Source organism: Lycium barbarum, chromosome 6 (genome assembly GCF_019175385.1).
Source record: "Lycium barbarum isolate Lr01 chromosome 6, ASM1917538v2, whole genome shotgun sequence".
In the NCBI taxonomy this organism is placed as follows: domain Eukaryota; kingdom Viridiplantae; phylum Streptophyta; class Magnoliopsida; order Solanales; family Solanaceae; genus Lycium; species Lycium barbarum.
Genome location: NC_083342.1, coordinates 104,601,423 through 104,672,888, shown reverse-complemented (window position 1 = coordinate 104,672,888; position 71,466 = coordinate 104,601,423). Strand labels below are relative to the sequence as shown.

Below are 71,466 nucleotides of genomic sequence, written 5' to 3'. Positions count from 1 at the left end.
AAATTACCCCTTTAGTTGGATTGATCTTGTGGATTTAGTCGATCGGCGGTGCAGTCGACGGCCACGGACTTTCCACTCCCAAGTTGTCCACTTGGGGGAACCTTGCGTCATAGGAAGCCAACTCTTAGTCATCCTAAGATAGAGCTAAACCAACACCTTTATTAGGAGCATACATTTCATGACCTAGGAGGCTTAATACCCTTGGTGTATTAAAGCCCATTAGATGACTTTACCCAAACGTCCAAGCGGGTTCACGACCCCGAGTGACACTAATCATACTTTATGTGCATGTTTGAAGGATAACTGTGCCTAAATATTGACTATTTGCTCTAATTAATTAAACTTTAGGAGGGAGGGAATGACTAACGTTTCTATGACAGGTATGGATTTGCATTGGAGTACAATGAATGACGAAGATCAATGACATCACAAAACGGAGCTGAAATTTAGACATAGGAAATTATATTTACTTTACTTAGATTAGGAAACACTTTATGTAGTATTCATTTGACATGTGATAAATATTACACTACTTTTGTACTTTATTTTGGGGAAATAGAATTTGTTTAATTAATCAAAGCAACGGGATGACGTATTATGGCACACTTAACCCTTCAAACAAACGATAGGCCTACCTCTGGCACAAAGAGGTCACATGCATATTAGGACGCGTTATTATTGTTTGATATAATCGTTTACATTTGTTTGACAATTTGTTTGACTTTATCTGACGAATTATTTGCTACATGACTTATTTGACTCTACGTGATCATGACTTTACCTACATATGTCAATGAGACTAACATCATTTACACTTTATGTTTCTTTTATTTTATTCCCAACAAAAGTTGATTCGTGTTGACACTTGAGCTGGCTGACCATCCTTACCTCACAAGGTCAAATACATCATCATTACCGCGACGTAGTTGGGCTATTCAAGAAAAAGAAATTATTATGTCTGATCCAGCCGCATCTATTTCAACTGGTTTGGAAAACATCGTGATCTCTAGTGATCCCCCCGAGACTTCCGAACACGGAACTACTATTCAACGTGATGAACATATCGCCCGCCTGACTCAAGAAATTGAGGATCTACGTGGAGAACTGAATCGGGTTAGGGACTTGACCAATTTATCCATCACACTCCAAAGTCCGCCTCCTGAACCTAGAAATACTGCACCAAACCCGCCTCGTTTCCTGTCACTCGAATATCCAGTCCCTGAGCATTTTCCTCCACAAAACAATGTACCTACCAACAACAACTTACCTCTGATCACCCCCGCAAATCCACCAAATCCATCATCCGCCTATACTCCCCCACAAAGTCAACCACCCACTTACACTAACTATACTCCTCCACAAAATCAACCACTCACTTACACTAACTATACTCCTCCACAAAATCAACCACCCACCTACACTACTTATGCTACTCCTAATCCACCACCCGTCAACCCACCAAGTCAATCGCTAGTTCACACTCCCTATGTTCCTTTGCCCACCAACACTAATCCACCACCTACAATTACTCCTCTAAACCCACCAAATCAACTACCTTCAAATATCACTTATAACACACCACCTCCAGTCCAAAACACTCCCACCGTCCAAACTTATCCAACCCAGCATCTACAAGGGGCACATTTTGTCACTCCAAATACACAGTATGTGCCTCCGGTATATGCAGCGGAAACACAAGCCTTTACCAACCCAGTAACGGTCAGGTTCCAACCCGAGGTAAATCAATACGAGGAAATGGAAAAGGATGCAAAAGCAGGGGCAGATAACATATTGCTAAAAGAGATCCACAGTCTCAAAGAAGCGATGAGAAACCTTCAAGTCGCCAGGGGAAGCAAAAGTATAGAATACAAAGATCTGTGTGTTCAGCCTGACGTTGATTTGCCCGTAGGCTACAAGCCGCCGAAATTTGATACATTCAATGGAACAGGCGACCCCCATACACACTTAAGGGCCTATTGCGACAAACTGGTTGGAGTAGGTAGAGACCAGAACATAAGGATGAAGCTCTTCATAAGAAGCTTGTCTGGTGAGGCTCTTACTTGGTATACACAACAGGACGTCCGTAAATGGCGTGGTTGGAGTGACATGGCGCAAGACTTTATGGACAGATTCAGTTTTAACACTGATATCACGCCAGATAGAGTCTACATGACTAAGTTAACCAAGAAATCAACTGAGACGTTCCGCGAGTATGCGTTACGCTGGAGGTCAGAAGCGGCCAGGTTCAACCTCCAATGAATGATAGAGAAATGACTGCTACCTTCATTGAATGCCAGGCTGGCGTATTTTATGAGAAAATGATAGGTATGATGGGACAGAAATTCACAGAAGTTGTCCGAATGGGAGAAGCCTTAGAAGAAGGAATCAAATCGGGGAAAATTCAGGATCTTATTGCTTTACAAGAAATAAACAAAGCTATTCAATCTGGTTCTATCGGCGGGGTTAAAAAGAAGAAAGAAGATGTCGCTGCAGTCATGAATATCCAAGGGCATGAGCTGAGCCAAGCCATTACATACTTTAACCACCCACAACAACCTTTCTACCCTTACCACTACCCTGAACCGTACCAAGCTCCACCATTTCCTTACCCTGTCTACAACGCCCAAGCAAATTACTACCAATCCCGAGCACCTCCATATCAAAACCCACGTCCACATCAATCCGTTCAAGCTCCAACTTACCAAAATCGACCACACACTACACCTAAAGCTCGTCCAAACCATGACATCAAAAATACCCGTAAGTACACTCAGATCGCTGAACCCTTGGCTCAGTTATTCGAAAGACTGAAAGCTGCAGGTCTGATATGACCGGTTGAAGGGAAAATTCCCGATCCTATTCCAAGATGGTTTGATGGTTCCAAGCGTTGTGCATACCATTCTGGAGTTGCTGGGCACGACACTGAGGATTGCTTTGGTCTTAAAAACAAAATCGAAGCCTTGATCAAGGAAGGAGCGATCCAGCTCGCTGAAGCTAAGCCCAATATGGTCCACAATCCTTTACCTACTCACGAAGAGGCCAAGATTTGAAAGAATCCAGTGTGTCAATTGGAAAAGGTGGGAAGGGGACATGTCATCAACTTTTGTCGCTCCCGTAGGAACAATCCAAAGACAAACACACATGAAGATTACTACTACAACTACTTACAATACCGAGACATCGACCATATGGGGTGCCGAACTATGAGAGACTCTGAAGAATTGGACTTGTACTCCGTCCCTGATTCGCCGCGAGTCTTGGTAGTGTGAACATGTAGTGAACTTGTTTTTTAAATTGAGGCTTGAATCGTACCCAAAACTTTTGTTTGTTTTGCTTCATCTTTTGTGAAGCTTAAATTGCAAAAACTATGAATGCATTTCTGATTTTCCTTAATCATCCATTATTGTTATTTTCTACTTTATTTATCAAAACTGCCAACTCTACGATTGTGACATAAAATGAACGATGAATAACATAGTCTCGAGAAAATAATAAAGAATTTAGAGGATAAAACAAGATTCCAGATGAAAGAGATCGAAATAGCCGATAGACAATGACACAAGCATCAAGGCTATCAGTCAAGAGAAAATCAAAAATCCTTAACAAAGTACGAACTACGTTCCGACCTGATTCCCGAGGTGGGATACGTAGGCAGCCCACATAGGGTTCGGTTGCATTATAACAGAAAATCAAAAAAAAAATCCTTATACAAGGAGAACTACACATGGCTGGATTCCCTCGGCGGGATTCGTAGAATATCAACATACAGGTCCGTCACACTTAGATAAAAATCCAACAAATCTTTTACCAGTTATTTAACAGAACTACGCTGACCTGATTCCTTTGGTGGGATACGTAGGCAATCCACATCGGGTTCGGTCCCTTTATTAGAAAATTCAAACCATTCTTGTATACCTTACGAACTACGTTCTGACCTGATTCCTTGGCGGATACGTAGGCAACCTATACGAGGTTCGGTCACACCATAACATAGGTTTAGTACACCCTGCTGAATCAAAACTGGGGCATATTTTGAAAGTTTAGGCTACCAGACAGGAAGTATTATAGACCAATTACTTTAGAAGTGTCACAATCTGAAGTTGGCAGAAATATTTTACAACTTACATACATATATTTACATATATATCTTTCCTTACATACATATTTTTCACAACTTATATACATATAGTACATTTCCTTATACATATACTTACATACCTACCTTTCAAATGAAATACTTTCTTGCAATTGTTTCACTACTGTTCACCTACCGAGGCTTGAACAGAGATCACAAGATCCAAACAAACAAGACGAATGGAGAGCCAACAACGTCAAGCTTCGAGTCAACACGAATCAACTTCCCCTCCCAAACTAAGAATTTTGTTTTGAGTGCAGGAACCTAAAATCGCGAGATCAACAATCAAGTCTATCAATCAGGGCCAAAAAACATCATTTGGCTCATTATGGCCTCGCTTCAAAAGCCATACGGCTTTACTTCCAACTTTATCTTTTAATTTATTTTATTTTTATCACAATAATTTTATGACTTTATATACCTGTTTTTGTAGGTTGACGAGATTGAAGGCGAATTAAATCAGGATTACGTGTCCTTAATTTGGCCTGTCACGATACCATCAATATCATTAGCCGAGCGAACTGACTCTTACTTTACTCTCCATTTTATTATTTATTTTAATACTTTAATGACTTTACTTTAAATTTTGTAGAAATCAATATCACACTCCGAGGATAACTATACACTTTAGGCTCGTCCGCCTTTAATAGGACATTTTAGGCTCGTCAGCCTTTAATAGGACACTTTAGGCTCGTCCGCCTGTAATAGGACATTTTAGGCTCGTCCGCCTTTAATAGGACACTTTAGGCTCGTCCGCCTTGAATAGGACATTTTAGGCTCGTCCGCCTTTAATAGGATATCATTTCTTTAAATGCCTCACACGGCATATGCATCATGTCCTCGAAAACAACCGGAGACATACATGGGTTTGTCCACCCTAAAATAGGATACATGGGTTTGTCCACCCTAAAATAGGATACATCGGGTTCGTCCACCCTAAAATAGAACATATTGGGACCTTCCACCCTGAAATAAGAATTCACATTTTTATCCTGAACTTTACAGGATTTACATCAAGTCTCTGAAAACAACCGGAGACATTATCCTGAACTTTACAGGGTTTGCATTAAATCTCTGAAAACAACCGGAGATATCATTTACATTTTATCCTGAACTTTATAGGATTGCATCAAGTTTCCGAAAACAACCGGAAACATTATCCTGAACTTTACAGGGTTTGCATTAAATCTCCGAAAACAACTGGAGATATCATTTACATTTTATCCTGAACTTTACAGGATTTCATCAAGTCTCCGAAGACAACCGGGGGCATCATTCGGCTATACAGCCTCACATGTATACACCGGACGGCTACACTACGACTTTACTCTCTACTTTATCATTTACCTTACCAACTTTAACAACTTTACCCTGAACTTTACAGGAATTATCATCGAGCCTCCGAAGACAACGGGAGATATCATCCACTTTACGACTTTACCCCGGACTGTACGGGAATCTTCATCAAATCTCCGAAGACAACTGGAGATGTCATATCATCAAGTCCCGGCAACAACCGGAGACATCATATGTTTGCACAGCCTCATCTGCATAAGCCAAACGGCTACACTTTTACTTTACTCTTTACTTTATCACTTTACTTCATTATCTGCTTTACCTACTTTAACGACTTTACCTTAAATTCCGCAGATATCATTTATCATCGAGTCCCGGAAGACAGCCGGAGGCCTCATTATCATTTAAAGTCTTCAAATACAACTGGAGATATTCAGCATAAACATCGCGCATTCATTCAAGTCCTGGAAGACAACCAGAGACAACATTTGGCCACACTGCTTCATTAAAAAGCCACACGACTTCATCCTCACTCTCACAATCATATTTAATATCATTTTACACTCTTTATAATTTTACACTTTCAACTTTATTACTAATTTTGACATGAATTTCAGTTTTGGCAGAAAGTACAACCTGCAGAGACGCAGTGCAACGTGGAACTTTATCTTACGCAGTGAACTGGGGTAAATACGCTGAAGAGGAATATCAAACTCATAAGCAAAGGTCACGGATCTACTCTCGAACTCAATTCCACCTACGTCCACAAACACGTGATACGTAGGTTAATTTCTCTTTCATATCCGCCGCTAAAACTCTACTCAATCAACTCTTGTCACAATCTCGTATCCTTTCTATATCCCAGTGTCTCCATAACTCAACACTTGGGAATTTTGGAGAATTTACATTGTGTCTAGTAGAGTCCTACTTATGGGTGTGTTGTGCACCATATTTATAATTAGGAGGCTATAAGCATATGTTCAATTCTTGAACGTTCTCGTCACCTGTCCACAACCCTTGCAAAGTGATAAATCCATAAATAACATTCGCTCAACAGGTTCAACCATAATTCCTCCTGCCTTCATAATATTTCCGACCAATTTTCCTAACCATATTTCCTTACAAATTCGTATTTGTTGGTCGGAACAAAATTGGCTACTACGTCAACTTCTTCGCCCGAAGACTCTTACATCATCTCCGGTCGAAGAGGGGCATCTGTTGACACCCAATTTTGTCCCTCCTTTATTTAATTTTATTCACTCGGGCGTCTAAATTAATTGACGAGCTAAATACTTTATTTTCACTACTATTATTTTCGCTACTTTTATTTTCAACATTACGAGCATTACTTTATCACAAATTTTAAATGTTCGTCATCGTTTCATTTCAGGATTTGTACTCGTTAAATTAATTTTACTTTATTAAATCTTTTATTTTCTACATACTAATTATTATTTGTCTCCACATAATATATATTGTACTAGTTGTTAGATTAGAAGCCCAACAATAATTTGAACAAAGAAAGAACAACCCATATTTTTCGGATCAATCTGAGCCCAACAATCAGCCCACTTTAAATCTAGCACTTAACAGATCAGCCCACATCTCTTACCCGGACCAGCCCATTCGTTTGAAACAAAAGGAAAACCTAAATGTTTTCCCTTCAACACAACTGAGCAGCCTCCCTCTCTCTATCGTTTTTTTCTATTTCTCCTTTCTCCCTCCTTCGTCTCTCTCCTACGTTCTCTGCCACCTCCACCTCTCCTTGTCCCCCCACGCCTGTCCCCCACGCCTGTCCCCGCTCCTCTCTCTCATACCCTCCTTCTCTCCTCTTCAACGATGTGGTCAACGTAAAGGGCAAAAAAAGAAATACTTCTGAAATTTCTGAAAAAGGAGATCAATTTTAAAGATTTGATTCGGGTTTTCAAACGGCTATTTCACAAAATCCCGCCCAATTTTGAGCCCAGCAAAATCCTAGATGTTGTGTTATAAATATCGTTCAAGTCATTTTAGAAAGGGGGAGCTTTTTTCAGCCACCTAAACACCTCCTAAACATTTACACTTTTCAGTCACTACATCTGAAAAAAAAAACAGCATTGCTAATAACAATCCTTACTCTAGCATTTTCATTCAATTCGTCCGAAAGTGAAATACAGAACTTTAGTTCCTTAAAGCCCTCAATACTTTCAATCAACTTTATTTGGCTCGAAGTTCGGATTTATTCATAACGAGAGAGTAGATTCGAAGCCTCGACACCCCGTTCACTGCACATAAAAAAGGTAAACCTTGATGCGTTTTCAATCTTTAACTGCTGCTTTAGTTACTTAATTATGTAATTTCCTTGTCGTCATGTTGTTTCGTTTGATGTTGGGATGTTGTTAGGATAGGATGTTAATCGCTAAAATGAATTTGAAAGATGTATACTGTATTTTGGATGTTTAGACTGAATTTCCAGGATTTAGAACCTATTTAAAACTGAATATACATAGGATATACCGCGGGTATCAAGGTAAGCAGAAGGTATACATTCGACATACACCCGATATACACACCATGATGCGTATATTCTAGGTATATTGTGTATATGGTTAAAACAGGTCGACATTTCCCCCTCTTTTATTCTATTTGCTCAAGTAATATAACTCGACACGAATGCAATCTGTTTGGAGTTAGATATGATGAAATGGTTATATGACATGTTTATGTTGTTTGCTAGTTAATTTGGTACTGCCCAGTCCTAGTTTTACAAAAATACATTATTTCAAATTATGAGGCTGTAACTCTCCCCTCTCACTCGATCAGTTAAAACCATATAGAAGAAGTAAAATATAGCAATGTTAAAATCTGCCCTGTCCCTTTCTTACCTTCCTCATCTGGTTATAAATATCTGATTTCTCTAGGATTAGTCGAGTCCAAATTTAGCTTGTAAAGATCATGTACGATTCAAATACATGTCTAAGCACCATTCATATGCCTGCAGTAATTGACTACGTTATTTAAGGTTTACGACAAGTTTGCTTGCATTGTATGCCTACTAGCATTATTTGTGTGTCAATTTCTTTTTTAGAATTTGAACCCTTCGTTGATCTTTGTTTCATCTCCAACAGTGCCAAACATATACATGTTATGTTCCATTAAAACAGTTTCTTGGTTTTTCTAAACTTACAAAAGATCTTGTGGCAAATGCTATATGCTATATGTGTCTTACCTAGAATGAAGTTAAAAATCCTTGTATGGTTTCAGTCTTTCTTTCTTTTACAGTAAGTTCTGCCAGTTAAAGAATGAGCAAGCCTGTTTCAGTTTTCCCTGAATCTGTAGTTATTAAATGTTGGTTTAGAAAATAAGATTTACAAATGATTTATGCTCAGTGTAACATCCTGTAAATTCCCTCCACAAATCTGCCAAACAAATGATAGTCCAAAGAGTCGCATATTGGTTTGTTGAGTTGGGTTCTATACTTGAATTTTGGAAACATTGTATGAAGTTTAACCTATCTGCTGAATGAAACCAGTTTAGGCCGATATAGCGAATGCATATAGGTCCTTGAAATGTTAAGTATTGAAAAGAATCTTATGTGTAATAACTTGATGTAGCATGTTAAGTCCAAAATGGGATCTCAGGAACTTCATGGTGTTTGCTTAAAGATAAGTGCTCTGTTTTCCTTCATGTTTGAGGATGTCTCCTCTTCTATTCTCTCTAATGCGATGTGTTGATTATATGCATGTTCCTTCTGGAAATAACATCTGAACCTTGCACGATTCCTCTGTTTCCAGCCCCTTTAACTGAGTGAATAACCCTGCTTCTGTCCAATAATTGTTCAGTTAGGTGTGGCTAAATAAAGGTACTCAATTTTGATACATATAGAATGTGATGTATAACTTTCTTCCTGTAAGCAAATTTAATACTCTAAATGGGCAAATGGCCGATTTCTTCCTCAGTTTCTCTGTTAATAGTGTGAAGTGTGTTTGACTTTATTCGTGTATTGTTGTATTGGAAACTGAATTTGCTCTACTCTTTTGGTTGCTTGAACACGATTTTAGGCCTGAACTCGTTTTCCTCTAACTGTTTTATTGGTATTGAGCTTTACTGCTCATTTTTATTTATTTCTATCTGTCACGCAGCCAGGCAGCGAGCTTTATTTTGGGCTGCCATTATTTACGTAACGTTTTCCTTGTTCTCTTCACATGCTTGCTTATTCAGTTGTCATGTTGTCTTAATGGTACAATTGCACCATGCCTAGACTACCACTCTATGTGTTCGTTTTGTTGACAGTATGTGAAGTACACCTAGTATACACAATATGTACTCAATCTACATGATCCACTGATCTGTTTGAATTTGCATTATACACGTTTGGTCTTATTTGTTAGTTATATACTAATTTTTTTTTTTCGTTTTATGCATGACTATCGCATACGAGTTCCTCGGACTCGTCTCCTTCCGCGCTTGACGTTGGGTTTTTAGCCCAACGTAACTCCTCCTGTGTCAGTCCAATCCGCAGCCAAACAAGAAAAACAAAATCTAGGTCAAAGCCCAATAGACAAGACAACCCACAGCAGCAATATAGAGGGAATTATTGGGCCTAAGCCCAATAAACGTGAACAGTTCAGCTAGGCCCTAATAAATAGGCCCAACCCATTTACTCTTTTACTCTCTTCCTTATTTTTATTGTTGTGTATTTTTTTATTTGCTTTGTATGACTAACATCTCATCTTATTTTATTAACTTAGATAAATTCTAGTATATTAAGGATTGTGGTTTAGTAATGGGTAGTTAATTCCACAAATTACATTCACTTCTATTTTCTAAACTATTTATAGTATCCATAGCATTTATTTGAGTAATTGATTTTCAAATAGTATGCCTACATATTTTTTGGGTTAAAGAAATCATTTTTCATTCTCACTATCTTATGAATTTCAAAACGTCATTAAGTAGGGATCCAATTATATTTTATAAACATTTTCAAGATTTACCCAACTATACATATTTTTAGCCAAAAATTGGTTAAATAAAGAGTGATAGAAATAGAAAGATAAGTCCAGGCCTTTCCATACCATCATATTCATAAAATATCATTTTTACTTAAAGAATCACATTCGTCGCATTATCTTTTAAAAGACTACTATTCATAGGCAAATCATCCTATTTTCTACAAATCTTATCTTGAATAATATTACTATATTTTTCATTTAAGGCCTTAGCCATATCTTCAAGTCTCATTTAACATTTAGAATCTTCTTTTACGCAAATTATTATGTTTTCTACAAGTATTATTTTAAACAACACTATTATGCTTTCGTTTAAAAACCTTAACAACATTTATAAGTCGTATTCAAAATAGCATTAGAAATACTCTTTTATACAAATTATTACTTTTCTACAAGTCCTATTTTAAATAGCATTCTTATATGTCTATCTATAACTTTAGTCATATTTACAAAGCTACGTTCTTTTCTATAATACTATATTTACACTAGCCTAACTAATCATAAATCCGATCGGTTAACCATTGTTAATGGGTCTTAAAGGGTGTCTAATACCTTCCCTTTAGACTAATTGAACCCTTACCTAGAATCTTAAGTTTCGCAGACTTTTAAAACAGAGTTAACTTTAAAATAACTTTAATCAATTTAGGTGTCCTAATTCACCATAAATAATTAGGTGGCGACTCCTTAAAATAAACAAAATAGGAATCACCAATATGTCGTACTTCTAATTTTGACTCCGGTTGAAATGGGGTGTGACAACAGCTAAATGAGATCTAAACATCAAATGACAGTATACATATATAACACCTCACTATAACAGCCATGAAATTTCCGGACAAACGCTACCATTATAGAGAGGTTTGAGTGTACTCAATCAATTAATGGTGAAGAAGCTAACCAAAAGTCAAAGCTAGAGGGTGGGTGGAGAGTAACAGGAGAAAATTTCTGATGGTTGCTTAAATATTAGTATTAAATTATAATATCATCTTCAATGACTTCATCAAATCCAACATAAATATACTGAAAAAGCATTTCTCGTGTTATCATAACCAATTAACCATGTGCACCTTTCTTTCACTTTGGTGATCCCAACTCTCAAGACTTTCTTCTCAAAGAGCTGAATTAGGTACTTGTGATTCACATTTTGTTGATATATCATGCTTCTTTTACCTCTTGGTTTTTAATTTTTTATCTCTTTCTCCATTTACCTAATGGAAACTACAATTCGATCCCAAATGTTCAATTCATGTTTTGCTTTAAAACATCAAACTTTTTAAGTTTAAAGAGCACTTTGTTGTTCAACTTTTTCCATGATTATATATGTTAGTAGATGTTCTCGTAAAGGTGAAGGTTGTCGTCCAAAATGGTAGGTAGAGGTGTGTGGAATTTTGGGCATGGTTATAATAGTTTTCAATGTTTTGGGTTGTGAAGAGTAGCAATTTTTAGTTTTTTACTTGTTAGTAGAGGCTAGGGTTGTTAAATGGACGAATCAAAATGGGTTAAGTTTATACTGCTCAAAATTTACTTAGGCTAAATAATGGATCAGAACTAATGCTACAAAATAAACTCATATTTAGTTAATCCGCTCAACCTACCCACACATTTTAGTAGGTTGGATGAATGATATTTTAGATGGCTAAATATGGGTAAAATATTACTAATAAAAATAGGTTTGTCATATACGGATGTATGTATTCTCCGTGTTTCCAACATCGAAGTATTCCACTTTTCAATATCACTGTTTCGTTTCTTCGTAGAGTTCTCAAACCAGCTGAGTTAGATGATTAGGAATCCTTCTATTTTTGGACAAACACGTGAGGGAGCTTTATTATTATTATTATTATTATTATTATTATTAAATTCTTTATTATTATTATTATTAGTATTATTATTTTATTATGAGAAAGTTTATTCACCTGTCTTTCGACTTTGCTTTTCTTTGATGGAAAAATAGGAAATAATCTCTATCATTCTTGTCAATTTTATTGTGAGAAAGTTATTCATTACCATTCCATCTCTTTGTGACCAATTGTTGTAAATCTGATTATGGATTTTTCCCCAACTTCTCTTTTTCTTATGTTTAATTTTTAATTGTAAATGGAAATATAGTTGTATCTTAAGTTGTTAGCCGGTCAGAATTGTAGGCTTTTTTTGCTGTGATATCTTTGATATTTTACCATTACAAGAAAATTGTTTTGCAGTAAAATTATTAAAATAACAACATACCCAGTGAAGTCTCATAATTGAGGTCTGGGTTGCAGTAAAATTATTGTGTACTTAAGTCACTGGAAAAATATTAGTATATATAACTTATTTATTATCTTCTTTGGGCAGCTTTTGGGAAGGACCGTATTGATGTTTGATTTTTTTTTTTGTTTTTGTTTTTTTTTTTTTTTTCTGTTTTTGTTTTTACAGCAGATAGCGTTGGCCTTTGTTACTAAAGTGAAACAAGATTTCGGCTTTAGGAAATAAATTAAAAAATAATATTTTTTTAAAAAAATATTTTGTTTAATTTTTCATAGATTGGGTTATATATCAACTTAACTTTTCAATGAGCTAGATAAAAATAAGATGAGTTAACAAATGAACAAGGTATAACGCGTCCTAACTGTCAGACGAGTCAGGTGATTCACGATTTTATGTACTAAATTAACTTTGTCACGACAATATAGGACCTGTACACGGTATAAGGTGGGATATCCTTGTATTAACTTTGAGATTAATTTTGTACCATGTTTGGTGGAAGGTATAATTTTATCCTGCGATAAATTTATATCTTCCACCAAACAAAATATAAACTGAAGCTCATACTTAAAGATGGGATATCCTACCTAATCCCATTAACCTTAAAGATTATTTTATACTATCTTTTAGATGGGATAAATTTTTTTCAAGATTATAATCCTAAAATTATAATATCGGGTTAATTCTGTCCGCTCACCAAACGACCCTAAGGGTTAGGAGCTAGTGTTCCAAATAAAACTCATCGTTATTTTATTGAAAATTGGATAGAACTTGCCCTTCTTTATTCCTTTTTTTTTTTTTTTTAATCTTGCTTATAATTTGTATCTTAGTTTGTTTTTTCTCTTCGGCTAATTACTCCCTCAGTTTCAATATATTTGTTTGTTTTTGACTTGACACATAGTCTAAGACAATAGAAAAAACTTTTAAATTTTATGATTGTTAACTAAAAATATGTAAAATGTATCAAATGCCCTTAAAGTTTTTGGTCTTAAATATGTCATGTGGAAAGTTAAAATTAAAAAATTTACCAAAATATGAATTAGACAAATAACTAAAAGGAAAATAAAACAAATAAATTCTTAACGAAGGGAGTACCTTTTATTTAATACTTACTCCCTTCGTTCACTTTTACTTGTCACGTTTTGACTTTTCACACTGTTTAAGAAATAATAATTAAGATAGGTATTTTATCACAATATCCCTATTAAATGGTGTATAATTGTATTGAAGTTGGGAAAATGATTGAAATGAATAATAAATGCTAAGCGTAAAACAATTTTTTTTTTATCTTATCTTCATATGTGAAAATTGACAAGTAAAAATAAAAATTTATAAAGAAAATAGTGAATAAATAAAAATGAACGGAGGGAGTATAAGATATTACAGTCCATCTACCTTTTTGAAATTCGGTACCACTGAAATTCGGCACCACCTGCAGTAGAAACCAATTATAGCCCATAAATGCAGCTGGTCCAAATTCCTGTCCTTTTTGTATTTTATTTATACTTTAAGTAGCTTTTTGTTCAAGTAAGAGTTGTTCCCTGATTTTATAATAAATGTTGTTTTTATTTATTTTATTTTATTTTAAAATAAGCAGTGTTGCACGTAATCAAGAGAGCATTGATTTTGTTCTTCCAATTTTAGCCTTGTTTAAATACGAGAGTTTTACAAAATCAAGAAACTACTAAAAAGTTACTATATTTTTTTCAAGGCATTTATTTTATGAGTGGGTACTAACTAAAAACACTACGAAAAGGAGGGAGTCCTTGCTTGAGTTTTTTTTTTTTTTTGCTTCATAATTTGAAATTTCGTTAATTTGAGGATTCCTCTGTTCTTTTTTTTTTTTTTTTCAAGCATGAAAAATTAATATCTTCCTTGATCTTGGTTGATGTTGAGACACAGTAGCATCAATTATTTTTAGCATTAATCATGGTAAGTCAACGTCTCATCAAAAATACAGAAAGAGAGGTTTCTTTTTGTTTGAAAATATCAGTACAACAACAACAATAAACCAGACACTCCTACCAAGGTAGGCCAGCTGTTATGTTTGAAAATATCAAGTCTTGCATAAAAATCTTGCTACATGAGCTATCCAATAATTCATTTCAATTTCCATTCTTCACGTTTCCCTCCTCCCTATCAATAATATGTACTTGGGTTTGAACTAACTCTCTTTTTGTTCACTCTGATTAAAGAAGCAGCTAGCATAGCAAGACAGAAAACATGGAAGAACAACTATTAAGTACTAAAGGAAACAAATTCCCTGTTGGCACCTCAGCAACTGTTTTTCTAAGCACTTTTGTTGTTACATGTGGTTCCTTGTCTTATGGATTTGCTGTAAGTGTTGTAAAAATTCTTTATACTGTCAGCAAAAGCGGAGCTAGCATTTTAGTTTATGGGTTCTGAATCACAATTCTTTTTGTTTACTAAGTTTGGATAAATTATTTCCACATATTAAATGAATTTTTTCAATACAAATAATTGTAACCGCAATGGTGGCTCTGCCTCTGCTGTGTGCTTGCAGTTAACGATAATATAAGAATAACAGTGCCAATGTACAGTAATATAGAATTGGAGCATTAATGATTTGCTCCTCTTCATGTTATTTGTTTCTATCTCTGTCTATGATTATATGGTTTCAAACTTAGATGAGTAAATCTTTATGATTAAATAATAGTAGTATCACAACAAGGAGAATTGATAACTACTTAAAAGAAGAGAGACATTAAGTGATGATGATCTAATATTTAATTCAGGCTTTTGATGAGTTTATCTTAAATGTGATGATTGCATTATAGGTTGGCTACTCTTCTCCTGCCCAGTCAGGTATCATGGCTGACCTTGGATTGTCCATTGCAGATGTAAGTGTACACTTTTATAAACTTTATTTCCCTTCGGGAAATAGCCTCTTGCAAAAATGCGGGGTAAGCAGTGGCGGAGCCACAGTCCGGCAAGGGTGTTCAACCGAACACCCTTCACTGAAAAATTATACTGTTTAGACATGTCAATTATTACGTATTACAGACATATATTACATATTGAACACCCTTAATAAAGGGCAGCTCGGTGCACTAAGCTCCCGCTATGCGCGGGGTCCAGGAAAGGGCCGGACCACAAGGTTCTATTGTACGCAGCCTTATATATAGTCTTAATATATAGATTATATGAATTCGAACACCCTTGACAAAATTCCTAGCTCCGCCATTGAGGGTAAAGCTGCGTACAATAGATCCTTGTGGTCCGGCCTATCTCTAGACCCCACGCATAGCGGGAGCTTAGTGCAGCTAGCTACCCTTTTTTTTTCCCTGCTATATAATTGGAATGTTTAGAGCGCCGCAATAGGAAACTATTAACCTTACAAACTAATAACCTCACTGGAGTTCAAAAACGATAGACTTAGTTAGAGTTTTGGGGTTGATCTCTGATATGTAACTCATCCTTTTGTGCTAATTTTGTTCTTGTTTTGCAGTATTCAACATTTGGAGCTATTCTGACACTTGGTGGAACTGTAGGTGCCTTGGCGAGTGGCACTATTGCAGATATGTTTGGGCGGAGAGTAGTACGTTTCTCCGTCAATGCTCGCTTCATTAATTTTTGAAAATTATATCAACTAAAGAACTTCCTGTCTAATTTTTTATTTAATATAGGCAATGTGGTTCCTGGATCTATGTTCCATCCTGGGATGGCTATCTATAATCTTTGCAACGGTATGTAACTCAATGGTCATTCTGGACCTTTTCTATTGAATGTTAATGATTGTTCTTGCTCTTAAACATCTTAATAGTATCTTTTACAATGATAAGCAATGTCATCTCAAAATACATTTAAAATGATTGTTGTCTAGCAAAACTTGATATAGGAAGCCAGAGGTTAATTTAAACTTCAGTAGATAGAATGTTTTTTATTCTCTTTCAACATTCTCAATTTTGCAGTGCTGCTCTTCCTGTAACAAGATATTAATTACTAAGTAGAAACTTCTTTTCTATAAAACATTTAATAGGAGGGAAATTGATCATTGAAGTTGAAAGAGAATTTTAAATCAAATTGGGGAGAACTCTTTCAACTAACATGCCATCTTAGTTAAGTGTCCGGAGAAGGGAGTTGAGTCTGTTTTTTGAGTTCAACTCACTGATGCGTTTTTTGTTACAAGAGTGTTTGGTGGCTTGATATCGGAAGATTTCTAATGGGAATCGGAGCTGGAGCTCTCTTTTATGTGGTAAATAGCAAAATTACAAAGCATTTTTCAGTTTTCTTCCTATGTAAATCATATTAACAGCAGGGTTTCATTACGATGCAGGCTCCTATATACATTGCAGAAATATCGCCAAAAAGTATTCGAGGTGGATGCACAGCTGCATTTGCGGTAAATGAGAAACCATTGTTTTCTGTGATTAAAAGTGTTCAGATCTTGCATATTTGAAACTGCTGTGTTTTTGCAGTTCATGGTATATTTTGGCTTTTCAGTGATGTTTCTAATTGGGAATATCCTCACTTGGCGCACCTTGGCTATAGTAGGTAGAGTGCAACCTATACAATATTTACTTCTTTATACACAGCCAGTCACAGAGACGGAAGGAGCTGTGGGAGAGAAGACTATATAATGTGGTAGGTTAAAAGAACTGATTTACCGCCTTTGTTTCAGGAATTATCCCCTCTTTGGTGCAGTTTCTAGGCCTATTCTTCATACCAGAGTCCCCAAGATGGCTGGTGAGTGGAGTATAAACTTCTAACAATTACATGTAGTGGATTTTTCCGTCCAAAGAGGAAAAGAAGCAGCTTTAGACATAAAATAAGCAAAAAATTGCCAGACTGACTATAAATCTGCTACCTAGTACTTGGAAAATTAGTGTCCCTCATTGCTATATTCTCAAATTTTACATTGCTCTGTTCTCAAATTAGTGTCCCTCATTGCCATACTCTCAAATTTTACAAAAATAGTTGATGTGACAAAAGCCCTTTAGAAAGCACTAGTATAATGTAGAAATAATGCACCATCTTAGTAAGAGACACAGTTGGGGATACTTTAAATACGAAAGGAGTCATATTTCTTTGATTAACAAACTAATGCTTGTTGGCTTGGGGCTTTAGTTATGTTGTTTACTTTCTTGTTTATGGTCTGTTGTTGAGTTTTATACGTTTTCCATCTTCCCCTTTTTTCGGAACAAGGTTTTTTTTTTTTTTTTTTTTTTTTTTTGTACTAATGTTACTGGCATATTTGGATTGCTTATTTACTTGTTGAATTGTTTGCAGGCCAAAATTGGTCGTGACAAACAAGTAGAAGCATCTCTACAATATCTGAGAGGAAGAAATGTTGACATTTCTTTAGAAACAGCTGAAATTAAGGTTACTTGCTTCTAAATGTGTTACTACTAGCTTAATGTGTACTATAAGCTTATTCTCTCCATCTTCTATCCGTTATATTCTGAAATTGAAATGAACCCTCTTCGCAGGACAATGTGGAGTCACTTCAGCAGCTCTCAGGATCAAGATATCTGGATATGTTCAACCGTAGATATGCTCATTCACTCATTGTAAGCCTTGTTAGATTCGGAGTATATAAATATATAAGTGCCTAGATACACATCTCTCTTATAAGTACAAATGTTTTCCATTTTCATCAGTTATAGAGCTTCATGTTTTCCATTTTCATCAGTTATTGAGCTTCCTCTTGCTTTGTTAACTTTACTAGGTAGGATTTGGAGTAATGATTCTGGTGCAGTCTGGAGGAACTGATGCAATTTCATCTTTCGCTAGTTCCATTTTCGAAAAAGCTGGTTAGCACCGCATAGACTGTTTGTAAAATGAATTATACTTCAATAGCATTTGACAGAAATAAAGAGATTATCGCTTTTGTAAAGGTTGCTCGGCCAGTTTTGCAACTACAACAATGGGATTAATCCAGGTTTTGACTCCTGAATTAACAATGTTCTGTAGAAATATTTTTCCTAAAAAAGTATCTCAAACTATCATCTGTTTGTTCCTTCTCTTTCAGCTTCCTTTTGCTGCTATGGGCATATTCTTACTGGATGCTACTGGAAGACGGCCAGTTCTGATGGTTAGAAACTAGCATCTCTACTGATGTGTTTTATTTAGTGATCAACAGTAGAACCTTGAATAAAAAACGAAATGGTTTCAGGTCGCTTCTGCTGGGACTTGCTTCGGAAACTTTCTTGTAGGTGTAGGCTTTCTGTGTAAGGTAATCAACACGCTGTCCCCTCCAGCCCTTTATAAAGTGACTAAAGTTTCACTTGCTAGACTTATCACTTTCAACATTATTCAAATCAGGAGTATGATCAAATGAGTCAGTTTGCTGCCACATTGGTGGAAACCGGCATACTGGTTTGCCTTCACCCTCCTTTCCATAATAACTGAATCAATTTTTCAACATTTACTTATTCCTTCATCCCTTTAATTTGCTGAACAACTTCATTGTCTTGTATTTCTTACCACCATGTTGACTATAGAAATGATTCGGGTATTTCCAATACATACGTTAACAGGTATTCAGTGTATTTTACTCAATGGGTGTGGGTGGTGCAGCTATAACGATTGTTTCAGAGGTCAGCTATTAGCCCTCTTTCTCCATATAAACACTGCACAACTCAAACCTTTTCGAGTACTATAGTTACTAACTGGTTATTACCATAATCAGATATTTCCTATGAACATTAAAGGATCAGCTGGAAGTCTTGCAATTGTATGCAACTGGTTTACTTCTTGGATTGTCACCTATGCTTTTAACTTCTTGTTTGAATGGAGCCCTTCAGGTATGCATCATCATTCATCTCTAGAATTGCGAACCGTTGTGTTTGTTTGTTGTTCAAATTCTGAAAGTTCTGCATTTTACCAGGTGTGTTCTTCATGTTCACATGTTTTTCCGGGTTGATGATCCCATTTGTTGCAAAGATAGTGCCAGAGACAAAAGGTCGGACACTTGAGGAAATTCAGGCATCCATGACACTGCTAAACTGATGTTGATTATCTTGTCAAGAAGAAAAAAAAAAAAGAGAGAGAATTAATTCATGCACATTGTATTTATTGTAGAGTTCATTGCTTAAACGTCACTACACTATTGAAAAATAAGTGAACAAAATTACTTTTCTCTCATTTGTATATAAAAAAAAAATCACTAATCTTTTACTCCTTATTTTAATCAAAAGTCACTTTTCTTTCTTTTGTGTTAAAAAGTCACTTATCATTAGTTATTTTACTAGAAGGTTATTGAAGCCGGAAAATGATAGGAGTATATATGATCACTTTTTAATGACATGACACTTTATTTTAAAACCAAAAATTTAAGGAAAAACACTAGTCTCAACATTTCTTAACTGATGTTAATTTTCTTTTGAAGGAGAAAAAAGGATTGAATTTATGATTTGTGATTCTTTAAAGAATCTAACTCCAAACAAGCTTTTACTCATTGAATTGTCTTTTTCCAAATATAAGTGATCAGCGTAGCAAGCAGCCACGAAACAGCTGATAATTCTTTCCTATTGAATTTCAAGCGTTAAAATAGGAGATCACTTTACAGCCATAATTTGTTTATCCCCCTCTTCAACAAATCTTGATTAATTATCCCGTGTAATTTGAATTTTGTCCATAATGCGTTACTTAGCCAACTGGGATAGTTGAGTACATTAATCATTTACAGGTCAACATTTTACTTTTAGCAACACTTCCAAATTATTTGATCAGCTTGGGATATATGACCAAGTGAAAAAACTAACACACAAATGGGTCATTGACTCGCCCATATATTAACTTGTCCATCTTGATCTGCTAATTCAACTCATTTAAAAGTTGAATTGATATGTAGTTCAAATTAACTATTGAGAAATTTTATCAAAATATTTATAAAATGTTATTTTTGTTTGGTATGTTATGTATAGTCATAATAAAGTAAATTTATTAGAAGAGTACCTAAACAAATTATAAAAAAACAAACATAGAAACTGAAACTTAACAAAAATTTAACACGTTGAGTTATGATATGTTTCTTATCCCGTTTCAACCTATTTTATTTCAGTCAAAATAACTTTTGAACGGATCATTTAACTCATGTCATTTTGACACGTCCAAATTCAGCTTAACCCGCCCATTTGATATCCTAATGACTTGTCTATTTCTTGACTCAATCCATTTTAACCCGCCTAAATTCAACCCAACCCACTCATTTAACACCTATGTTTTATCAATTGTCCTTTATCTTAGATGTTGCATGCCGCAACCTAGGTTCGTGTACTTTTTAATTAACTATTCAATAAATGTATATTTTGTCCCAATTTATATGAGGATTGACCTATTTGGTGAGTCAAATAACTCTTTATTTAACTAGATTTTCTCTAACTATTTTCATATATTGTTAATTTTAATTGTGCAGACTTATAAAACTTTTTATATAGTTTTCAAATATGTAAATTTTATTGTAAAATACTCGAAAACCCTATGTTTGAAATTGTAGTAAAAAAAGAATTGTTTTGACTCCCCAAATAGGTCAACCGTCATATAAATTGAGACGGAAGGAGTAACCTATAGTACTAGTGATTAAACTGGAATAATTCCTGTTAAGAAATCTAGTGAAGTCTCTTTCAACGAATTAGGACTGCAGTTTTCGCGATGACAGTATTATAAATTACTGGAGAAAAAGAAGAAGCTATTCATAAAATATGACAGCAAGAGGAAAAATCAATATTGAAAAGTTTTTTTTTTTTTGCTTAAAGCATAAAGACGTTTCTCGTCCCCATTCCTTACCTAACAAAATACTATATATTGACCAACAATATAAGCTGCCAAACTATGCATGTTACGTCTAAGGTATCAATCACTAAAAAGGGGCAAATAGACAAGAGGTGAGTCTCCACTCTCCAGCCACAACATATACCAACTTTTCTCGAGTGAAAATGAAATCCCAACTAAAATCTAGACCTTTTCGTGTTGGTTGTCCCCAAGTATTCATTTAGTTTTGCAAATTAAAGATTAATTGTGTCCTTTTATTTTCAAGGGTAAGGTTAATCAGTATTTTGAGATAACTCTTTTATGAAATAAAATACAAAATAACTGGGAGAATTTATTCGTTTCAACTTCTACTTAAAAGTTAAAATATTATTTCTGGTACTGCTCAAAATTATTTATGTCTTCCTTAACAAAACTATTCTTTAAAATAAGTGTTTCTTTTTTTCGAAAAATAAACACTTTGGCATTTCGAAAGCTTGGCTTATCTTGTTATATAAGACAAAAAAGACAGTGATGTCAATGCAAGAAGTCTTGTTTACCCAACATTAGACTCCGTACTGATATATTACGTAATCTTGCAAAATAAACATTAGTAGATTATCATCTAGTAAGACAAACGTGTAGCACATCACTAATACCAAAAGAATATGTATGCCAATGGCCGGCCTCAGGCATCAAGTATTCTTTAATTTTCTAGTGCTTCTGTCTGCAAATGCTCTGCTCCACTTGACACTTGATTAAAACTGCTTTTTGTTGCTGAATTGGCAAGATCTTAAAACCTTCAGCCAGGTTTGCTCTAGCTACTTCCTATTTTTTCTTTATGTAAACATGAATGATTTTGGTGTTGTTTTGTCATTCAGGGTGTGTTTGGTACGAAGGAAAATATTTTCCACGGAAAATGTTTTATTATACAAAAAAAGTGACAATTCAAACATCTTATATGGCTAGTTTAAAACCACAAGATTTAAAGCACATTTTAGTACATTATACACATATTTAATTTAGGATCACAAGATTCAAAAGACTCCTTTGATTCCTTGAACTTTGTGTCCGGTATATTGTAAAAATAATACTAGTACACGGGTTTGAGCCGTGGAAGCAGCCACTAATACTTGCATCTGGGTAGGCTGTCTACATCACACCCTTAGGTGCGGCCCTTCCCTGAATCCTACTAATGCGAGATACTTTGTGCACTGAACTGCCCTCAGTACACATCTCTTTTTAAACAAAGTAAAGAGCCTCCTAGCAAACACTGAACCGAATGTAAGTGTACCATCCTGACTAAGTATTATCCTAACTAGTTGGTATTATATATGTTGATATTTTGCTTCCATGTTATCCTGAATTTTGGCGAAGTTTTCCTGGATTATAAGAGATTGTAGGTCTTTTGACACAATTTTCTTCTAGGTAATTTATTAAGCAGATGATCTTTCAATAAAAAATATGAATTGTGTTCCCTTCATGCTATAATATGAGGGGTTTTATGCAGAAAGACATAATATGAATGCTACCTGACCTTAGTTGTGGGGACTTACCTGAAAGGCGCTGTATGACGACGGGCTCTCACGCTAAATGTGCTACTTAGCCATGAGATTTCATGTGTGGATGGATGGTCCAAAATTCTGTGCTGTATAGAGCTCTATAAGTAGATGTCTCACTTAAGCGTTTAATGTCCTGACCATCAGGCCGCCCTCAGGATACATTTTATAGCTCTTTCGTGAAGTATTCAACACGATCCCACTCTTTTAAACTTCTAGTTTCATGCTTAACAGTCTCTTCCTTTTTCTTTTCCAGGTAGCAACACAATATGACTGACAACATGGGAGAAGGTTTATTAAATGGGAGTAGTCTCAGAAAAGCAAGTTGGAAATCCCATGTTACTGCAAATGTTGTTTTGAGCTCCTCAGTTGCTGCCTGTGGTTACTTTGCCTATGGATTTGCTGTAAGTATTACTTGTAAAGGTACGAGGAATATGCGGGGTTTTGAGGTTTGTTAATTCATATTATGGGGAATATGAAGGCACGCAATTTTTCAACTTTGGATAGGACTGAATTAAGCATCCATGTTGTCCTGCATATTTTTAGAAACATATATCTGGTTGTCTTCCTACTGTGTACTAGCTCAAGTGGAGTGAGAAATGCATAAGATTTGGTTCCTCGTTAGGCCTAGAGTCTTCAGGACATTTTTCTTAGTACCACATATCTATGCGTAGAAATCGGTTTCCGCTTGAATGTATTTAAATTTAATGGTAGGACATATGCAAATATTCGTAAGCACTGTATAACATATTTCTCAAATGACCAAACTTAAGATTTCACTGTGGTGTAATCTCTAATGAGCTGAGTAAACTATGCTAAAGGGCTGCCACTGATTGCTTGCCGGCTGTGTGTCCTTTGCAGGGTGGATATCCATCTCCTGCTCAATCAGGGATCATGGATGACCTGGGACTCTCTATAGCAGAAGTAAGTATTTTACAACCTTTTCTCCTGTTTACAAAGGCGGCAGAACAGCTGTCTCACAAAAACCTGATCAGCCTTGTTTTACCCCGTTCTAAGATCTTGAAAAATTTAGATCCAGTAATTATTCAACTGTAGAACAGGCAAACGCTGAAGTACTAGAAGACCTGAATCTATAATTAGTAACCTAGTCCAGGAGTCTTAAAAATATTTGCAGGCTCCGGAAAAATCTCACAGCCTTACATGTAATTTGACCAAATTGAATCTATCAGGATTTTAAGAGGTTCACATTCCTCTTTTTATTTTTGGTGAATTAAAAAGGTCCGTATTCTAATTGCTGGATATGTAGACAAGTGGTGGTGATGCATGCTTTGCTGTTTACTTACATAACATTTGTCATGTCCGCAAAATATACTGGGAATGCATCAATATTCATGCATAAATTGAGTTGTTCTCTTGTAAAGCAATCATGGAAATTGTTTGTCGAAAGCTTCCATTATTCTAAATGAAGAGGTTAAGATATGATTTTTGTTCACAAACGAACCAATTAGGTTCTTAATAAGCTTCCTATTTGAAATGGGGAAATAGTGAATGCAAGGGCAAGAACAAAAGTCCCTTGGAGGAAAATTACATGTCCATGAGAGTGATGCCGTGTTAGATTCTACTGTTAGATAAATATTAACATGATATCTCTCCGTTACTCAGGTTGCTTTACGTAGGTGTTCATTTTTATTTATGTGCATGAACCTTTTATAAGTAAACTCATGATTTTGAAAAATTTAATCAAGAGGTCCATTTAGCTACTAGTCTTTGTCAAAATATGTTCTCTTCCACCACGAATGCACTTGGAAATTCAATGTCTGTAATATAAGTCAAATGAAATGCATTTTCCATCTGGATAAACTTTTTCCTCCTAAATAAGGTCGAATAAATTGAATAAACAAAATAATTAACTTCTTCTTCTCATAATGTAATTAATCTTTTTTTCACTTTTGTGTAGTACTCAGTTTTTGCTTCAATCATAACATTTGGAGGAATGATTGGGGCTCTGATAAGTGGAAAGGTGGCTGATTTTTTCGGCAGGAGAGCTGTATATCTCTTTTCCTTTACCAAGTTTATTGAACTTTCACTTAAATTATTCAACCTGAATCAACTTTTTGAGTTTCTAATTGGTTTATAATTACTACAGACAATGTGGCTTTTGGATTTATTTATTATCTTGGGCTGGTGTTCAATAATCTTTGGCAAGGTACAGAAGAATATCTTTTACTTAAAACGCACAGGGAAATAACTTTTCTCCTATCCCTCTCTCTCTCTCTCTCTCTCTCTCTCTCTCTCTCGCTTCCATTCAGGCCATGTAACGTGTGTTAAGTAAATAGCTGCAGAGCATATTGATTATCCGATTAACTCAGTCAAGTTGCAGCAGAACTATTGGGAAAATATAATCAATGGCTGTAACATGTGTTAAGCCTATAGCATGTCATTTATCTGATTAGATCGTCTTGTTGCAATAGAAGCCATTGGGAAAATATTAAAGACACTAGGAACTCATTCCGCTTATTCATGATACTGATTAAAGTGCTGACGGATTCAGAATTAGAGACAGTGCTGCCTCTTAATGTCACGATCCGACTAGGGGCCGCGACGAGCACCTGGTGCTAGCCCACCCGGGCACCCCTTAGCTTACACTTACTCTTACATCTAGGCGAGCCACATAATGAAACATGCATTTCTATTCATCAATCATACTAGTCCTATTAGACAACATTGCCTTTTTATCATCATTGACACCTATGCCACATCAATGTACATGAGCCGACAAGGCTATCAAAATGATATACAAAATATAGGCCGACAAGGCCAGACATATCTAACCATATACACGTGGCTACGAGCCTCTAAGAAGAGTATAACATATCACATGAGCGGGACAGGACCCCGCTATGCCCATAACTATGTACACAAAAGAATAAATACCCAAAAGCTATGGCTCCGAATGAAATGGAGCTCTGCTATGTAGTCTCTGAGAATGTGGTTACGGATCGAGCCTGTCTCCCTGTGCACCTGCGGGCATGACGCAGCGTCCACAAACAAAAGGACGTCAGTACGAAGAATGTACTGAGTATGTAAAGCATGATCAATATCAATATAGAAGCATAAACAGCAACATAAGAAATAACATAGAATGGGAGATGGCAATATCATCGTCATATGCACTTACTTGCCTTTCATAGGAACTTTCCATTGCTAATACGTATTTGTGTACATACATCATTATCTGTATTCATAATAGTACCCGTACCATATTTGTGCTCGTATTCGTATACATGCCCCTTATTCACATTCATATACCTAGTTATATCATATTCGTATTCATATCATATACATAACCATATCATATACATAGCATTTACATAGCATACCCGACCACGTAGGATCGGTGTTTCATACATACTTGGCCAACCAAGGCTCAAGGGTACACATACCTGGCCCTACCAAGGCTTCAGGCTTACATCTACCTGGCCCTACCAAGGCGTCAGGGTTATCCGTACCATCTGCAGAGGTGTGCGCGCGTTACGTAATCATATACATACTTACTTACATATCATACCCGGCCTCATAAGCTCGGGGCTCCATAATAGTCATTCATAGATACATATACATAATAGCTCATAAGCATCATTTCTATTAACGCCATTATCATCATCGTCATCATTATAGTTATAGTCGTCATCAATATCATTATCACCATTATCGTCATTCATCACATCTATCTCTATAGGCTTACTCGTCATACGAGGGATTTAGTACAATTGTAGCGTATCAAGAACCATGCCTTATGAAAGAAGGGTTAGCCTTACATACCTTTCCGTTCAACTATTTACCACTTGCGCGTTCTCCTCCAACGCTCGCGTTTCTACCTTCATTAAAGTCATACTATCATTAGAATCGATAGCTAGCATACATGACTAAAACTATAGAAAATCGGACAGCATCTCCTTTATTTATACGACATTCCTTCATAACGTATATCAACTCCCAAACGTCAACAATACATTCACAATACCATAACAATAGTCGTTATTCATTTATCCATATTTCTAGACTTACTTTCAATCACTCATATCCATGGTCATATCACATAACTACGTTCATTCACATACATTGCCTATCCCATGTTCTCAATGTCATTTATAACACATTTACATCACAATATACCAAGAAGCATAACTCAATTCAAACTATTTCTCAAAATGACACTATTCCACATTTATGACCCATTTTATCATACCTTTCTACCATCCAAGTATTTCAACTCTTAAATACATTGAACAACATAAAAATATCATGAATCTTACCTTAGATGTTGTAGGAACAAGCTTTAGTTGATAATACTCCACTTGAGCAAAAACCCTAGTTTATCTCCATGAGATTTTTTGACTTTGAATGATTTTTGATGGTTTTCCTATACTTGATTCACTTGATTTATGTTGTTGATCACTAAATATCCTTGAATTCTTGTGGAATATATGTAGAGAGATGTTTTAGAGAGAAGGGATGTGAAGTGGAAATGAAATGAAATAACCTTGGTCCCTTTATTAAATGGGCCAAAAATCTGCCCGACTGTATATACGGACCAACATACGGTCCGTATAATTTATATGGACTGTATGTCTGGCCGTATATTTGGTCCAGAAACTTTTGCCTTTCTGGGCTGATTATACGGTCCCAAACATACGGACCGTATAATTTATACGGCCAGTATGTTTGGCCGTATAACTCCCAGTGGTTCCGAAGTCCGTTTCGTCGATTTGTTTGATCTCCAATCCTTATGAAACCTTCTTAACACTTGTTCAACACTTCAATACCAATCTAAGGGACGTTGTCACACTTCTCCAAGACATCATCAAGTCCTCATTAACTCGTTACTCGTATTTCCTTTCCGATACACATCGTAAGCCTTGCCTTATCTTAGCCAACTTTCTCGTCTAACATCGGATGCCTTTGAAACTTCACTTAGGGTCATCAAATGTCGTTTCTTACTCATGGAAACATCATACACTCATACTCATCACTAGTTCATTCACTTGCGTACCAACGGAAGATTTTCCGAGGTGTAACACTTAAAGTATATATTCACAAGAAAAAAGAGTGCGCGCACGCACAGTATATGTGAAGTTGAGAAGATATTCAAGCCAATTCCTAATTCCTACTCAAAAGCGGAAAGAAATAAAAGGATTTTTTTTTGGTTGGTTTTTGGGTGTTATTGGGATTTAGATCCTTTCTAGGAAAGGATTAGACCTAGTAGTATAAATACACACTAGCTAGGATTTATTAAGTAGGACAGAACATAGAGCCTAAGAGTATTCAATCTTGTAACTTACTTTCTCCCTTGATATTAATAAAAGTGTCGGCCGCTCTCCGTGGACTAGGATCACATCGATCCGAACCATGTTAATTACTGTGTTTTTTATCGTTTCCATGCTAACAATTAGTATCAGAACCTACAGGTCGTGAGACCTAGGAGACGAGGAGACGAGGAGACTATGACATCTATGAAGTATGAGGAAGCGAATTTTGATGGGCGAAGTAATAACTTCAACATCTGGAAGAACAAGATCATGGCATTGTTACAGAGAGAAGGATCAGTCTATACTTTGGACGACTCGTATCCCAAAAATACGAAAGAGGTCGAGAAGCAGAAGATTGAGATGGGTGTGTTTAGTGCAATTCAATTATCCTTATCAGACAGCGTGTTATGTGAAGTCAGTACCGAGAAAACTGTTGCGCGTCTGTGGAAGAAACTTAAAGCTCAGTAGAGATCAGTAACAACTAGAATGTTGTTAAGGCAGCGTGTACACACCTTCATGATGAAGACAGATACAACTTGATAGGATCATCTTGATGCTTTTAATAAATTGGCTATGGATCTTACTCATGCTGATATTAAAGTGGGAGATGAAGAACTAGCGTGCACTCTACTGTTTTCATTATCACCAGCATACAAAGACGTAGTTAATTCAATGATGTACAGTAAGGAGGTGGTCACGTTACAGATGGTAAGACATGCATTGAATTCAGATGAATTAAGAAACCATATCAACAATGGTGAGAAAGAGGACCATGGTGAGGGTTTGACGGTTAGAGGTCGCTCGAGCCAAAGAGGGAAAGGCAAATCAGTAGCTAGGTCAAAGTCTAGGAAAAGGGTGAGTAGGAAGGATGCTGAATGTTGGGTTGTCATCAAAAGGGTCACTTTGAGAGGGATTGCCCGAATAAGAAGATTGATAAAACAACAGCCAGTGCGTCTATGGTTCAGGTAGCTCAAACATCTGGAGAAGATTATGTGCTAACTGCTTCAACAGATGACATCCAGACACACAAGTGGATTTTAGATTCAACTTATACCTTTCACATGTGCTTCAGAGGTTTACGAGCTACGAGCAGACGAGTGGGACTATACTTATGGGTAACGATGCAATATGTGAAATAGCAGGCATTGGTTCAGCCCCTATACGATGTCATGACGGTATCATAGGAACATTGTCTAATATTCAACATGTTCCTGATATGAAAAAGAATCTGATCTCTCTTGGTACTCTTGATAAGCTCGGATATAAGCATGCGTTTGAAGGTGGAATCAGCAAGGTGACCAAGGGTTTTCTGGTCATGTTAAAGACCAAACTGGAGGGTGGTCTTTATGTACTTATGGGCAACACCATTCTAGGTATTGCGAATGCTGCAACCTCACAGTTATCAGATGGTGACAAGGCTAAGATGTGGCATATGAGATTAGGTCACATGAGCCAGAGCGGGTTGACAATTTTGAGCAACCGAAACCTTTTGAAAGGTGCAAAGATTAGTACACTTGATTTTTGTGAGCATTGTGTCCTTGGAAAGCATAAACGGGTCAGCTTTAACATGGGCAAGCACAAAACCGAAGGGGTACTTGACTACATTCATTTAGATTTATCGGGTCCATCTCAGGTTACATCCAAGGGTGGAAAGAGGTATCTTCTTACTTTTATTTATGATTTTTCACGTAAGGTTTGGGTATACTTCTTCAAGGCTAAAAGTGATGTCTTTGAGAATTTCAAAAACTGGAAGACATTAATTGAAAATCAGTGTGACAGAAAGATTAAGTGTCTTCGAATAGATAATGGCTTATAGTTTTGCAATGAAGAGTTTGACAATTTCTGCAAGATTCATAGTGTATTGAGACATACAACTGTTAGGCATACACCACAACAGAATGGAGTAGCTGAAAGGATGAACCGCACTCTTCTTGAGAAAGCAAGATATATGCTCTCTAATGCCAAGATGCCCAAGGAGTTTTGGGCCGAAGCAGTAAAGACTGCTTGTTATGTTGATAATTGTTCTCCAACATCGGCGATTTACTTCAAAAATCCAAATGAGATATGGTCAGGTAAACCGTTTGATTACTCGTACCCAAGAATGTTTGGATGTATCGCATATCATCATGTAAGTAACGGAAAATTAGAACCTCGAGTTCGAAACGGTTTATGTATAGGATATGCTGAAGGGGTAAAAGGATATAGAATATGGAGTTTAGATCCTCTTAAGTTTGTAACACAGTAGAAATGTTACTTTTGATGAGGCCTCTATGCTTGATGCTGGAAAGACTTCTATTGAGTTTGCAGGACATAAAGTTCTTACTCCAGAAATGGTGGAGGAAAATGTGAAACTTACCGAGCAGGAGGATCAAGTGACTCAGGTGAAGTCAGATAATGAAAAAGCTCACACAGTAGTACCTGAAAGTGAACCATACAGTATAGCTACTGGAAGGGACAAATGAATTCCAAAGCCTAATCCAAAATATTATCCTCAGCCTTCGCAAGCTAATCTTGTGGCCTATGCATTAGCTACTGCCGATGAGGAAATAAAGGATTTGGAACCCTCAAGCTATACAAAAGCTACTATGTGTGGTGAAGCTGATCAATGGCGTTTAGCCATGACCGAAGAGATGGGGTCTCTGCACAAGAACCAGACATGGGATTTGGTAAGTCTACCAAGGGGAAGAGAACTGTTGGTTCCAGATGGTCTTCAAAAAAAAGGATGGCATTTGGGGTATAGAAGATGCTAGATACAAAGTGAATTGGTTGCTAAGGGCTTTTGGCAGAAGGAGGGAATCGACTACAATGAGATTTTCTCACCAATCGTAAAACATAGCTCAATTCGTTTGTTATTAGCTTTGGTTGCCCATTATGACTTGATGCTTCATCAGCTTGATGTCAAGACTGCATTCTTACATGATGAACTTGAAGAGGTGATCTTCATGAATCAGCCCGAGGTTTTCTTTATTAAAGGAAAAGAAGATCAGGTTTGTCAGTTGAAGAAATCTTTGTATGGTTTGAAACAATCACCACGACAGTGGTACAAGAGATTTGATGCGTTCATGATTACTAAAGGTTTCTCGAGAAGTGCATTTGATAGCTGTATGTATCACATGACGGTGTCAGGTAATTCAAATATTTATTTATTGTTATATGTTGATGATATGCTTATCGCTGCTAATAGTATGATAGAGATAAATGATTTGAACAAACTGCTAAGTAAGGAGTTTGACATGAAAGATTTAGGTGAAGCTAAGAAAATTCTTGGAATGGAGATTCACAAGAAGAACTGTGAGGTACATCTCTCATAGAAAAAGTATATTGAGAAGGTAGTTGAGAGGTTTGGCATGAATAAATGTAAACTCGTTACTTTACCGTTAGCACAATATTTCAGATTTTCTTCTTTGATGGCACCGCAATCAAAGGAAGAGGTGGAATACATGTCAAAAGTTTCTTATTTTAGTGCAGTTGGTAGCATTATGTATGTTATAGTTTGCACTCGGCCTGGTATTACTCAAGCAGTGAGTGTGGTAAGTCGATTCATGTCTAACCCGGGTAAGACACATTGGGAAGCAATTGAGTGGATATTGAGATATCTTAAAGGTTCTTCGAATGTTGGTCTAATTTTTTGTAGGATGAGAAATGAAGGTTTTTCGGTCCTTGATTATGTGATTATGATTTTGTAGGCGATCTTGATTGAAGGAGATCAACAACAGGCTATATTTTTACTCTTGCACGTAGTGCCATAAGTTGGAAGGAAATTCTCCAGTCTATAGCTGCTTTGTCCACAACAGAAGCTGAATATATGGCAGCAGCAGAAGCAGTAAAGAAGGCTATATGTTTGAAAGGTTTGGTGTCAGAATTGAGTAGGGTTCAACAGGAACCAACTCTAAAATATATAGCCAGAGTGCCATTCACTTGATAAAAAATCAGAGATTTCATGATCACACCAAACACATTGATATCAGATTCCATTTTATTTGTGATGTTGTTGAACAAGGCATAGTTAAGGTCTTAAAGGTTAACACAAAGGACAACGCAGCGGATATGTTGACCAAGGAGGTTCCTCTTGTCAAGTTCAGTCATTTTATGAATTTGGCAGGAGTTCGCATCAACTGATGCGTTAGGATGGAGAACGGCAGGGCCAGGTAGAGCTACTAGTATGTACAAGGTTTCGGTTAGTGTCTCTTGTTTCCTACACAGAGTTAGCTCACATAGGCTTAGAGACATTGGACTGAATGACGTTCATATGGAAGCTCGAAATTTATCTCAAGATGGAGATTGTGAAGTTGAGAAGATATTCAAGCTAATTCCTACTCAAAAGCCGAAAGAAATATAAGGAAACTTTTTTTTGGTTGGTTTTCGAGTGTTATTGGAATTTAGATCTTTTCTAGGAAAGGATTAGACCTAGTAGTATAAATACATGCTAGCTAGGATTTATTAAGTAGGACAGAATATAGAACCTAAGAGTATTCAATCTTTTAACTTACTTTCTCCCTTGATATTAATACAAAATGTCAGTCGTTCTTCGTGGACTAGGATCACATCGATCAAAACTAGGTTAATTACTGTATTTTTATTGTTTCCGCGCTAACAGTATATAATATAGGGCACTGTTTACATGTTGGATTCGCTCTTGTCTTCATCGCAACATAGAATACATCATCATTTATGATCTCTTTCTTTCTCTGACTCCCTAATAGCCTTTTCCTTATTATGGTTCAACTTAAACGTTTGTGCTTTGTCAAAAGAGAGCTTGGTTGCTTGATGCTGGAAGGTTGCTTATGGGAGTTGGTGTGGGAATTCAGTTATATGTGGTAATTTATTAAATAATTTTGGATAATTGTTTCCGTCCTTACACCAGAAAAGGTCTGATGCATAATATGACCTTAATTAATTTGCAAACAGGCACCTATATACATTTCAGAGGTCGCGCCAAAAAATGTCCGAGGGTGCTTTCTAGCTGCTGCTTCAGTAAATGAAAAACTTCGTTGATTTTGGTCTGTGGGTACAATTCTTTTTCTCTATGTATAAGCATTGATGTTTGCAGTTTACGCTGGTTCTTGGATTTTCACTGGCATATTACATTGGAAATAACATGAGCTGGCGTACTTTAGCCCTAGTAGGTAATGGTACAATGCATACAATAGAAAAAAGAATTTCAAACAGAAGATGCCTGATTATATAGACCATTTTAATTTCCTGAAATTGGTTGAACTTTCAGGTGCTACCCCTTGCTTTATACAGGTGCTAGGTGTATTCTTCATACCAGAGTCTCCTCGGTGGTTGGTGAGCAAATTATTCACAAAGAATATTAGGTGGCATTAACTGAACATTGTGCTCCAACTATTTCAACAGGAATTATAAAGAGAAATACAATCTACAATCATTTTATCCCAAGTGGATTAATACTGATGTTATTGGATATGTACTGCTGCAAAAGCATATATATTTCCTCTTTATTCTTATATTATTTTTACAATTTTCTCAGTAGAGCTGTTTTATTATTTGATTTTAAGCTATCTAGCTCCTATGATAAATCATATCTGATGTTGTTCTATTGACAGTCGAAAAATGGTTTGGAGAAGGAGGTAGAAGCATCACTACAACGTCTGAGGGGGGCAAATGCAGATATTTCCACTGAAGCGACTGAAATAAAAGTAACAAGTTGCTCTAAAATGTCTAAGCGAGCACTGTTACTTACTTGTTTATCCATTTCATATTTTTCTATTGAAGTCTAGTTCTAGAAGAGCTGCTATTACTAAAATCTCTCCTCTAATTAATAGGACTATACTGAAATAGTTCAGCAACACTCAGGATCCAAATTTATGGATTTGTTCAGTAGGAAATATGCCCGTCCACTGATTGTAAGCTTTATGCATAACCCTGCATTGATATACTTAAGACTTTAGATGATATGTCTGATTTTTCTGTGGATATTCAATATTATAAGGTTGGAACTGGATTAATGGCTCTTGTACAGTTTGGAGGGACCAGTGCGATAACTTCTTTTGCCAGTTCAATTTTTAGAGCAGCAGGTAAGAACTATCAGAAATAAAGTCAGTTTGGACCGGAATATTTCAGCCTTGTATTTATAGGCACACATCTAAAAGTTAAGCTCATTTTACAAGGTTGTGCGGCAGACTCAGCATCTAGAGTCATGGCTGTTCTCCAGGTTCTCAACTCTTAATACTCCAGTTTAATAAAAGACCATTAGAAAGGACACCCAGACTGTCATTCTTCATTTCAGGTTCCATTTGCTGCCATGGGTATTATCCTTACAGAAAAAGCTGGGCGAAGACTTCTTATGATGGTTAGGTCAATGACTGGGTTCATGTCGCTTTGCTAAAAAAGTAACAACTTGAATAAGCACCAACACTTCATTTGCAGGTTTCTTCTGCTGGGGCTTGCTTGGGATGCTTTCTTGTTGCATTGGGATTTCTTTTCGAGGTGCTAAACTTGGTGATATATTTGAATTACTTCTTCAGTTTCTGATCTATTTTGCCGCACATTAATCTGGTTCTGGTGCTCACTATATCGATGATTCTGCTTTACCATGAACAGGATCATCATCAATCTGCAGAGCTAACCTCTTCAATGGTGTTCTCTGGCATAATGGTTTGTGAAAACATCCTCTTTTTTATTCACCTATAGCTTGCCTAAGTCCTAAGATTTGCATTCCGGTGTTGACTTCCATTTTGCCTTGTTCATATGTTATTACCTCTCTATTCTATCCTCATTTTGTTGATCTTTGCTATAACCAGCTCTTTTCTGTATCTTTCACGATGGGCATGGGTAGTACACCCTGGATTATCATGTCAGAGGTGTGTCAAGAACGAATTTTAAGATGTCATATTCAAATACATTATGTTATACACATTCAGACAAACTGAAAGTCAATCTCCATTTCAGATACTTCCTATAAACATCAAGGGTTCTGCTGGAAGTCTTACGACATTGATCAGCTGTTTTACTTCGTGGATAGTTTCTTATACTTTTAATTTCCTATTCCAATGGAATGCAGCAGGTAATGCCACTTTCCATCTCTTCCTAAAGCTTCTTTTTGTACAAAGTCTCTTCTAATTTCTTCAACTCGTTCAGTGTTTTACTAATGTGTCAAAACTTCCAGGAGTGTTCTTCATGTTTGCATTCTTTTGTGGCTCAGTCGTTGTATTTGTTGCAATGCTGGTACCAGAGACTAAGGGCCGGACACTTGAAGAAATCCAGGCATCGATGACATTACTCCAATGATATCTTCTTCATTCACGTCTGCTTATTTTGAACTTCTTCAGACTACTTTATCATTCAGAATTGTAACTTTATATCATTTGTTATGTTCATATGTAAATCTTATCAAATACTATATAATAACATGAATGTGCTCATGAGAGAGTGAAGATCAGAGTTTTGGAATTGGAAGTCGAACCATAATTCAGTGTTGGATGGGCAAGCAACTGGTATAACATGTGAACATTGCCTAGGATCTTAAGCAGTGAATTGAAATGAGCTTCTGTTCATACCTAGTCAATAGTAAAGCTGGACAGTTAGGAAACTGTAACCACAAGCTAATGATTGCTCCAACTAGTTCTCAAAAATAATATTACATTTATACTTAAAACACATAGAATGTATTAAGACGTGCATTCAGATAAATGCACATTTGAATATTAAGATGTTGTCTCCAGGTCTGAACACTGAATGATTAAGACTGTTTATTTTCAATATCTAAATGTGTCTAATTTATCTTTTAAACATAATCAGTAAAATATTCAAATAAAATTCAGAATTAAACATTATATCAATAAAAAAATTATAAAAAATCTCATTTCAGCAAAATAAAATTATTTTTTGATAGAAAATTATGCTAATGATTGATGCATATAAATGTAACAAAATAGAGATAAATAAGAATATTAAATGTTTATTGTTTAATCTCATCTTTAGCCAGCAAAATCGTTTTGTCGAAGTTAATATAACCCAAAAGACCATAACCTTTTATCAAGAAATTTGATTTTGCTGTTACAGTTTCAAGAATAGGTTTATAGCATATAACGATTTGTTTGTCCTTTAGAACAATTCTTTTTACCGCAAACCAAGTTACCTGCTTCAAAAATTTATTTTGACAGCACATGATTTTTGCTATTACATTTAATTTCAAGAATGGGATTATAGCACATAACGATTTGCTCCCTTCTTTGGATAATACTTGTGGCAATAAAGAATTCTTGATAAACGTCAATATACCCAAGAATATTGTGAATATGAGAAGTACTAGACAAAATACTTGTAAAGATTAGGAAAACTTATCAGTTCAAGAGGAAGAAAATTAATATCTGATTGAGAAAGGAGAGCAGAGGCGTGAAACCTTTGCCGAGAAGGGAAGTGGAGAGGCGTGAAAGCTTTTGTGAAATAAATTATTCTAAATGGATCTGAATGGTGTTAAGACTCTTCATTCAGATATATTCTGACCCGTTAAGAGGCTTTAAAGAAAACAAAATAAATGCACTTAATGGATAGAATCTAAATAGCGCAAAAGAGGCTAGAAGTGCAATTCATGGATACAGGTTGCAAATCTTGGTTAAGAATCCAATTCAAGGCTAAGGTTGCAAATTGAGGTCATAATTGCAAGCATTGGGGTGTGTGATGCATTGAAGGCCCCATATGGGGGTTATTTTCGCAAAGAGCCACTTTAGGGCCTTTGTCGTAAGAGACTTGGTTTAAATAGAGTACTTAGTCTTTCATTTGCACCTACCTTGAATATTGATGAAAAACTTGTGAGTTTGAGAGATTGTTAAGTAGAGACTAATATAGTTTGTTTGGTTGTGCTTGAATTTTAATTAGGGAGAATGACGTATATAATTGGAAACTCTAAGAAAATCAAACAAACAAAGCAGAAATTAAAAGGATAGATTAGAATTGGGGATGAGAAGATTAGAGGATAGAAGCAAGACCCAAAGGATAGTAAATCTATGGACAAACTTGAGTATATGAAACTCAAATTCTTCCAATTGGATTCAACCCTAAGAACCTATTCTATTCGAATTCAAGGAATTAACTAATTTGATGACCCACAAATGAGCAATCCAATATGAACTCGATGGAAAATAATTCAATTAGCAACTAAGAAATCACACTTACGTTGAGTGTCCTTCAAAAGAAGTGGTCTTTAATTTTTACCCTTTGTTTTTAAAATATTTAACTTTTGCCCTTGCCTTCATTTAATGAAACTTTTGTGACGCAAATACCCTTCCATCTCAAATAGCGTAGCTTTCTTCTTCAACTCCTTTTCTTCTCTTCCTTGCAATAACTACTATCTGGACAAGATATTACTCCCTCCGTCCCATAATAAGTATCACCTTAGCGAAAAAAAAATTGTCCCATAATAAGTGTCACCTGAGGAAACCAAAACATAAATTGGCTAGTTTTTTCCGAATCTACTCTTAGACGAAAATTGAAAAGTTAAAGTAACATCTAAAATGATGATTGGACAAGCCACATAGTAACTTGGAATTATTAGATTCCTAATGTCAAAAGGACTACTACTCATGCATGCTCTAATCAAGAGAAACAAATAATTTATTTTTATTATGTGGAGGTAATTCAGTAAACTTCACATTGCATTATTAGTTTCTTAATATGCGTGTTTTTGGTTATGGTGACACTTATTATGGGACGGAAGGAGTACTTAATATCAAACTTTTGATACTCTAATGCATGCAAAGACATTCCGTATATTTTACTCAATCGGTGAAGGTGGTGCAGCTATAACTATTGTTTTAGAGATCAGCTATGTAGCCCTTTTCCTCCATACATTACACAACTCGAACCTTTTTGAGTACTATAGTTACTAAGTAAGTTATTACCATATCAGATATGTCCTATGAACTAGTGGGCTAAAACAGTTCAAAGATACTCTTAACATGATGTGATATTATCCGCTTTGGGCTAAGCCCGCACGGTTTTCCCCAATTAAAAGGCCTCACATCATTAAGAGTATCTAACTCCTTATAAACAGCTCCCTTTTATTTTCAGCTATCAATGTGGTGCTTTGTTCGCACACCCTACAATCTCCCCCTCGAACTAAGTTCCACATGACTCATTACAAAGGTTGTAAACCGACCCATAGACGGGCAAAGGCACTAAGCCGGGCCCCACGCCACACTCCGCCATCTTCATACTCGTCCCGCCAAACCATTGACTCTGATACCAGTTTGTTGGGCTAAAACGGTCCAAAGATACTCTTAACATGATGTGATATTGTCCGCTTTGGGCAAAACCCGCACGGTTTTCCCCAAAAAGGTCTCACTTCATTAAGAGTATTCAACTTCTTATAAACAGCTCCCTTTTCTTTTCAGCTATCAATGTGGTACTTTGTTCGCACATCCAACATGAACATGCATAAAGGGATCAACTGAAAGTTTTGCATTTGCATGCAACTGGTTTACTTCTAGGATTGTCACCTATGCTTCAACTTCTTGTTTGAATGGAGCCCTTCAGGTATGCATCATCTCTAGAATTGCTCGAACCGTTGTGTTTGTTTGTTATTCAGATTCTGAAAGTTCTGCATTTTACTAGGTGTGTTCTTCATGTTCACAATTTTTTCCGGGTTGATGATCCCATTTGTTGCAAAGATAGTGCCAGAAACAAAAGGCCGCACGCTTGAAGAAATTCAGGAATCCATGACATAGCTTAGCTGATATTGATTTTGTTTTCGAGAATAAGGACAAAATTCATGCACATCTGATGATTTATTGTAGAGTTCATTACTTAAACGGTCACTCTAAATTATTAAAAGTAGACGAACAAAGTCGCTTTCTTTCATTTGTATAAGAAAAATCACGTATCTTGATATGTTATTTCATTCAAAAAGTCACTTTTATTTCTTGTGTTATAAAAAGCCACTTATTTTTTGTTATTTAACTCAAAAGGTCACTTAAGCCGGATAGTGATATACGTAGTTACTTTTTAATGACATGACACCTGAAATTAAAGCACAAATGAAATATACGAAACTCAAGATAAGTGGACTCTTTTAGCACACCCCTTAAGAAAATATAACTCCTACTAAAAAATAAGTAGTTTTACCCTTAATTAAATACTAGTAGTAACTAGTTAATATAGTTTCTTGATTACAAAAATACTCATTTATCTAAATAGGGGTAAGTTTGGAAGAAAATAATTAATTTTTTCTTGATTATGCAAGTGAACACTTATTTTGAACCAAAATAAAAAAAGGTAAGCGAATGCTTATTTTGCGCAGGAGGGAGTATGGATTATGGAATAGTGCATGTTCAGGAATCTAGTCTTTCAATGAACTAGGATTCCAGTTTTTGTGATCAGTATACCCATTAAAAATTAGTACATTATTATAAATTACCTGAGAAAAAGAAGCTATTCATAAAATATGACATCAGGCTGGAAAAGTCAATCTTGGAAAACTTTTTTTTTTTTTTTTTTTTTTAGCTTAAGACATAAAAAACGTTTCTCGTACTTATAAATTACCTTCCAAGTACTGTAACAGATTCACCAACAAACATCAGATACCAAACTAATATATGTTACGTCTAAGGTATCAATCACTTAAAAAAAAAAAAAAAAAAAAAAAAAAAAAAAAAGGAAAAAAACAAGATGTGAGCCACCAGCCACAAGATATTGTAGAGTTTGCTTGAGTGAAAAATGAAATACCAACTAAAAGTTGTAGTACTTTTTAGTGTTGGTGGTCCCCAATTTTTACTATTTAGGTTGTGAATTAAAGATTATATGTCCTTTCATATTCAAGGGTAACGTAACCGGTATTTTGATTAATTTCCATATAATAATCAGTATTTCGAATAACTTTGAAAGATGGTTAGAACTTAGAAGCATATATAGTAAATGTAAAATAAAGGAAGAAGTTTTTTTTCCCAGCCTTTACTATCACTCAACGAGTCAACCACATACATATGTTTTCCTTATTATTCTGTAATTAAATAATTTCCTTAAATAAAATATCTTTTAACTGTTTAGAAGTTTGGCTAAACAGGAAAAAAAAAAAAAAAGACAAAGAATACCAGTCGCGTATTTCAAGAAAAACGTGCATTACATCATTAATTCCAAAATAATATGGATTGGTTGGTCGTCATTTTCAATTACCGAGAATCATCCAAAAAGCAATGATTTTTTAATAAGGGGTTAGTTGATTTTTTGTCTTTTTTATTTATCTCCATGATGATCATACGAGGTCTTCTTATTAAAATGAGAATGGCGGTCCTGACGCATAAAATAGTACGTAGTTTTCTAGTGTATACATATTTCTGTCTGCTAATGCTGTACTCCACTTGACACTCCCTTTGGCTTTTCACCAAACCTGTTTTTTGTGCTGGAGGTCATTAGATTGGTAAGATCACAAAACCTTCAACCAGGTTTTGTTTTGAGTTTAGCTACTAGTTTTTTACATTTCTTGTTTAGCCTCTATCTATCTATATATATATATATATACTACTGAACTAAAGAGAGACCATGATAACCTTGATTTTTGTAGATTTTGAGCATATGCTTCATCATGCATGCTTATTTAAGAAATCCATGCTGCTATCTATTTGCTATTCTAGAATCAACTTGTAGCTAGACTGTAGTATCTACTTCCTATTTTATGATATGTTCTTAACATGAACAATTTTGGTGCTGTTTTGTGATTCAGATTTGAATCCAACTGTGCTTTTTGAAGTTTTCTAACTTGGGGTTCTCATTATTAGTGTATTGTGTAGTAGTGAGAACCAGTGGCGGATTCAGGATTTTGAATTCGGGGGTGCTGGATCCAGGAATTTTGAGTTCGGGGGTGCTCTATTAACTATTTATATCTGTTTCCTTTATATTTTCTATACAGCTATACACTCCGTGACTGAATTTAATGGGTGCTGGAGCACCCAAAAATTGTACATGGGTCCGCCACTGGTGGGAACCACCTGTTTGAATAACAGTTCCATACTTATTTTTCTTGTCTTTAATTTTATTGGTATCTAAAGTTGTGTTTTTCCTTATTTTGTTTTCTTTAGCGAATGATCAACAACTATTACGTCTCAATTTAAACTAGTCAGGGTCGACTATATAAATCGTCAGTATCCATTTCCTTCAATTACCATATCATATATACTCCAATACTCATTATTAGCCACTAAGGGCTCTCTTGCAATTCCTATTGATATACATATCTCTAAACAAAATTAATGAGCCTCCTAGCGAACACTTACCTAGGGTAAGCGTATCATCATGACTAAGCGTAATACGGACTAGTTGGCTATCTTGATCTTTTGCTTCCATGTAATTGTTAGTATTACTGTGTAAACCAAAAACATGAATTAATCTTGAAAAACATAAAAAATGCATTAATCTAAAAATATCAGAATCCTCAGAACTCACTGTGTGTCCTTAAGGAATTTAATCCCCTCGCTATACCCGAGGTTATGATTTACTTTCTCCCAAGATAAAACAAATATACCTGTTAATGGCGTAGCAGTACCTCAAACCCCACTAACTTCGGCGAACGCAAATTCGGCAGCAAATCACACAACTCTACTATAATTTTGTTCCGAACAAATGCAGAAAACAATTTGGAGGGAAAAGAATTCTGATTTCTGTATCTAAAACTGAGGCTAGGCCTCTGAATTTATAGGCAATGAAAGGGTGAGATGGAGAGGTGCAATCCAAAAGGTGTCTTTTGGGTGCACTCCAAAAGGTATCTTTTCTCATTTCCCATTCACACCTTAAAATCTCAACAGTTATTCTGTTTTTTTGGCGAAGTCTGCTCGGATTCTGAGAGATTGTATATAGCTCAGGATACCTTTTATAGCTCTCTCGTGAAGTATTGGACACATTCCCACTCTTCTAAACTTCTAGTTTCATGCTTAACGGTGTTTTCCTTTTTCTCCAGGTAGCAACATAATATGACCCAAAGCATGGAAGAAAGTTTGTTAGATAGGAATAGTGTCAATAAAGCAAGTTGGGAATCCCATTTTACTGCAAATGTTGTTTTGAGCTCCTCAGTTGCTGCCTGTGGTTACTTTGCATATGGATTTGCTGTAAGTATTACTTGTAAAGGTATGAGATTTTGAGGTCTGTTAATTCATATTATGGGTGTAGTGAAGGTACATAATTTTCCATCTATGATAAAACTGAATTAAGCATCCATTTTGTCCAGCATATGTTTAGAAACATATATCTGTTGGTCTTCCTACTGTGTCCTAGCGCCACAGGCGTGAAAAATGCATAAAATTTGGTTCCTCGTTCGATCTAGAGTCTTCAGGGCATGTTTTATTTCAGCATATCTATAATCTATCCGTACAAATCAGTTTCCTCTTGAATGTATTAAAAATTTAATGGTAGGAAACATGCAACTGTTCTTAAGCACTATAACATATTTCTCAAATAGCATACTTCAGATTTCTCGTAGTGTAATCTAATGACCTGAGGAATTTTTTTTAAAGGGCTTCCACTGATTGTTGCTGGCTGTGTGTCCTTTGCAGGTTGGATATGCATCTCCTGCTCAATCAGGGATCATGAATGACCTGGGACTCTCTATAGCAGAAGTAAATATTTTACTACAGTTTTTTCTGGGTACAAAAGCGGCAGAACTGCTCTGTCACACTGACCTGATCAGCATTTAGCCCTGTTCTGAGATCTTGAAAAGTGTAGATACAGTAATTCAACTGCAAAACAGGGAATAGTTGAAGTACTAGAAGACGCTTAACCCATAATTAGTAACCTAGTCCAGGAGTTATGTGCTGGCTCCGGATTAATCTCACAGCCTGTTACATGTAAAGTGAAAATATCGAATCTATTTAGGGTTTAAAGATGTTCACTTTTTTTTTTTGTTTGATCAGTCAAAGAGGTCCTTAATCTAATTGCTAGATATGTAGACAAGTGTAGTGATGCATGAATTGCTGTTTACTTACATAACATTTGACATGACCACAAAATATACTGGGAGTGCATCAGTATTCACACATAAATTGAGTTATTCTCGTATAAAGCAATCATGAAATTGTTTGTTAAAAGCTTCCATTTTTCTAAGTGAAGAGGTTAAACGTATGTTTGTTTCTTCCAAAGCATGCCAATTAGGTTCTTGCTAAATCCTAGCTGAAATGGGGAAATAGTGAATGCAAGAGCAAGAACAAAACTCCCTTGAAGGAAAATTACATGTCTTTGGGAGTTATGCTATGTTAGAGTCTACTGTTAGTATCAATATAACACGATCTCTCTCATTTAGTCAGGTAGCTTTATATTAGGGGTTCCTTCTTCATTTATGTGCATGTGTATTTTGTAATTAAACGCACGATTCACAAATTTAACCAAGAGGTTCATTTAGATTTAGTTTCTATCCTTTGTCAAGATGTTCTCTTCCACCACGAACAGATTTGGAATTTCAATGTCTATAATGACAGTCAATTGAAATGCATTTTTTCATCAGGATAAACTTTTTCCTTTTAAATAAGATCGAATAAATTGAATAAACAAAATAATTAGTATTTCTCTTTCCATAGTCTGATTTATTCTTTTTCTTTCCTTTTGTGGAGTACTCGGTTTTTGCTTCAATCATGACATTTGGAGGAATGATTGGGGCTCTGACAAGTGGAAAAGTGGCTGATCGTTTTGGCAGGAGAGTTGTATGTCTCTTTTTCTTTGCTAACTTTATTGAACTTGAATCAACTTTTTGAGTTCCTAATTGGTTTATAATAAATGCAGGCAATGTGGATTTTGGATTTATTTTATATCTTGGGCTGGTATTCAATAACCGTTGGCAAGGTACAGAAGAATATCTTTTACCTCAAGCACAACATGGAAATAACTTTTCTACTGTCCCTCTCTCTCTGTTTGTGTGCGCGCGCTCTTTATCTCCCCTCCCTTTATTGCTTCCAGTCAGGCCATGTTACATGTGTTAGGCAAATAGCAGCATAGCATATTGATTATCTGATTAACTCAGTCAAGTTGCAGCAGAAGATATTGGCAAAATATAATCAATGCTATAACATGTGTTAATCCTACAGCATGTCCATTATCTGATTAGATCAGACAAGTTGCAATAAAAACTATTGGGGAAATATAAAAGACACTAGGAACTGATTCAAACATTTACATGACATTGATAGTGCTGAAAAAATCAGATTTTAAGGCAGTGGCTGCCTCTTAAAGTATATCGTCACAAGAAAAAAGAACACACACACACACAGCGTATATGATATATAAGCTTTAGTTTAAATTTTCCACATACGTGGGTAAAGTCCAAGTATGTGCACCAACTGCTTATACGTTGGATTCGCCCTTGTCTTCATCTTCAACATACTATACATCATCATTTATGAACTCTTTCTTTCTCTGACTCCCTATTAGCCTTATCCTTATTATGGTTCAACTTACATGTTTGTGCTTGTCAAAAGAGAGCTTGGTGGCTTGATGCTGGAAGGTTGCTGATGGGAGTTGGTGCAGGAATTCAGTTGTATGTGGTAATTTATTAAATATTTTCCGATAACTTTTTCCGTTCTTTAGACCAAAAAAGGTCTGATGCATAATGCAACCTGAATTAAATTGCAAACAGGCGCCTATATACATTTCAGAGGTCACACCGAAAGATATCCGAGGGTGCTTTCTAGCAGCTGCTTCAGTAAATGAAAAACTTTGTTGATTTTGGTTTGTGGGTACAACTCTTTTTCTCTATGTATAAACATTGGTGTTTTGCAGTTTACGCTGACTCTTGGCTTTTCACTGGCGTACTACATTGGGAATAACATGAGCTGGCGCACTTTAGCTCTAGTAGGTAATGGTACAATGCATGCAACAGAAAAGAGAATATGAAAAAGAAGATGCCTGATTCTATAGAGGTTTCCTTTTTAATTTCTTGAAATTGGTTGAACTTTCAGGTGCTACCCCTTGTTTTATACAGATGCTAGGTGTATTCTTTATACCAGAGTCTCCTCGGTGGTTGGTGAGTAAATTATTCACAAAGAATATTAGGTGGCATTAACTGAACATTCTGTTCCAACTATTTCAACAGGAATTATAAAGAGAAATACAATCTACAATCACTTTATCCCAAGTGGATTAATACTGATGTTATTGGATATGTACTGCTGCAAGTTCAAGCATATATGTTTCCTCTTTATTCCTATATTATTTCTATAATTTTCTCAGAAGAGCTGTTTTATTATTTGATTTTAAGCTATCTAGCTCCTATGGTAAATGATATCTGATGTTGTTCGATTGACAGTCGAAAATTGGTTTTGAGAAGGAGGTAGAAGCATCACTACAACGTCTGAGGGGGGAAAATGCAGATATTTCCGCTGAAGCAGCTGAAATAAAAGTAACAAGTTGCTCTAAAATGTCTAATCGAGCACTGTTATTTACTTGTTTGTCCATTTCATATTTTTCTATTGAAGTCTAGTTCTAGAAGAGCTGCTATTACTAAAATCTCTCCTCTAATTAACAGGACTATACTGAAATAGTTCAGCAACACTCAGGATCCAAATTTATGGATTTGTTCAGTAGGAAATATGCCCATCCACTGATTGTAAGCTTTATGCATAACCCTGCATTGATATACTTAAGACTTTAGATGATATGTCTGATATTTCTGTGGATATTCAATATCATAAGGTTGGAACGGGGTTAATGGCTCTCGTACAGTTTGGAGGGACCAGTGCGATAACTTCTTTTGCCAGTTCAATTTTTCGAGCAGCTGGTAACAACTATCAGAAATAAAGTCTGTTTGGACTAGAATATTTCAGCCTTGTATTTATAGGCACACATCTAAAAGTTAAGCTCATTTTACAAGGTTGTTCGGCAGACTCAGCATCTAGAGTCATGGCTGTTCTCCAGGTTCTCAACTCTTAATAGTCCAGTTTAATAAAAGGCCGTTAAAAAGGACACTCAGACAGTCATTCTTCAATTCAGGTTCCATTTGCTGCCATGGGTATTATCCTAACCGAAAAAGCTGGGCGACGATTTCTTATGATGGTTAGGTCAATGACTGTGGGTTCATGTCGCTTTGCCAATAAAATAACAATTTGAATAAGCATCACCATTTCGTTTGCAGGTTTCTTCTGCTGGGGCTTGCTTAGGATGCTTTCTTGCTGCATTGGGATTTCTTTTCGAGGTGCTAAACTTGGTGATATATTTGAATTACTTCTTCAGTTTCCCATTTGCTTTGCCACATATTCATCTCGATGCGATGCTCACTATATCGATGATTCTGCTTTACCATGAACAGGATCTTCATCAATCAGCCGAGCTAACCTCTTCAATGGTGTTCACTGGCATAATGGTTGTGAAAACATCCTTTTTTTTTTATTCACCTATAGCTTGCCTAGGTCCTGAGATTTGCATTCCGGTGTTGACTTCCATTTTGCCTTGTTCATATGTTGTTACCTCTATATTCTATCATCATTTTGTTGATCTTTCACCAGCTCTTTTCTGTATCTTTCACGATGGGCATGGGTGGTACACCTTGGATTATCATGTCAGAGGTGCGTCAAAAGACGAATTTTATGATGTCATATTCACACAATATGTTATACACATTCAGCCAAACTGAAAGTCAATCTCCATTTCAGATACTTCCTATAAACATTAAGGGTTCTGCTGGAAGTCTTACGACATTGGTCAGCTGTTTTACTTCTTGGATAGTTTCTTATGCTTTTAATTTCCTATTCCAATGGAATGCAGCAGGTAATGCCTGCCATTCTTCATCTCTTCTCTATAGCTGGCTTTTGTACTAAAATTCTCTTCTAATTTATTCAACTGGTTGAGTGGTTTATTGATGTGTCAAAACTTCCAGGAATATTTTTCGTGTTTGCATTCTTTTGTGGCTCAGTCATTGTATTTGTTGCAATGCTGGTACCAGAGACTAAGGGACAGACACTTGAAGAAATCCAGGCATCGATGACATTACTCCAATGATACGTTCTTCATTCATGAGTGCTTATTTTGAACTTCATCAGACTATTTTATCATTCAGAACCGGAACTGTATATTAAGATTGATGTTTGATTTCTTCATATTTAAATATTGACCGATATATCATAAACATGAATGTGCTTATGAGTAAGTAAAGATCACAGATTTGGAATTGCAGTAGAACCACATTTCAGTACTGGATGGGGCAGGCAACTGTTATAACGTGTGAACATTGCCTGGGATCTTAAGCAGTGAATTGAAATGAGCTTTCTGTTCATATCTAGTAAAGCTGGATAGTTAGGAAATGTAACCAAAAGTTGAATGAACTGATACAAGTACTATCTTGAAAAAAAATAAAAAAATACATTTATATATTTAAAACATAAAGTAAATTAGTCAAAAGAAAAAATACCAAAATTACAATGATACACCTACTATCTGGAAAAGAAGTACTTTATATCAACCTTTTGAAACTCTTAACGCATAATTATAAACGAAATGGGACAAAGAAGTTGAACAAAAAGCTAAGGGTGGAGATACAGACTTCCTGTTCTAATAGGACTGTATTGGTTAACCTTTTTGAAAGGGAACCTCTTAAGTTTATCTCATTTTTACCTCCAACGCTTTAGTGGAAAAAAAAAAAAAAACAATCCCTCCAAGCGTTGTACGGTCCAACTAATCTGAATTTGTGCCGGACTTATGTTAAAGGTGACTTTATTCTTAGATTTAAACCATTAATTAAGAGTGGAGGGTACTTATAGTAGTGTTGACAACAACATATTTTAATTTAATATGATTAACTATGATCGGTGTTATGTCATTACGTATACTCTTCTCGATCGTTAAAACAAGTGATGGTTAAAATATAATATTATGAAAGTTCACCGCAAAATCTAATTTTGGAAAGATTAAAAATCTGAGAATTTAAGGGTGGTCTCTATTTTTTGGTCTCACTTAATAAAATTACTAAAAAATAGCTTTAGCTTCAGAAAATTCGCTAGGCAAAGCTTTTGCTTGCTTTTGCCTATAAGGCACAAGTTCAAGATATTTCAAGACAGTGAACCTACTCAGTTAACTAGAAATTCTGTCTTATAGACAAAAATTAAAACTTATGTCTCATGGACAATATAAATTCTTCCCAGCGAATTTTTTAAGCTAAGATAATTGTTTAAAGATTTTGTTAAGCGAGACAAAATGAGCATTTTTGGAGACGCCACGCATCATTTCCTGCCTTTCTTCCTTCACAGTTAGATGAAATTGCACTAATTTTCCTTCAAATGGACTGGTCTTTAATTTTTTTCCATTTAAATCGAATTTATCTCATTTCTTCCGTGTATGTGTGTGTATATATATATATATATAAAAGTTGTGTAAGGACAAAGTCTTACGGGATATGTTTTGTGCAATTATAATGCTAAAATATAAATTTATCCCTGCAAAAAAATTCTTTTAATGAGGGGTAAAAATTAAAGACTAGCAACAAATTGGGGAAAAATTGCAACTGACCTCCCAGTTACACATCGAAAAAGCTCATGACTATGACTAAGTGCTAATGACGCACCGCCGTGGCTCTCAGACAACTTCTCCGACCAACTTTCCGACTAGCGTTATTGCTTTACAATCTTTTACTCCCTCCATTTCATAATAAGTGACTTTTTAAATTTTTTATTTTATTTCAAAATAAAATAAATAGTGCTTTGGGATTTCAAGTTCCAAAATAACTCTTATTTTACATAATTAAAAATTATTAAGTTTTTTTTTTTTTAGACATTTAATTAGAAATAAGCTGGTAAAAACACTCTTAAAAAGTTAGGAGTGAACACTTTCTTGACGGGTGTGCATAAGCCTAAAAAGTGATTTACCATGCTCTTCAAACACTTGACAGAAACAAAGTGAAAATAAAGGAAGAGATGCTAGGATTTTCATATGGAGAAATATTTCTCTTGCTTGGCGCTACTGCTGCTCTTATTGGTACCCTTTTTAGCTGTCCAAAATTGAATCAATTTAACCCATTTTAGAGTGCTATTTCATGTAATTTCTTTATATTTTGAAAACAACAATAGCAGGTGTTAATTATATTGGATTAAGAAAATATCTATTGAGTAATTAAGTTCTGATTGGAGTAGATATGCAAACACAAGGTGATTTCTTCCTATCTGTCCTAGCCTTATTGGACAGAGTTACATAATACTTGTCGCCGATGCCGATGAGAGGTGAAAGATATAGCGTGTATTTAGTCGAGGTCTGACACCACGGTTATATAAAAAGAAAGATATGTAAACTTTGAAATATGCTCCAATTCCAAACTAGTTACAGTGGGCTATATGACACTTCATTCAGACCCCCTTTCATTGATGTACACTATGAATAAGTTGATGGTGGAGTTCCATAATTTGACCTTCGAATTGACAATTTCAGGAAGTATTGCTTGTTATAGCTGTATTATGGAATTAATCACTTTGTTCATTGTAATTGCTATCAGGGATTGTTGATTTCTGCGTATTTTAATTGGGAAATATCTTGTTAATTATGGTTTGACCTTTTAAAAATAATTATGTGTTTAGGACCTAAAGATCTGCCAATTATAGCAAGAACAGCAGGCAGATTTGCCGGGCGTGCGATTGGTTATGTTCAACTGGCCCGTGATCAATTTGAAAGTGTCATGCAGCAGTCTCAAGCTCACCAGGTTTCTTTCTTACTCACTCCGGTCTACTTTACTTGTCGTCCTTACTAAAAATAGATGGTCCAAAAAAGTTGACATTTTAGAAAATCAACATATAATTAACAATTAGTTTCCACCTTTACCCCTACTTAATAAATGTGGTGAAAAGTAAAATTATCCTTTTAGTTAATTTATTCTTAAGGGGCGTGCAAAAAAGATATAAGTAAAATGGACAGGAGGGAGTACCGCCTAAATCTGGCCAACTCTTTTTTCTAAGCTTTCCCAGTCTTAAAATGCATTGGTAAGACTAGTTCAAACTTCTATGCTGCGTCATAAATTTCAATTTGCAATGATGATAGTTGTTTCATGTCTATGTAGAAGTTTTCTTTTTCTCTTTTAGAGCTGAGGTTTTGCATCATGACTAGGACTGATATAGACTTTGTTGTTGCTCTTAAGCTTATTAGCTAATTATGCTTTATATCGCATAATACCTTCGACATAAAATGTTAGCACTTGTTCTTTTACCTTCATCTCGAGTTGTTTATCAGGTTCATAAGGAAATGCCAGCTACCAGGGCTCAACTGGAAGCAATACATCATGAAATCATTCGGACATTCTCTTTTATGAATCCTGGTCCATTGACATATAGGCATGTAGACAACATCAACACAACAGCTGCAAATAGCGCTGGTATTTCTTTGTTTACTTTACATGGTTGATATTCGGCTATTTTATTAGTTTCTCATTTATTCTTTGTGACTCCGGGAAAAAAAATTCTTCTTTGTTACACAGTTGAAAATAGACCTAAAAACACTGATGGAGAGAGCATCTTTGTTGAAAAGGGACCTCAAATATCCAAGAAGGAGAGTACAGTAGCAACTGCAGTAACTGAGGTTTTGTGGTTTCTCTGACTATTTTTTTCATTATCTTTTCCTTTCTTTTCAAATGGAAATACTGATATGATTAACAATTATCAGGATTATAGTTCAAGGAAAGCTTTGACCCATATGCACAGCCAAGCCGCTTCTTATGCTAGATTAGCTGAAACTACACCTTTGAAATCCATTTCTGTAGATAATGAAGGTCTGAGCGAGCTGACTGATGAATCTGGTAGTATAATTGTGCTCCCTGTCTCAGCAGAGAGTGCAGGGTTGTTGCCACAACGTAAAGGTAAGGAACCATTTTCGAGATTCTGATTGCCTCATGCGTCTTTTTTAGTATGCCCAGTTGGTCCTATCATCCTGCATACAGAATAGCTTTCTGCTGTTTGGTAATTATGTTCTTCATATTTGGCTTGCAAAATTGTGTGCATTTCTAAAGGTTCAGGACAGGATCTTTGCAGAAACTCTACTGGGTGAGTTGATCTTCCCACTGCTGACCCTGTCTAATGTTGCCATTTGTTGTCATAACTGAAAAGATAGGTTTAAGGATGCTGTAAAAATAAACATTCTCTAGGATATGAAGTCTGGTGTATAATGATGGTAATGCCCCAAAGTTTTTTCAATTTCAAAAAGATGATGGTAATGCTCCAAATTCTGATATTTGGTCTTGGACCTGCAAAATTACAGCCCAAGTTGACAAATCTACTGGTTCAATATCGTCTGATACTCTGCTAACTTTGCTAGAGATGGAGGTAGTGACAAGGATTTCCTGCATCCTTGCAAACACTAAGACTCAGATTTGGAACTTTAGGATCAGGCATCACATTAGATCCATGCTTCTTTCGTGTATTCTAGTTTGAGATTGATCTAAATATAGTTCAAACCAATCTGCTTTTAATTTTGGTTTGGTAAAGTAGGTGTTATCATTTACCCTTCTTCTGTGGCATGCCATATTTAATCTATAGCATATTCTAACTATATATAGAAGAGTGAGTTTCCTCACTTCTTCGTCGTCAGGTTTCGTCGTCCGTTTGTGGGCCCAAAGAAAAAATTATGGGCCCATATATTTTAAACAACTACTAATATTTTTTTTTAAAAATTATGGGCCCACATATTTTAAACAACTACTAATATTTAAAAATTCTAACTATTTAGAAGAGTGAGTTTCCTCACTTCTTCGTCGTCAGGTTTCGTCGTCCGTTTGTGGGCCCAAAAAAAAATTGTGGGCCCATATATTTTAAACAACTACTAATATTTTTAAAAAAAAAAATATGGGCCCACATATTTTAAACAATTACTAATATTTAAAAACAACTACTAATATTTACAAAAAAAAAATTGTGGCCCACATATTTTAAACAACTACTAATATTTAAAAAAAAATTGTGGGCCCATATTAAACACCAACCAGTAATAAAAAAAAGAGAAGAAAAAAAGTGGAACCCACCACATCCAAACTCACGGGAAAAAAAAAGTGAATCCCATATTAACAAAATCAAGCAATATTAAAAAAAAAAAAGTGAGTTCCATATTAAAAAACAAACAATCTTAAAAAAAAGTGCTTAGAAAATCAAACAATTAAATCAATAATGATGGATTCATTGTCACATGCGTATCAACCCATTAGAGGGAGCAAATGAAATTATTGTACAGCAACATACTTAAAATACAAAAATGCTTAGCAAATCAAACAATTAAATCAATAATGATGGATTTATTGTCACATGCGTATCAAGCCATTAGTGGGAGCAAATGAAATTATTGTACAGCAACATACTTAAAATACTTATATATATATATATATCCGTTTTCCAATTTTTGAAAAAAAAAATTGTGGGCCCATATAGCCTGATGGATTCATTGCCACATGCGTATCAACCCATTAGAGGGAGCAAATGAAATTGTTGTACAGCAGCATACTTAAAATACAAAAGTGCTTAGAAAATCAAACAATTAAATCAATAATGATGAATTTATTGCCACATGCGTATCAATCCATTAGTGGAGCAAATGAAATTATTGTACAACAACATACTTAAAATACTTTTTAAAAAAAAGTGTGGTCCCCATATTAAACACCAACCAATATTAAAAAATTCAAAAAAACACCAACCAATTAAGCATTTAAAAAAAAACACCAACCAATATTTAAAAAAAAAAGATGTAAATAAAGTGGAACCCACCATCTCCAAACTCACGGGAAAAAAAAAAGGTGGACTCCCTATTAACAAAATCAAGCAATATAAAAAAAAAAGTGAATCTCATATTAAAAAAACAAACAATGTCAAAAAAAAGAGTGCAGACTTTGTATTCGTAGCAAACACTAATATAATAAAGTTTTAGATACGGAGCACAAACTACAATGTTATATTAATCGTGTTTTGAACATAGTATCCCATATTGACAAAATCAAGTAATATATAAAAAAAAAAAAGTGAATCCCATATTAAAAAAACAAACAATGTCAAAAAAAAAGTGCAGACTTTGTATTCATAGCAAACACTAATATAATAAAGTTTTAGATACGGAGCACGAACTATAATGTTATATTAATCGTGTTTTGAACATAGTATATATATGTTGACACCCAATTTTGTCCCACCTTTCCTCCGAAATACCTATTTTTAGCTTCTAATATTTTGGCAACTTTAAAAAATAATTATTTGCATTTTTTACTATAATTATTAGCTTTTATTAATACCGGAATTTCATTATCTTGTCATTATCTTTTACTACCATCACTACTACCATTATTATTATTACTATTATTATTATTATTATTATTATTATTATTATTATTATTTGTTATTATTATTATTATTACCAGTATTATCATAATTTGCGTTTCAGCATTTTTACCACCTTATGCATACGCATTGCATTTATTTCGCACAATTAAATGATAGCGTTTATTTGTTTTCAAAATATTATTGCACGGCTATTACAACGTCATATGATTTTATTACCTGAGCACTAATAATTACATATTTTATATAGCACACTTAGTATATAGTTAATTAAAATGGGTCTTTTATTCAAATTTAGAAGTCAAACTGTTTCTTTCACTCAACCCATATTTTTAATTCATCTGGCCCAAATCAAAGCCCAATCAACAACATTATTTTTCGGACTAGCCCAGTATCACTTAAAATAATTACCAGCCCATTCATTTTAATACCCAGCCCAAAAGAAAAATCGACCCAGTCCATTAAATCATTTGACCCGACCCAATTCTATTTGAACAAAAGGAACCACTAGGGTTCCTTTCATTGTCGCAGCCGCACCCCCACGCTCCTCTTCTCTTCTCCCTTCTTCTCTCCTACGAAACCCTAGCCGCCTCTGTTCCCCGCTCCTTTCTCTCTCCCACGTTCGTTCTGTCCCCTCTCTCTCCCTGTTCCCCACGCCTGTCTCTCCCACTTCCCTCTGTCCCCCACTTCTCTTTGTCCCCCCGCTCCTCTCTCTCCTCTTCACAAATGAAAAAAAAAACCTATAAATATTGGTTCTCTGTAATAGAAATGTTTTCTTCTTTTTTTAGCCGCCTGAAAACTCCATAGAATTGAGAAGCTTTGTTTTAGCCGCACAAAATCCCAAAAAGTTTTAATGCTCAGTAGTGGTAGCATTTTCTGAATCGAGCAAAAAATCCGATCATCGTCTTTGTTTCATTTGCCTGAAATGGTTTCGCATCCGATTCTACGCAGACTCGGAGATTTGAAGTGTTCGAGGGTATATCGGAGATCCCGCATCTAGTTCGCTGCACCCAAGAAAGGTCGGTAATCCTCCTTCTCTTTTCGCTTCAGTTCTGTTCTATGTAAATTCATGTAGTTAGATTAGTTTAGTTTAGTTGGTTCTAATTTGGTATGTTTAGACTGCTGGTTTGTGTTCCTTTAGTATAATTTTCTTCCTCGTCAGAGTTTATTTTCATTTTTTTTAAGTTCTGTGCCTTTTCGATTTCTCATAAAATTAGCTTAGTTTTTTTTTAATGTTGTCGGAGTTGGATAAGTAATGGTCTTCCCTATTTCAATTCTAGCGCTCTTCCTTTTTCTTTATGTTTTATATAGTTCTGTGATTGTGGATTAGTTAGATTAGTTCTGAGTCGTTGGGTCGTGTTTACATCTCAATTTTCTTTACTTAAGTTCCTGGGATTCAGATGCTTAAAGCTTTAGTTTATGAGTATAAAATTTGTCCATGTTAGCTTAACTAGTTTAAATAAATATTTTCTTCATAGACTAAGTGTTAGAGATATTCCCACACATTCATTGTTGGGTTGAGCTTTGACTATTTGAACCTTATTTGTAGAATATGTGTTTTCTGACTTCATAATTGTAATGAAGTTTACCTTTCATTTAGGATTTAGCCATCTGGATTTTTACAAACTAATCTACTTCCTTAATTTGAGCAATGCTTTCTTCTTTCATTCTTCGAGCCTATCTTTCTCTTTAAATCAATATAAGAATATAAATGCTTTAAATAGTTTATCTCTTTTAAGGTTATTTGATAAAATATGAGTCGAAAAGTCCTTGTTTAAAATTTGGAAATGATGTTTTTAGTTTAAAGTTTCAAGAGTACTCAAATATGTTTCTCCTATTTTGTTTGAGTAGTTTTAGTTCGGGATTGTTGAATGGCTGGCATATTATGCAAATTCATTTTTTTAGTTACCTCCAATTCCTAAAATTCAGTTTGTTTAATTTCCAATCCTTAGTTAAGAGTGCAAACCTCAGCTAAATGCTATCCTAAACTTGAATAATCAAGCATAAAGTGTTATGTGTCTTACATTCACTTTCATGTCTATTTCGTCACTTTCATTTGTATGGAGTATGTGTCAAAATTAGTTTTTTTTTCTTTTTCTTTTACGAACTTGTGTAGCAATAGGTTTTAAAGTCAGTCGAACCAATTAATGAACAAAGAGAATAGCAAGCTATGAATCTGTTTTGGTCACAGTAATGAATGTTTATTAGTTTTCCTCTTTTTATTTTTATTTTTATGAATGTTGATATGTCAAGTTGTGTTTGATTGCTTTTAAAGTCCCGGAAACTTGAATCGTTTGTCACTAATCTTTATTTCCCCTTCTTTACATGTACACGTTAGAGCAAATGGAGTCTTAATTCAGGACTCTCTCACAATGTAGTCTCGAAATGAGACTCGGCACTATTGCTATACCCATGCATGGATTCGATGCGTCCCATACTCTTTAATCACAACACTCGACGAGAAACAAGCGAAATCGCTAATCGCTTGAGGCTGTCTATGACATCTTTATCGTTTTCTCTTCTCCCCTTTCCTCATCATTCATTTTATTTCACCCTTTGTTTTCATGATTGCTAATTTATCTATATGTTGGATTTGTCTGTGGTTTGAAAGTATGTGTGTAACTTATGATTCACGTAGGATTAGAATGGGTAGATTTTATCATTTAGGATTACCGCTCTGAACATTAAGTACTTACTTTCACCATATAGAGTGCATCATTCATATAATAATATCTTAAAACTTTGTTAGTTATAAGTTATCTTTTTTCTCAAAGCTATATTCTTAAATTTTAAGCCTCAATTAATTAACTTAAGTTTGGCCGAATAACCGTAGTTAACGGATTCTAAAGGATGCCTAACCCCTTCCCTTTAGGATAATATAGAACCCTTACCTAGAATCATACTGATTAAGCAGGCTATTAATGGAGGTTTAGTTAGCTTTACTTTAGTTAATAAATTAGGTGTCCTAATTCACCATTAAACTAATTAGGTGGCGACTCCTTAAAACAAAGCAATTTAGGAATCACCAATATGTTGTACTCTAATTTAATCCGGTTAAAATGGGGTATAACAATATATATATATATATATATATATATATAATATGCATAAAAATAGTGCAAACTAATAATGTCCAAAAGGGTGGGCCCCATACTAAACAACACCAAGCAATATAAAAAAAAAACTAAATAAAGCATGGGTTTAAACCCCATGCTTCGTCGTCCGTTGTCCCTTAAAAAAAGGGGGGGGGGGGGGGGGGGTGGGCCCCATACTAAATAACACCGAGCAATAAAAAAAAATGGAACTCACCCTCTCCAAACTCATGGGAAAAACAAAATGGACCCCATATTATCAAAATCAAGCAATATAAAAAAAAAAAAGTGAACCCCATATTAAAAAAAATATAATGTTAAAAAAAAATTGCAGACTTTATATTTGTAGCAAACACCAATATAATAAAGTTTTAGATATGGAGCACAAACTACAATGTTATAGTAATCGTGTTTTGAACATAGTATATGTATATATATTATATGCATAAAAATAGTACAAACTAATAATGTCAAAAAAAAAAAAGTGTACCCCATAAAGGGTGGGCCCCATACTAAACGACATCAAGCAATATAAAAAAAAAGTGGATCCCACCATCTCCAAACTCACCGGAAAAAAAAAGTGAACCCCATATTAACAAAATCAAGTAATATAAAAAAAAAAAAAGTGAACCCCATATTAAAAAAAAAATAATGTCAAAAAAAAAGTGCAGACTTTGTATTCGTAGTAAACACTAATATAATAAAGTTTTAGATACGGAGTACAAACTACAATGTTATATTAATCGTGTTTTGAACATAGTATATATATATATATATATATATATATATATGCATAAAAATAATGCAAATTAATAATGTCAAAAAAAAAAGTGTACCCCCTATTAAAAAATCAAACAATATTCATGTAATTTCCAATGTATCTCATTAAGTCAATAATGATGAATTCATTACCACGTGCGTGTCAATCCATGAAATTGCTTTTCTTCAAAAGGTTAAGTAGTCAAACCATACATTTATTTTTTATATATTAGCCTGAGATCTAATCTAGATATTAAACTATTGTATTTGCTATTCTGCCATGTCATTTATTTGTTATGTTTACTAAAATAAATATACTTAAAATATTTATATTTTAAAATAAGATATAATTTAATTATTTTTTTATTTTTATTCTTACTCTAATAAATGTGAAAAGAAATTAATGTCGTAAAAAAAATATATCAAATGTAGATAAAATAATGAATAAGGTAAATTAGTCAAATTATAATTCTAATCGACGTTTTCTTAAAAACCATATAAAAGACAACAAGTAAAATGAGCTAAACCGAGAATATTTACTAAAAATTAAAAAAATAGTATTTTTTCGTTTAAATAAAAAATCAATTTCTACTTTGTTTCGTTTTAAACATGTAAAATTAATTTAATAATTTGAATTAGAATTGTCCAAATCAAAATTTGATAAAAAATAATAAGTATTTTACATCTTTAAATTAATCAAATTAAAATTGAAAGTATCAACTGATGCTTAAATATTACTATTGTTTTATCTCAAAGAAAAGAAAATAGTTTCCTTTTAATCAAATCTTCTCTTTTAAAAAATATTAATAAATTTGCCAATTTTGTGTTCATAGCGAACATTAATATAATAAAATTTTAGATACGGAGCACAAACTATAATGTTATATTAATCGTGTTTTGAACATAATATATACTCTTTATATATATATATATATATATATATATATATATATATATATATATATATATATATATATATATTATCACTATTAAAAAATAACTACATACACATAAATGCACTATAATCTAAAGTATTGGACCCGTGCACAGCACGGGCATAGGCCGTCTAGTAATACTAGAATTTTGTAATGTATGACACATGAAAGGTTACCCTTCTTCAGTTACCCTTTGGTTCCAACATGAAAGGTTGGTTGGTAAACCTAAGGGAAAAGCTGCAAGGGGGAGGGGAGGGAGAGATACTTGCAAAGGATCGTTCTTTTGGCAAAAAACAAAACAAAACAAAAACAAAAACAAAAATAATCTGTGAGACACTCTTGGAAAGGATAGCTCTGAAGTTCAAGAAATAATTGGAAAGGGGGATGACAACCACAAAAGATAGTTTTTGAGTTTCTCAAAAGTAAAAAACGGGATATTTTTTTCCTTTCCTGCAATCAACCTCATATAATATAGGTATGTGCATAAATTTTTTTTAAATATCTGGTATATATGAAAAAAAAAAAAAAGGTTTTTAGAAGAACTGGATCTCGATTGAGTTTGCTCTAAGTCAGTCTAGTTGAATGCTCTTTTTGGATCTAACTTGATGTAGAAAAATGGGATTCAACTTTTTCTAACTAGGTACGTACTGGATCAGATTTGTTCACGTGAATCTATATCTGGGAAGTTTCCAAATCGGCACTAAATTTTACACTAAATCAAGATTGATATTTTGAGTTATTGTATGTAACACAATTTAATTAATCGTTTGAAATAATTGAACTTAGTTCCAAAGATACAAGTGAAATTGAATGAGTTCAGTATCATGGTCTTTGCGTCCTTGAACCTCCGTTCTCTACTATTCCTACAAGTCTTTTGTCAAGTCCTGTAACCTTACTTTGAACCCTTCAGCCTTCAGGTGAGATTATAAAGGGTAGGATGGAACTTGATTTTGCTGAAGTGAGGAGGTCTCAAAAGAAGAGATTACGTGTCATTCAAGCTAAATTAGCTCACTTTGAAAAAGTTGAAGTTATGGTGATTAGAATTATAATTAGCTGAAAGCACATAGAATTATTTTTTAATGGGCATTTCTGCATTAAGAATCATGTTGTCTTATATGTGATGGGTGATAGGGGCATACGGTGGCAGCTGTCTTACGTCAATCTGATCCTTTTTTGTTTGGATGATTATGGTGTCTATACCACCTCTAGTATTCCACCACGTACATGCTTTCCTTTAGTAGCACAGGTACCGGTTAACTCTACCCATCAAGGCTTAGCCATAGACAGATGAAAAGAAATCACCTAACATTTTCTGCATATGCTGGTTATAACAATTTTATCCTGCAAAACTAGACATTGGTTTTCCTAGAAAAAGAATTAGACTTGCAACTCCCTCGGAAAATCCTCTAGACCAAGAAGCCCATTGTCGATCCAGATGGGCTCCATGGAAAAGTAGGTTTTTAAATATTTAAAATGCTTTGTAGCTGCAAAACAAAGAGCCGATTTTTTTGAGAATCGGGTCCAATTTCCCATCGACGCCCTGTGTGCATACAGCAGTTTGTTGAGATTTAGCTTCCTTTCGTTTGGTTAATAGTTTTGTTCTCTCCCAAAAAATGAAGCAAATGGGTCTGACATTATGTTAGAAGCGATACTGGAGGCAGAAGTGGCAAATAATGGCCAAAGAGTTTTTCTCGTAGCCAGCAAACCAATTAAAAAGTGAATGAAGAGGTAACATGTATTCCCTTTCCTCCGGTCAATTATTGATCAACTTCATGCCAAGCGAGCATATCAGCAGAGGATGAAAGATTGCTAAAGACGAAATGATTTTAGCCCAGTTGGAGTCTCTTGTTGTCGGTTTTGAGCCATGATACCTCGTTCGTTCAGATATCATGGGCATCTAAAGAATATAAAACCTGTGTTGCTACAAGGCAAACAAGTCATATTGTTTGACAGATGGTTTTCTGTATTTTCCGCAACCAATTCTACCTATTTCTAAACCCCTTTTTTTTTTTTTTGATTAAGCACCGGGTGTCCGGGTCTCTTTGAGCCCCGACTAATCCCGGGGGTGCACAGGCCCTCGGCAAGGAGTTTCCCGCAAGTGCACCACGGGTAATTCAGAGTTTTATCCCAGTCCGATGACCCTCAGAAATTGTTTGCACCCAGTGGGTTTCGAACTTGAGACCTTGAAAGGGAGCACCCCAACCTATTTCTAAACCTTCTAATCGACCAGAGGCAACACATACGAATCAAAAATCCTCGTGGGCTTGGATTGTGGAGTTCTGCATGGTTGTAGTAATTTCTAAATTTTATTTCTTACTTATATCTACAGATCCAGATGAACTTCTTTGCAATATAATTGGCCAAAAACTGTTGAACTAGTATAGTAGTGTTATTCCTTACAACTAGTGATTGAGCTTCACGATTTTGTGGTGTAAATAATCAAAAGACTAAAACTGAAAATTTCGTTATAAGTTCTGTTAGAAAAACTAAAAGTACACTAAAGAAGTTTGTGAGTTAATGGGGGAAATTACGTTTCAAACTTAGAGTTTGTTCTTTAGTTCTTTTTTCTTTCTCATTGCCATTTTCAAAAAATAAACGAGTGTTTAATGGGTCGTATGAAATCGACCCTACGACCCTACTTGTACGAGGAGTGGATACAAAAATGTCTTTGAAATAGAGACTTCACCCACATTATTTGATCTAATGATTGATTGATCCGATTATTCTTGTCATCGTTTGTCATTATATTAACTTCTCCATCAAATGGTCATAAGATTATACGGGAAACACTCACCGAATTGACTTGGAAAAATCACTTTCTCGAAACAACAGCAACAACCCAGTGAAATCTCACAACATATAAATGCGATTTCACTGTATTCCTAACTTTGTAATGATCATAATAAATTTATTCCACATAATATTCTCAAAGTTCTACAGTGTTAGTAGGTTGTCAAGCTGAATCACAATAAGGAGCAGTTTATCCATGGATTTTTTTAGTTGTATATCGGATTGTTTTTTCGAAAATAATTTTTTCAATCATAAAAAACTGGTTAATCAATTGAATTTTTTTTCAACTTACAAAAATTTCAATTAAATATATTTTCCGAACATATGTACATTCAATTTTCAAATATCATTTTCCTACTCAACTTCAAATACTATTTATCAAAACTCTCATTTTATGTACAATCCCAATACAATTAACGGTGAAGTCAAGATTTTCACTAAACGATTAAAAATATGAAGAAGTAAACACACGAAAAAGTTAAAATGAGATTCACCATCTACGATATATACATAAAAATAATTTATTAACCTTGTATATACAATGTAATTCCCCACCCCCGAATGCAATTAGACCTAAGTGTGAACTTCCATTTTTGTCTTACCCCAATCTGGCCATCTTTCATAAATCCAGCCACTTGAGTGTTACAGTAGACCGTATAATATACCCAGTGAGTGCTTTCGCCGCTTTTTCTCATCAATCTCAAATTTATTTTTTTCAGTAGAAAGCAAATTCTTAATGGTATGGCATCTTTTCTGAAAGCAACCCATTTCATTAGTTCAAATAACAAGCTCCAAAATCACCCTTTTCCTCATTCATATACCCAATCTCTCAAGATTTCTACTTCCCGCAAACCTCCCATGGCTGCCCTTAGCACCAATGCAACTGTTGGTCTTTCTGAAACTTTCATTCGATTGAAACAACAAGGCAAAGTATGTCATTCTTCTTTCTTTTTCTGGGTTGTGTTTCCTTTTCTTTTTGAGTTTTCCAAGACTAAAATTTGTGTGGGTATTGGTTCAGAATGTAGTTTCTTGTGGGAAAGATTTTATCTTTAGCTCCTATGGAGAACTATGGAAATTAGTAGGACAGCTTATCCCAGAAAAGCTTTTCTTGAAAAAAAAAATTGCTTGGGTAATTGTGAAGCTTTGATGTTTGTTTTGTACCTGCCTTGTTTTGTGAGATTCTGATTGTGTTTGAATCAGTGTTAATTAGATTGGTTTCTCGTGTTAAGGTGAGGTATCACTTGAGTCAATGGATTATACCGTGTAACGAATCAATGTTTGGGTTTTAAAAAAAAAAAAAAAACCATTTAAGAGCTAGCAATTTGGGATAGTACAATTTTTGGTCTTGAGTCAACTGGAGTTTATCATGGTCTTAGTTATCAGTTGTGGAGATAAAAGTTATCTAATTTTAAGCTTGGTTAGTTTCATTGTTAGCTTTAAAATATCAAGTGTGGGTCCGGTTACGCTAAGCATGAAAGAAGAGTTTTTCTTTGTAACTTTTAAGGTTCCAAAAAGGTGAAATGCAGTTATGTTTGCAAAATAGGGGCGGTATGGGGTTTGTTCGTTCTGTAATGAAAACGAGTTAAGAACTTTAAACCGGCTAACATTTTCTTTGAGTATTAAAAGGACAAGAATATTTGCGTCTTACGTAGACTGATAAGTATAAGGCTAATGAAGTTTTAAGTACATGGTTCTGTATTTGTTTGAGTGTTACATTTCATAACAAAGGGAGTGGGGTAATTAAGATCAATTGCTTACAAAGACTTGAGTTTTACCCAAATTTCCATGATAGCTTCTGCTGAGAATTTTTTTATCTCTAGCTCCTATGGGAACTAGGAAAATTAGTGATAAAAGTAGAACATCTTATCCCCAAAAAATAGATTCTTAATGATTATTCTGACTTTTGTTTTTGAGAATTTTCACCTGCTTTAGTTGAATTTCTGTTTTGAACACTGGTCAAATGGAAAGAAAACAATCACGTGAAAAGTTTTCATGTTTTTTCACACTGATCTTGTGGGAGATATTTAAAATGGTTTGTTAGGACTTTGGCGTTGAGCTGCTTTACCATTCAACTGTATTTCTAGTTATTATCTCGGATCTTTTAATTGAAACTCACATTTCTGTTGCATAGGTGGCATTAATTCCATACATCACTGCTGGAGATCCTGACCTGGCAACAACTGCAGAGGCACTGAAAGTGCTGGATAAATGTGGTTCAGATATCATAGAACTAGGAGTGCCTTATTCTGATCCGTTGGCTGATGGGCCAGTCATCCAGGTTTTGATAAAGCAATTAGTGTATCTTAGTCCTAAATTTTGTCCACTTCTTGTATCCTCATTCTTCTTTACTTATCTGTCTTCTCAGGCTGCTGCTACACGATCACTGAGTAAAGGGACCAACTTCGCCAAAGTTATATCAATGTTAGAAGATGTAAACCCATAGCCTCTGTTTTCTAATTAAAGAATGACATGCAATGGAATACCCTGTTAACTTTCTAGTGCAGTTTTAGAGTCTAAAAAGCTGTGTCGAACTCACTTTATTAATGAGCCCATATGACTAACTATCATGATGTTTTTGATTTGCTTGACATCTGTTTTTGCTCCAGTCTCTTTGTTTATTCTGGCACATTTTGTCAAATGTCCTATATGAAATTTAACCTTTTTTTCCCAACATTTGACAGGTTGTTCCTCAGTTGTCCTGTCCGGTTGCCTTGTTCACGTATTATAATCCAATACTTAAGCGCGGTGTTGAAAAGTTCATGGCCACTGTAAGAGATACTGGTGTACACGGTAATATTTAGTTTGCTATGTTAAATTATTAATGCAAGAATGTCTCTTACCAGAAGATATGCATTTGCCAAATAACATGAAACATCCAATGACTCTTCACGTATACCTTTTCAGTTCGTTGTGAAATTTAAACTTCTACTGGTATGGCGTTGGGCTTGGGATAATCTAGTTTTATGTTGACTCTTTACAACAATATACCCATTGAAATCCCACAGAGTGGGGTCTGGGGAGGGTAGAATGTACACAGACCTTACCTTTACCTTGGGAGGTAGAGAGGCTGTTTCCGGTAGACCCTCGGCACAAGGACATTTATGTTGATTCTTTGACGTTTAATATTTCAACTCAGTGCATGAAGGCTGGATTGATCTTTTGTCAGAGCATAATCTGCATTAGTTTCAGCAGGGATACTAAACCATAAATGGAGATGGGCGTTACTAGATTTTCTATCATATAGAGGAGCTGTGGACAAGTGACCATTACTTTATAATTCTCTTCTGCACTGGAGTAGTTTTTTTGTGCTTCTGAGATCTGACTTAGTTATCCTAGAATTCTGACAGTTGTTTAAAAAGAGAGATCATTTAGATGCACTGATGACTACCAATCATGTAGCACCTTATATTAGGTTAACAAGTATATCTTTGCAATTTAAAACCATTCTTTCAATTTTTTTGATATGGTAAGGTAGATTTCATTAAATAAGTACCAAGAAGGTACAGAAAGCATACAACCAATAACATATCTTTCTAAATTCAATCTCAAAACTTCTTTAAAATCCATAAACTACCCAAATTCTCTATGTGTCATATTATTCTACACAAGAAAAATATTTTGAAGACATCTACTTTAACCAATAGCTAAATGACTTTTGTTTCTCAAACATCTCTTATTTCATTCCTACCAAATGGTCCAGATGATGCAAAGAGGTATGATCTTCCGGATCCTTCAGGTTTTTCCTAACTTTCTCATTCTGCCAGCAAACTAAAGGGTATTTTAACTTTTGAGCTTCTTTTCCAGTGATTGGTTTAATAACATATTGATGCATGTCTTATCCCAGGCTTTCTTCTTTCTTTTCCGTTCTTTGTTATATATCTCCACTAAACAAGTGAACTTTTGGTGCAACCATGAGGGCCCAATTAGCATAGTGATCGGGTGAGATTTGGAGGGAACCATATTTTGGTGTAGATTCTCTACTTTTGATATACCACTAGTTTTCCCCACAAGACCACAAATTAAAAGATATATTCTATCTAAAAGATATATGCGCTAAATGATTTAACTATTTTTTTTTTTTTTTATTAAGCACCGGGTGTCTGGGTCTCTTTGAGCCCCGACTAATCCCGGGGGTGCACAGGCCCTCGGCAAGGAGTTTCCCGCAAGTGCACCACGGGTAATTCAGGGTTTTACCCCAGTCCGATGGCCCTCAGAAATTGTTTGCACCCAGTGGGTTTCGAACTTGAGACCTTGAAAGGGAGCAAACCCCAAGGCTCAAGCCAATTACCACCAGGCCAACCCCTGAGGGTTAAATGATTTAACTATTTGAAAATCATCTTTCAAGATCTTGAGAGAAAAGGTTTTTCGTCATTCAACTTAGTAGATCTGAAAACAATCTGGTGGTGCTCCTTTTTTTTTTTGATAAGGTAAATAATTTTATTAACAAATGGGGAATCCCGTATACCAAAAGCAGAGAACCTACAACAAAATATGGTTCTCAACAAAAGAGATCCAATCCTCTATACAAAGATGGACCTCATAAGTACACCAAAAAGAAACTAGAGACAAAACACTGCGTTGCAACTTTACAAATTCTTGTTCCACCCCTTCAAAAGCTCTCCTATTTCTCTCTTTCCATACGACCCACATAATTGCTAAGTGGGCAACACTCCATGCCCTTGGGCTTCTCTTCCCCCTCCTATGCGTCCAACTTTGCAAAGCCTCCTTCACTTTGTCTGGCATCACCAATTGCATTAAAAAAAAATTGAGGGCCACCCTCCATAACCGATTAGCCTCCTTACAATGCAATAAAAGATGGTCAACATTCTCTCCTCCACTCTTACACATACAACACCAACTAACATAAGTGATCCTCCTCTTTCTCAAATTTTCCGCTGTTAATATCGCACCCCTTGCCGCCAACGGTACCAAGAAACACACCTTCCTCAGAGCTCTAGGGATCCAAATAGAGTGGTAGGGAAAAGTACATTCATCTCTCACTAGTAGCTTCTTATAAGAAGAGCTAACAGTGAATAAACCATCACTACTCTCCCTCCACCGCCATACATCCGATAAGTTGTTAGGAGTTTCTAGCCCATACAAAAGCTCAACCAAATTGTGAAATTTTCCCATTTCCCAATCCTGAAGGTTCCTTCTGAATCTTAAGTCCTAGTGGATAACCCCCTCGTGAGATCTGCGGATGTGTTGCACTGTCTTCTCTCTCTGGCAAGAGACATGGTAAATATTTGGGAAGGCTTCTGTCAACTCACCCCACACCACTTACGAGCACCAATTTGGTGGTGCTCCTGTCTTACTGCGGTATAGATGCGTCATGAATAAAAGCTTAAAAGATAACATAATCTTCATTCTTTTGTGGATGGTAATTGGGAAATGAAACGTTCCATTTTAGTTCTGCACTTGGAACCTTTTTTCCTATAACATTTGTAAGTGTGCAGGGCTCAAATCATGAATCAATGTTGATTGGTGTGTATCAACGTATATTAATTATTACCTGGAAACAATTGCAGATCTGCAATGATTGAGTTTTCTTTATATTTATTGTTGCATTTCCAATACGGTGCTGATAATTGAGCCTTTTTTCATGCCATTGACTTACCCTAATATGTTCTTCATTCTGAATTGTCATATGTCTCATGGTAATAGATAATTTCTTGTTTTTCAGGACTTGTTGTTCCAGATGTCCCTCTAGAGGAAACTGAAATGTTGAGAAAGGAAGCTGCTAGGCATAATATTGAATTGGTAAGTTTTTTGTGCCAAATATCCATCTTGATTTTCATTTCTTCTGAGATGCTCCGAGGTCTTGGTTCATTGTTTTCTTCATTAATCTGTTTAAAGAAGCAAATCATTCACCTCAGATATGCAATTAGTTTCATCCTGCTATATGATAAGGTAGCAATTTTCTTACTCTGTAATCCACTCCGGAACACGAGTAAGTGATTGTCTGTGATCTTCCCATGCACGTCCTTACATGTGTTCCGGACGATAGAATGGGGTGATTTACTAGAAAGGAACAATCTACAATCTGAGTAAGATGTCTACGGAATTTAGAAGCATTGACATTTTCAATCAAATTATGTGGCTCTTCTAACATTTTATGTTGCTTAAGTCATGGAGTGCATGGGATTATGGACTAGTAATTTCTTTGTTGTAGAGAGTGGAATCTTATATTTAATATTGAATATATATTAAAAGGAATGATCCCCATATCTACGGGTGCATCCATACTTACTAGAGGTTTCAATTTTGTTTCACTGTTTTTCTTCTCTTGTTTTATTTTCATGCCTTTTGTGTGCTTATGTAAGTGACCTCTATGTGAATGCTCGGTGATATTTATAGGCTTGTTTTCTTATTTGGCTTGACCAGATAGTATGATCATTCACTTGCTTAATTACCTTCTGGTTTAGGTATTGCTTACAACACCAACTACTCCAACAACTCGCATGAAAGCCATTACTGAAGCTTCAGAAGGATTCGTATACCTTGTAAGATATCCTCTTGAAAATAGAAAGTTTCTTTTGACCATTACTACTTCTGCTTACCAAAATGAGTTGCAACATTTTGAGAGTTTGTTATATGCCCTACTATCCCTTTTTGTTTCCTGGGTTTTGAAGTGTAATTTATTTCACTTACATTGGTACACACATGGTAGCAGTAGACCACATTCGCCTTGGTTTGTGGTTGCTTGATGAACTGTTTGCATATCAACCTCCTCGTGCTCTATCTCTGTACCGTGTGTTATGGACTATTATTGATTTTTGCTTCAGTTTTTTTTTTTTTTTTTTTAAATTATCTTTATTAAAAGAACATGAGGCACATATGAATTTAGGTAGTCAATTACAAAGAGCGGATTGAACAGTATGATATTAATTTACTTTTAGCAGGACAATGATTGATCTGCTCCGGAGCTTAGATCAAACGTGCCAATCTTTATAATGTCAGCTTCAAAGATTTACCAGGGAGCTAAGATCCACATGTACTAACATATGAGAACGTGAAGGATTGAACCTCTATTTATGGATCTTTTCCTTGTTCACTTGTGATACGCTGGTGTAGATGCTAATTTCTTAATTTCACTTCTTACAAGTAAAATTTTATTATTTAGTCTTGAACTTGTAGGTGAGTGCAGTCGGAGTTACTGGAGCTCGTGAATCTGTGAGTTCTAAGGTTCAGTCTCTCCTGAAGGACATTAAAGAGGTTTGTTTTAAGCTTCATATTCATAATGCGTAAACTGATATGTCTTGAACTCTAATATACTCTGTGATGGTCTTCAAAGTTGGTTTGGTATATGGGAGAAAGATACAACTCTGAGCATGCTAGACCTTTCCTCACATTATGCCAAGAACAGTGATGAAAGATTCAAACTTTTAATTGCATCGTCCATTGTGCTTCACCAGCTTTTCTAAACTTCAGATGTTTGCCTATCTTATCTTTCTTCGGGTTTTCCATCCAAATGTTCAGGATTAAGTTCAGATTCAACTAGAATCTGCAAATCCATATTTGGAATTTTTTAATGTCAGCTGAAGCGCTACATACAGAAATGGAGCCAGGATTTTTAGCTTATGGGTTCTGGACCATAATTCTTTTTGTTTACTTGGTTCTGAATAATTTATTGGTACATGAAAATTTGAATACAAATAAAGACTTTGTACTATTTTATTGTTTCAACTTATGAGAGAACAAATTTAAGGACACAAGGATTTACACAAAACACATTCTTTTGCCTGTCATTTTAGTTTTTACACAGTGGCATATTCTTGATCATGGAAATCCACAATTTGGTTAAGGCTGTAGTAAGTAAATAGACTTTATTGTTGTGTTGATTATCATTTACACGACTTGCAAGGGTTTTTTTTATAAAATGGTGCTTCGGCCTCACATGAGTATCTTGCTAGGAAACTTCTGCTATGCTAAACCAACTTTTGACAGGCAACATCTAAACCAGTGGCAGTCGGATTTGGCATTTCAAAACCGGAGCATGTTAAGCAGGTTAGTTTCCTTTGACGAGGCAGAAAAGAGGTAAGAAATGGTTATACAGTTTACTGATTTGCTCTAATGCACGTATTGCAGGTGGCAGGATGGGGAGCTGATGGTGTCATTGTTGGTAGTGCAATGGTAAGAATATTAGGTGAAGCAAAATCGCCGGAAGAAGGGTTGAAGGAATTAGAGGTCTTCACCACATCTTTAAAGTCTGCCCTCTCTTGATCAGTGGTAGAATTTATGTTTTTGTATTGTCAAGCTTGGGGCCATCTCATTTTTCAAAATTAAGCTCTTAGAAGCAAATGAATCTTGAAAATAGATCGTCTGATTTTAAGCTGAAGATTTTGACATTGATATTCTAGCTTGTATTAGATGCAAAATTGTTTTCTATGGTATTTCAACTTTTGGGCAAAGACATATTTTCCCCGCTATATTGGCAAAAACCGAGTGCCAACTACTTTTGGCAATTCACCTGAGATACTCCCTTTTTGAGCATCTCAAAGTTCTTATTTTTCTTTTCTTCTTATAGAATATATAGTTTATGTGACAAGAAAAAATCGTGTTTGCTCTAGCAGTTGGGCAATTTTCAGTCAGATAATCCTTAGGGGAGAATCCGCGCGGTGGATAAAATTGTCCCCAACATTTTTATAAAAAAGTCACTTCTTGAATCATCGAATACTTGGACCGAATAAGAAAGAGAGAAAAAGAACACCAATGATATAAAATTCCCGCAGGTAAGGTCTACGAGTAATTTAGTACTCATAAAGGCGGTGAAATAAAGTATCAGTGCGGATTCATACAATAATTAAATAAATTTCTTTTTCTTTTCAATGAAAAGATCTTTTTACTTGTTTGATTTAGAAGTCTTGTGTTTCTCGAAAGAGTGATACGGTTACCGTATTTTTAGTTCATTTGGTATGATAATACAATTGAGTCTAGTAGTGGTGTGGCTTGTTCAATTCACCACATAACATTAAAAACATTCAATCAGCTATGCTTCTATCCTAGAAGTTTCGCGGACAGAAGACAACTTGGAAAAAATCAGAGGCCTACTAAACTACTTAAAACCAAATCACAAAGATTTCGAACAAATAATTTAATTGGCCAAGCTGCAAACGAAAAATACAGAGGATGGATGAATAGTTTAGCTACTCGGTGTGTTTTAATATAAAGAGAGTGATAGTTTAGGTAGATAAAGAGAACAATAGATAGTTGAGATATGAAATTCGTCAAAAAATGACAGTTTAGATGTGTTTTTGGATATTAACTATTTTATAAGGTGTTGTTCGTATCGAATAACTTTGCCTATCAATACTTAGACATAGGAGAGAAATCATCTAGTAATTTAGTGTTATTGCCTTTGCAGGTAGGATTTAAACATTATTTCCAAAGATCTTTAAAATGTTTTCCCACCTCTATATTTTAATGGATGTAATTTATTGTTAGTAAGAAATATGCACACATTTAGTGGTATTGTCCGCGTTATAAAGAATTCAGTGAATCTTTTTTAATCTTTCTACAGATTTAGTTAATATTAAATATTTTTTTATATACATATAAAAAGATATTTTTTTAGATATTTTATAAATTAATTAATTGAAAAATATAAAGATTTTCTCCCTACCTAAATGTCACACAACAATAGGAACCCAAACAAACATTTTATATAATATTTTAAATAAATTTCAGAATAGGTATCCTACCTTTGATTTCTTGAAAGCACTTGCATGTTTGTATTTATTTTGAAACATAGTTTTATGAAGATTTAGTTCAAAAGCTACGATCTCACATTTGATTTCTCGATAGCACAATTGGGTGTCAGTAATTTATTCTAAAAAAATTATTTGTGTCCTTTTATAGGGTTATAACTTTTAAAACCATTACAGAACTTCTGTAGAAAAAAATATAAAATACAGCTTTCATATGATTCTCAGTTATTTTATACAAAAATTGTCTAATTTTTTTCTCTCTACTAAATCTATTGCTAAATATTTTAAAAAAAATAAATTTTCTTTTTGATAATAGAGGAGAGAGGAAAAAGGAAAGACAAATTGCTTGACGATAATGCTCGAGAAGAGGTAATTAAATGACGAAAGCAAATCTTTTGTTTCGGGAAACAGTTTGTTTTGTTTAATATGTACAATTACTGTATTTTCTGGTCCAATTTTGAAGAACACGACAATTAAAATATCAAACATGTTATAGGAAATAGAATATTTTTGTATTTCTGCAACCAAATTAAATCTTGGTAAGAAATAAGAAGATCCACAAAAATTTTAAAGAAAAATAAGACGGTAAGAGGTGTAGAATTTATCCGGTATTTATAGCAGAAAACAGTTTTTGATTTTGCTTGAAGTCGCATGACACTGGCCCGTCTGTTTGCTACATCTAGGCAATTTGAATGTACAATTTAACCAACTGTGACAAGTAGATCATCTTTTGAATCAAACATAAAAATTATTGTGATCAAA

At 35.1% G+C, this 71,466-nt stretch overlaps 4 protein-coding genes and 1 pseudogene across 13 annotated transcripts; all 5 read left to right on the top strand.

Annotated features, from left to right (window-relative positions):
- Positions 1 to 11,396: 11,396 nt before the first annotated feature.
- Positions 11,397 to 19,649, top strand: LOC132645185 (sugar transporter ERD6-like 5). 7 transcript variants are annotated; one of them, XM_060362000.1, is made up of 19 exons: positions 11,397 to 11,548; positions 14,862 to 15,003; positions 15,465 to 15,527; positions 16,136 to 16,225; positions 16,314 to 16,373; positions 16,817 to 16,882; positions 16,964 to 17,029; positions 17,106 to 17,181; positions 17,309 to 17,373; positions 17,917 to 18,009; positions 18,117 to 18,197; positions 18,356 to 18,440; positions 18,525 to 18,568; positions 18,659 to 18,721; positions 18,803 to 18,862; positions 18,952 to 19,005; positions 19,167 to 19,226; positions 19,319 to 19,433; positions 19,517 to 19,649. In XM_060362000.1, the coding sequence occupies exons 2-19, from the start codon at positions 14,890 to 14,892 to the stop codon at positions 19,636 to 19,638; spliced, it is 1,377 nt and encodes a 458-aa protein (XP_060217983.1). In that variant the 5' UTR covers positions 11,397 to 11,548; positions 14,862 to 14,889; the 3' UTR covers positions 19,639 to 19,649. The 7 variants fall into 7 exon arrangements, with proteins under 7 accessions (XP_060217983.1, XP_060217985.1, XP_060217987.1 ...); XM_060362002.1 differs by having other exon boundaries at positions 11,431 to 11,548; positions 14,865 to 15,003; XM_060362001.1 differs by lacking the exon at positions 11,397 to 11,548 and adding an exon at positions 14,145 to 14,598.
- A 2,240-nt stretch (positions 19,650 to 21,889) lies between these two features.
- Positions 21,890 to 35,650, top strand: LOC132645183 (sugar transporter ERD6-like 5). Of its 3 annotated transcripts, XM_060361992.1 has the most exons (19): positions 21,897 to 22,188; positions 23,194 to 23,341; positions 23,799 to 23,861; positions 24,856 to 24,945; positions 25,045 to 25,104; positions 32,959 to 33,024; positions 33,116 to 33,181; positions 33,258 to 33,333; positions 33,432 to 33,496; positions 33,775 to 33,867; positions 33,994 to 34,074; positions 34,161 to 34,245; positions 34,339 to 34,382; positions 34,458 to 34,520; positions 34,598 to 34,657; positions 34,772 to 34,825; positions 34,972 to 35,031; positions 35,120 to 35,234; positions 35,337 to 35,650. In XM_060361992.1, the coding sequence occupies exons 2-19, from the start codon at positions 23,207 to 23,209 to the stop codon at positions 35,456 to 35,458; spliced, it is 1,398 nt and encodes a 465-aa protein (XP_060217975.1). In that variant the 5' UTR covers positions 21,897 to 22,188; positions 23,194 to 23,206; the 3' UTR covers positions 35,459 to 35,650. The 3 variants fall into 3 exon arrangements, with proteins under 3 accessions (XP_060217976.1, XP_060217975.1, XP_060217977.1); XM_060361993.1 differs by lacking the exon at positions 25,045 to 25,104 and having other exon boundaries at positions 21,890 to 22,188; XM_060361994.1 differs by lacking the exon at positions 21,897 to 22,188 and having other exon boundaries at positions 23,222 to 23,360.
- Positions 35,651 to 40,309: 4,659 nt separating this feature from the next.
- Positions 40,310 to 47,805, top strand: LOC132645184 (sugar transporter ERD6-like 5). 2 transcript variants are annotated; one of them, XM_060361995.1, is made up of 19 exons: positions 40,310 to 40,583; positions 42,117 to 42,264; positions 42,709 to 42,771; positions 43,759 to 43,848; positions 43,928 to 43,987; positions 44,620 to 44,685; positions 44,778 to 44,843; positions 44,921 to 44,996; positions 45,100 to 45,164; positions 45,447 to 45,539; positions 45,666 to 45,746; positions 45,833 to 45,917; positions 46,011 to 46,054; positions 46,130 to 46,192; positions 46,272 to 46,331; positions 46,446 to 46,499; positions 46,642 to 46,701; positions 46,789 to 46,903; positions 47,013 to 47,803. In XM_060361995.1, exons 2-19 carry the CDS (start codon positions 42,130 to 42,132, stop codon positions 47,132 to 47,134), a joined length of 1,398 nt encoding a protein of 465 aa, XP_060217978.1. In that variant the 5' UTR covers positions 40,310 to 40,583; positions 42,117 to 42,129; the 3' UTR covers positions 47,135 to 47,803. The 2 variants fall into 2 exon arrangements, with proteins under 2 accessions (XP_060217978.1, XP_060217980.1); XM_060361997.1 differs by lacking the exon at positions 40,310 to 40,583 and having other exon boundaries at positions 42,146 to 42,283; positions 47,013 to 47,805.
- A 912-nt stretch (positions 47,806 to 48,717) lies between these two features.
- LOC132644313 (uncharacterized) lies at positions 48,718 to 59,904 on the top strand (annotated as a pseudogene).
- A 1,696-nt stretch (positions 59,905 to 61,600) lies between these two features.
- On the top strand, positions 61,601 to 69,471 carry LOC132645182 (tryptophan synthase alpha chain-like). The gene is made up of 9 exons (XM_060361991.1): positions 61,601 to 61,927; positions 63,129 to 63,275; positions 63,363 to 63,428; positions 63,679 to 63,787; positions 66,681 to 66,757; positions 67,423 to 67,500; positions 68,135 to 68,212; positions 68,945 to 69,004; positions 69,086 to 69,471. Exons 1-9 carry the CDS (start codon positions 61,739 to 61,741, stop codon positions 69,218 to 69,220), a joined length of 939 nt encoding a protein of 312 aa, XP_060217974.1. The 5' UTR covers positions 61,601 to 61,738; the 3' UTR covers positions 69,221 to 69,471.
- Positions 69,472 to 71,466: the final 1,995 nt, after the last annotated feature.

Bases quoted from the DNA above. Each gene is read 5' to 3' on its own strand.
- LOC132645185 (XM_060362000.1), top strand. From the start codon at position 14,890: ATGGAAGAACAACTATTAAGTACTAAAGGAAACAAATTCCCTGTTGGC. The intron at 17,374-17,916 runs GTGAGTGGAGTA...AATTGTTTGCAG, and splicing joins CAGAGTCCCCAAGATGGCTG to GCCAAAATTGGTCGTGACAA. The intron at 19,006-19,166 runs GTTTGCCTTCAC...ATACGTTAACAG, and splicing joins TGGTGGAAACCGGCATACTG to GTATTCAGTGTATTTTACTC.
- LOC132645183 (XM_060361992.1), top strand. From the start codon at position 23,207: ATGACTGACAACATGGGAGAAGGTTTATTAAATGGGAGTAGTCTCAGA. The intron at 25,105-32,958 runs GTACAGAAGAAT...CTTTGTCAAAAG, and splicing joins GTTCAATAATCTTTGGCAAG to AGAGCTTGGTTGCTTGATGC. The intron at 33,497-33,774 runs GTGAGCAAATTA...TTCTATTGACAG, and splicing joins CAGAGTCTCCTCGGTGGTTG to TCGAAAAATGGTTTGGAGAA.
- LOC132645184 (XM_060361995.1), top strand. From the start codon at position 42,130: ATGACCCAAAGCATGGAAGAAAGTTTGTTAGATAGGAATAGTGTCAAT. The intron at 43,988-44,619 runs GTACAGAAGAAT...GCTTGTCAAAAG, and splicing joins ATTCAATAACCGTTGGCAAG to AGAGCTTGGTGGCTTGATGC. The intron at 45,747-45,832 runs GTAAGCTTTATG...CAATATCATAAG, and splicing joins AATATGCCCATCCACTGATT to GTTGGAACGGGGTTAATGGC.
- LOC132645182 (XM_060361991.1), top strand. From the start codon at position 61,739: ATGGCATCTTTTCTGAAAGCAACCCATTTCATTAGTTCAAATAACAAG. The intron at 63,788-66,680 runs GTAATATTTAGT...CTTGTTTTTCAG, and splicing joins AAGAGATACTGGTGTACACG to GACTTGTTGTTCCAGATGTC. The intron at 66,758-67,422 runs GTAAGTTTTTTG...CTTCTGGTTTAG, and splicing joins CTAGGCATAATATTGAATTG to GTATTGCTTACAACACCAAC.